Raw genomic sequence first — 72,089 nt, forward strand, 5'->3', positions numbered from 1 at the left:
CCTCTTATAAGCCACGGTATGATAAGCACGAAAACGAGTTGGTACGCGGGCCGAAAATGCCGTTTCTCTTTAGCGCTTTTTTTTTCTTGCAGCATTGCTTACGCGTGTGGACCCGCGCTTTCTGTTCACTCTGCATTCCCTGCGATCCCTGCGCTGTCTATTGTGGGCCGGCCTTTGGGAAAGAGCGGCGGCGATTCGCACGGCGGGTGCGGCTATTGACGTGGCGAACGGGGTCGCGAGTGTCTGTGCTGCCCGCACAACGCAAGGCCGTTATATATTTAGCCCGGCGCTTTAAGCAAATCAGGCTGTTGTTTATTTCATGAATGAACAGGGCTCAACATCCGTAGTTTCGCAAAATAGTCTTGCTCCAGGCGCTTCTTGTCACCACAGCGCTTCTGCAGCATGGCGATGGCGTCGTTTTAGCAACTCTCAGTCTTCGGAAGGCCCGCAATTACTGATGCAGCGTCTCCTTTCAGATACATTCGTAGGTAATGGAACTTCTCTGTGGTCGTGATGCCGACGTTACTGTGAACACTTTGCTGAAACTCTTCCCAAAGTTCGGTCCACTTGCATAGGTCTCCACAGAAAGGAGCTATTGTCAGTTTAGGCAGTCTGACTCCAGTTCCGTCTAATGGTGGTGCGACTGTTTGGGCAACCGCTCCTTCGGTTAGTGTCGTCGACCGTAGCATGTGATCTTTCTTACTGAGAATCCCTGCGAGAATACGTGTAGCTTTATCTTCATATTCCAGGACGGTGTTATACTCGGCCTCGAACTCTTCGTCAGGAATATACTGCTCGATCTCGTTGTTCAAGTTCTGAAGCTCGTCGTTGTTAGCCTTCAGCCTCTCATATCTGGAACTTAGCTGGTCATAAGATGCAGAGTCGTTAGCGAGGAGAGCACTTGCCTCGTTTATAATCCTCGTGTTCTGTGCTTCGACTTCAGTCGGACCATGCCTGTGCAGTTGACTGGCAGCCATCCGCAGGTTCCTGGCTTTCAATCCCGGTTCTTCGGCACCAAATCGGTTCTTCGGCACCCTTGGAAGAATGGATTCGAGCTTGCAAGCAACAGGCAAGTTGCCATTACTCGACTGGAAAAGCTTGTCAACCGTCTCAGCGCCAAGAAGGGACTGCTCGAAACGTATGACCGTACCATAAGAGAGTACTTGCGGGCAGGACACGCCAAGTCGTCAGTGTCCTACCTTCTGACGTGACGAAGTTATATCCCGCACAAGGAAGTCATACGTGAACAAGCGCTGACCACGAAAATTCGAGTGGTGTTTGACGCTCCGTCACATGCCAAAGGATGCAAGTCACTTAACGACTGCCTTGAAAAAGGTGACAACTTGTATCGAGACCTCGTCCAAATTCTGCTGCGCTTCAGAACGCACCAGGTAGCAATGATCGCAGACATAGAAAAGGCATTCCTTCAGATTTAGATACGGGAAGAAGACAGAGATGCTTTCCGCTTTCTCTGGTTTGCAGAACAAGATTTATCCAAGGCCAAGCTGCAAGAGTGGAGAATGACACGAGTGCCGTTCGGAGCCACATGTAGCCCATTCTTGCTCAGAGCTACTATTCTCCACCACGTGAAAAGAACCCCGGCTGTAATGGCACAAACAGCACAATCTCTTGCTGCGTCGTTTTACGTTTACGACTTAGTCACTGGTGCCGATGCAGAAGAGGAGGCCGCTAAAATTTGCCGAGAAGCGCGAACAATAATGAAATCGGCAGTCATGACACTGCGCAAGTGGACAACGAATTCAGAAAATTTGATGTGGACTCTTGAACGTCAGCAAGAGTCTACTAGTAACGCAGTGGTCGTCATTCACGAAATATCCGTCAAGGTCCTGGGTCTGGCGTGGTATCCTGCAAGAGACGAATTCAGCTTTTCGGTTGAAGATCTACTCAGATTTATCGCAGCACAGATGGACACAAAGAGACTTTTCTTGCAGGCAGCATAAAAATATTTGACCCATTGGGGCTTGTCGGACCATATGCCATTGCCATACGAATATTATTTCAGAAGATGTGGATACGAGGGATCAGCTGGGAGGAAGTACTACCCAATGAGCTGCAAAACGAATGGCGTGATTGGGTCATCCAGCTACCGCAAGTGCAAGCCGTTGCGGTTCCTCGCTATCTGTGTGGCGAAGGCAGGGTGCCCAACGTGCTTCAAGTACATGTCTTCTATGACGCCAGTCCAACGGCATACGGAGCAGCAATACACGTCGTGCCAAGTCCTGGGAAGCCTACGTTGTTCATTGCAAAGTCACGTGCAGCATCCATTAAAGGGACCGACAACTGCCCAGAACATGAAATGAGATGACTCCACTGATGGAAAGATTGTCCGTCGCACTGACTCAAACCAACCCTGTTTTTTTTTCGTGAGAGATGGATTTATATTTTTATTTCTGAATTGAAAGTCGCGAAAATGACCTGTGGCGCCTCTGGCGGCAAAACATGAACGATCCGATGAAACCGGCCACGTGACCGTTGATTGCTGTAGGCGGTCGACGATTTGTTTGCTAGTACTGAAATATTGTTCGTTTCTTTATATTAAAAAGTATTACTTCATAAAAATGTACATATAGGCCTGCGTTAGTAGCATGCATTGAATTGGTGCTGCCTTCGCGCGACGTAATGATCCCATGCTCATCAGCGCGTCTTGAGCAACTTTTCAGCGTGCTCATGCAACCGTGCATGCAGTTTCCATTTCACTAAGATTTTGGAGCGACATAGTTTTGCTACCTACACTTCGTCTCAGAAATGACGCGCGCTGCTACTCGGCGCGGCCGCGTATATGCGTAGTGACGTTTTCGATGACTTGACTTGGCTCGTGCATCGAGAGAGTAACGCGCCGGTACAAGCCACCCATGACACAGGCGCAGGCAACCTTGGACGCATGCGCACACAATGCGGTACAGATGCAGGGAAGATGTATAATGCCACATCATCTCATTGCAACAGTTTGTTATTTTCAAAAGTAGTTGAAAAGCTCTAAATAAAGGTGGTTAAGCAGTGTTACAGAAACTACCTTGGACGCATGCGCACATAACGCGGTACAGATGCAGGGAAGATGTATAATGCCACATCATCTCATTGCAACAGTTTGTTATTTTCAAAAAGAGTTGAAAAGCGCTAAATAAAAGTGGTTAAGCATAGTTACAGGAACTACCTTGGACGCATGCATACACAACGCGGTGCAGATACAGGGAAGATGTATAATGCCACATCATCTCATTGCAACAGTTTGTTATTTTCAAAAATAGTTGAAAAGCTCTAAATAAAGGTGGTTAAGCATAGTTACAGGAACTACCTTGGACGCATGCGTACACAACGCGGTGCAGATACTGGGAAGATGTATAATGCCACATCATCTCATTGCAACAGTTTGTTATTTTCAAAAATAGTTGAAGAACTCTAAATAAAGGTGGTTAAGCAGAGTTACAGGAACTACCTTGGACGCATGCGTACACAACGCGGTACAGATGCAGGGAAGATGTATAATGCCACATCATCTCATTGCAACAGTTTGTTATTTTCAAAAATAGTTGAAAAGCTCTAAATAAAGGTGGTTAAGCAGAGTTACAGGAACTACCTTGGACGCATGCGTACACAACGCGGTGCAGATACAGGGAAGATGTATAATGCCACATCATCTCATTGCAACAGTTTGTTATTTTCAAAAATAGTTGAAAAGCTCTAAATAAAGGTGGTTAAGCAGTGTTACAGAAACTACCTTGGACGCATGCGCACACAATGCGGTACAGATGCAGGGAAGATGTATAATGCCACATCATCTCATTGCAACAGTTTGTTATTTTCAAAAATAGTTGAAAAGCTCTAAATAAAGGTGGTTAAGCAGTGTTACAGAAACTACCTTGGACGCATGCGCACATAACGCGGTACAGATGCAGGGAAGATGTATAATGCCACATCATCTCATTGCAACAGTTTGTTATTTTCAAAAATAGTTGAAAAGCTCTAAATAAAGGTGGTTAAGCATAGTTACAGGAACTACCTTGGACGCATGCATACACAACGCGGTGCAGATACAGGGAAGATGTATAATGCCACATCATCTCATTGCAACAGTTTGTTATTTTCAAAAATAGTTGAAAAGCTCTAAATAAAGGTGGTTAAGCAGTGTTACAGAAACTACCTTGGACGCATGCGCACACAATGCGGTACAGATGCAGGGAAGATGTATAATGCCACATCATCTCATTGCAACAGTTTGTTATTTTCAAAAATAGTTGAAAAGCTCTAAATAAAGGTGGTTAAGCAGTGTTACAGAAACTACCTTGGACGCATGCGCACATAACGCGGTACAGATGCAGGGAAGATGTATAATGCCACATCATCTCATTGCAACAGTTTGTTATTTTCAAAAAGAGTTGAAAAGCTCTAAATAAAGGTGGTTAAGCAGTGTTACAGAAACTACCTTGGACGCATGCGCACATAACGCGGTACAGATGCAGGGAAGATGTATAATGCCACATCATCTCATTGCAACAGTTTGTTATTTTCAAAAAGAGTTGAAAAGCGCTAAATAAAAGTGGTTAAGCATAGTTACAGGAATTACCTTGGACGCATGCATACACAACGCGGTGCAGATACAGGGAAGATATATAATGCCACATCATCTCATTGCAACAGTTTGTTATTTTCAAAAATAGTTGAAAAGCTCTAAATAAAGGTGGTTAAGCATAGTTACAGGAACTACCTTGGACGCATGCGTACACAACGCGGTGCAGATACTGGGAAGATGTATAATGCCACATCATCTCATTGCAACAGTTTGTTATTTTCAAAAATAGTTGAAGAACTCTAAATAAAGGTGGTTAAGCAGAGTTACAGGAACTACCTTGGACGCATGCGTACACAACGCGGTACAGATGCAGGGAAGATGTATAATGCCACATCATCTCATTGCAACAGTTTGTTATTTTCAAAAATAGTTGAAAAGCTCTAAATAAAGGTGGTTAAGCAGAGTTACAGGAACTACCTTGGACGCATGCGTACACAACGCGGTGCAGATACAGGGAAGATGTATAATGCCACATCATCTCATTGCAACAGTTTGTTATTTTCAAAAATAGGTGAAAAGCTCTGAATAAAGGTGGTTAAGCAGAGTTACAGGAACTCCTGCGAAAGCAGAACAGCGACAGCTTTCACAAATTGCGAGGAGGGTTGGCGGCATCGCCATCAATTCTCAGCGTTACTGGAGGAGAGGTGCGTCCGTGTTTAGAGTCTTTCAGATCGAAAAATACTGCTTGTAAAATAACTACGTGCTTTTGGCATTTACTACTGCAGCTACAAACACTGCGAAGGGTGAGCTTTCTGTCGCGCCGTAAAAAAATAGGTCGAGAAAAATGAGCTGTCGGTCCCTTTAAGGCGATGACGCTGCCGCGATTGGAGCTTTTTGGCCTACTTGAGAAGTGGCTTGAAAAGTGTTCAAATTGACTACACGATGTGGACGGATTCTGTGATCGTGTTGTCATGGACAAAAGGTGACGCCACGAAATGGAAGCAGTTCGTAGCCAACAGAGTCAATGCGTAACAGATCCATCAAAGTGGAGATACTGCCCTGGACCGGGTGACCCGTCTGACTTGCTTACGCGTGGTGTGACGCTTGAGAAACTGCTGTGCAGCTCTGAATGGTGGCAGGGCCTTGAGTGGCTAGATATAGAGATGTCCGAATGGCCCCTATAGTTCAACGAACCAGACACGGGCGAAGCCACACAAGGTGTAGTCGCAGCAGTCCACGTCGCAGTAGCAACACGCATCTCAAGTCCAATCATGGACATTCAGTGGTATAGCAGGCTTCAGCGCCTACTCAGAGTCACTGCCTGGGTGTTCACATTCACCGACCGCTGCAGAAAGAGGACGGATCAAACTGGACATCTTCTGGCAACAGAAATCTCGAACGCTGAACAGTACTGGATTATACGTACTCAAGAAGAAGGCTTTTCTGCAGAGCTCACCGGTTTGTCCAACGGCCAACCAGTAGAGTCTACATCTCGAATCGCTGAGCTACGCCCTTACCTAGACACAGACGGAGTTCTTCGGGTTGGATGCCGCTTATCGCTCATGCATTCCACGCAAGACGTTAAGCACCTACTCATACTTCCGTCAAGCCACCATTTTTCGGCACTTTTGGCAAACAGAGCCCATATTCAAGTCCTACATGCAGGAGTTAGAGACACGCTTACCCAGCTTCGAGACGCTACAGAATTTGTCGAGCTCGCACTTTGGTGAACAGAATGTTGTACGACTGGAATGTATGCAAGCGCTTCAGTGTGGGCCCAGGAAGAGCTGAGACTACTCCACTGGCAAGTCATCGACTGTCACCGAGGAACCCGTTCGAAGTTGTAGGAGTCGACTTCGCCGGCCCGCTTTATGCACGTACGGAAACAGGCGACACGTACGTAGTGCTACGTTGCACTTTTTACGTGCGCCGTATTTAGAGCCGTACACCTCGAGCTCGTCTCGAAAATGACATCCGAGGCTTTCCTACAGTACCTACGGTGATTCACAGCGAGAAGAGGAATACCTAACGTCATCTACTCTGACAACCCAGGAACCTTTCACAAGGCATCGACAGACATGAGACGACTACACCGAATGGTCTCTGAAGAGGAAGTCGCCGGTCGCCTCAGTACCAACGGCATTTCGTGGAAGTTTACAGCGCCAAATGTTCCTTGGTGGGATGGATTGTGGGAGCGCCCGATACGATCAGCGAAGCTTCCGCTGCGAAAAATTATTGGAAAAGCTCGTCTGAACTTCGAGGAAATATCGACAGTGCTGGCTGAGGTCAAAGGAGTCATAAACTCTAGGCCTTTGACTGTCATCGAGACAGATGCTGCAGCACCTTGTACGTTGACACCAGCCGAACTTATCCTTGAACGAAGGTTGACTTCTATTCCCTATGCGACCGTCGATGAAGTCACCGGTAGTTCCAAACGAGCAGATGCCATACGCAGACACACCTATAGAAAGCTACTGGTTGAAACATTTTTCGAAGCGGTGGCAAAAGGAACACCTGTTGCAACTACGATCAGCGCACTTTACCGACACCAGATCAACCACAGCAGTGAAACAAGGGGAAGTCGTGCTCGTGTATGCTGACTGCGCGCCACGCCAGCTATGGAAGCTTGCAAGGGTCATGGAAGTGTACCGCAGTGCCGACGGTCTCATTCGTTCCTGCAAGATCAGTTGCAAGGGGGTCTTCTTGCGATGAGGCCGATACAAAGATACACGCCTGAATTAGCTGTGTACCTAATATTTGCGTGGCCGAGAGTGTTGTTTATTTGCACGTTCCGGGCTGGGTCAAGGAACCGAGGAAGAAGAAGAGCGCGAGAGGCGGGGACGCTCGGAACTGAGCGCCAAAATTTTCTATCAAATTTGTAATGTTTCTATTCTGTAACTTCCCTTCTAAATTACTGTAACATTTTATAAAATCACTCAATTCTTGGCCAATCACCCACAGTGGGTGTGAGCTACAGCTGAAGGTGAACAAGAACAAGAACTGAAGACAAAGCGCTTCGAAGCTCAGCTCAATAAAGAAGTATCTTTCACCTTGTGCCTTTATGACGGAGTTGAGTGTGATCGCAGTGTCTGGAGCGTCATCGCTTAAACAAGGTATTGCCCTCTTTAAATCGAATCTTTCTTTGGGAATCCTCGTGGTGACTTTTATTGACCGCATCTGTTATTGTGGGCTGTTTCTGCTGCTGCGGTCGCCGACATCTAGCCATAACTGTGCAGTATATAGTAGGCATGTGTCTTCCACCTCCCCCCCACCCCCCTCTTCCTTTTAAACAGCGGAACTGTATAAGCCGGCCGTAGTTTGTCCAACGAGAACAAAAAGTCCGCGCCGCGATGACGTAACCGCGCGTTGTCTGGCAACCGGTTGCACAGCTATGCACCTGCTTCGTTAGCCATACACTGCTCCGCCACCAGCCCGCATGCCTGGACACTGCGCGCAATCGCTCGGCAGCGTTACACGTGACGTCACGGCCAAATGCACATGCGCTCCTTCGTTCTATATAAACCCGGCGCATGGCGACGGCGCGCGCCGCCAGACGCAGACATGGGGAGACCGAAGAAGGTTCGCACTGCCGATGAGGAAGCCGCTTACCGGGACTCGCGGCGCGCTGCCAAGCGAGACTGCTGGACTCGACTCGTTAGTAGTCCACGACGTAGTACGGCCGAAATGGCGAGAGGCGACTGTGCTGGACTCGACTGGAGCTTCACATCACTTGGCACTACTTCGTATATCTTAGCATAACTTGGCGTCAATTCATATGGCCAGAATCAGCTAGGACCCGATCGGCTCCGCTGTGCCTTTAGACTTGTGCCGCTTGTTCAAGCTACGGCCGGCTTTTTTATCGTCTTTAAATGTGTTTCCGGCGATATTGTTTCCTTCTTTAGCCAACAGCGGACACAGAAGCAAGTAAAGCATTTCCGGTTATTAGTTTTCTTTCCTGTATCACGACACTGTTTTTCACATACGATTAGCGGTCAGCTCGGCATGCACCGTGCTGGCGCATGCTTTCATATCCTAAAGAGTGCCATAGCGAAACCTCCAGTCGCCGTCACACGCGGGAGAGTCACGTGACCTGAATAGAAACGTCGCGTCGCTGGTGGAGCGGCACGTGGCTGTCGACTGCGGTGGCGCCACGTGGCAAAACAGCGAGAACCGCGACACCGGCATGGCGTAGCTTACTGACCCCCCAGTGACACGGACGAACAACTGACACTGTCAGGATAACTGTAATTATGCAACGCCAGGCACAGCCTTCCCTTTCATTCAAATTTAACGCTGTGGTGTGACGTCAGACGTCACGTTTCTACTCAGGTGACCACGAGTTCTGCTACTGCGCGCTTTAGGAAACGGAAACGCGCAACGTCGCCACAGAAAGATTCGGCGGTTTGTTATTGTTGCAGTGCGAGAGACATGCAAGTGGCCGCAGAGAACAAAAAATTTCGCTTGACCCAAGGTATCTGCCCTCTGTTAGTATGCAAACTAAATTATGTGTATCTGACAAACGTGACAGGCGTAAACGAATTTTATACAAGTGTATATGCCTGGAAAATACAGTGCTGTCACCCTGATCTGCACAATAATTCATCAAAGAAACTGCCGCAAAGTGCCTATTTTTAGTTCGGTTATGAAAAGTTCAAATGAATTATGTCATTGAACTCTGTAAGCATTATGAAGAGCAAACTAAACAATGCCGCAGACGTTAGCCCCGATCACACGTACTAAATAGCAGTTTACGGAAGCAGCAAAATGGAGTAATCTTCTTCCTCTCCCCACTTGGCGCGCGTTAATGGCCACCACAGCTCGCCATCTTGCCAACGTGTGATTCTCCTTTTCTTTCTCTGCTAGTGTGTGCGCGTAGTGAGATCGCGCCAGGAGTGTTGCTGAAACTACGATCACGTGTGTGGTTGTTGTTGTTTCTGCGAAAGCCGCGGCAAATACACGCAACCTCGGAGAACAGAAAATGAAAAAAAAAAGGAGGAAATGCACCAGTGGAAAAGGTGACCCGCAAACAGAGAAGGAACACCACAGCTCATAGTTTCCGTCACGTGCATTACTTACATTTTATCCCTAGAACATGCGTCTCGAGTCGACCATATGAGTTGACTCAGTCAGACCGACCTTAACAGTTCAAAGTCTGAGCTCGGTTGTCGTGTTTCGTTATCGTGCCTATTTACGCAGATTTACACGGATTTACGTAACAATATGCCTAATCAAGTAGCACGCTGGACGGTTTTACGCAATTTAAATTTTTTAGCAGTTCTGAATTGCGAGTGAGCTGAATCAGTTCAGCGATGCAAAAGTGGGCAGATGTTGAAACGTTAATCTCGGTCCCTTTAAATGACAACATCGATGTAATCCTATACTGCACGTAACTAGAGTAGCAGGAGAAATTTGCACAGCGGTGCGATGCCTACTAAGCAGCGGATCCTGTTCAGGCTTAGGCGCATTCACCGAAATCCATGGTCCCTGGCTGCCTGTGTTCTGTGCACAGATGTTTTTCAGAAATTTCCCCATAAATCCTATGAGCTCGTTGTCTTCTGGACTGTTAGCAAAAAAGGCACAAATCCCCTTTCAACCACCCTGCCAGTTTTCAGACGCTACTTTGGCTCTTTAAGTAAGCAACTCATTTATCAATGATCCTTAGTATTTTTAATGGTTAAACGCAAGCACCACTGCGCTGAACGGAGAGAAATGAATTGGCTACAAGGAGATGATGATGTGGTAGAAAAAAAAGTCATCCATATACCTAAAAACCTTAGCAACGTTCAAAGTGCTGTCCAGATAAAAAAATTTAAGCCATACCCACGAAGTGAATGATGATGAGTGGGCGAAGCTCCGGAGGTAATCTGGTAAACCGTCAATCCCCGTAAATTTTGCCCACTCGATCATCATACAAAGACCTGACACACAAACACGGGGGTCCTCATATATGACGTTAAGCTCAGGGGAACGTGTCTTGTCGGCGTTGCCGTTTTGCCTTTCGAGGGCGAGAGCGCGTTCACGATCGTTTTCATCCATGGCAGAAAGAGAATGTGTGGTCTGGAACGTGCTTATACTTCATGGTCATCAGCGTCATCGTCATCGTTATCACGTGTAGTGGGTACATTCCACTATACTGGAACGCGCTTATTCTTCATGGTCATCAGTCGTCATCGTGATGGAACGCGCTTATACTTCATGGTCATCAGCGTCATCGTCATCGTTATCACGTGTAGTGGGTACATTCCAATATACTGGAACGCGCTTATTCTTCATGGTCATGATGATGATGATGATGATTTCCTTGATGCATGGCTCACATCCACTCTGGGGGATTGGCCAAGAAACGATTAATTTTAGGTAGAAGTGACCACATATGATTTCTATGACTAATGAATTATAGAGTAGTTAGAAAAAATGCATAATGCTCAGTCGTCATCGTCATCTTTATCACATGGAGTGGATACATCCCACTATGCGTGGCTACCTACTACTACATACTACAAAGGAGGGACAGGCCCACACCCTGAGGAGCTTCACCCCTAAAAAAGGAAAAGGTGCATGTTTGCCGCTGGTGTATAGACAAACGACGACGCAGAACTTGCGTTCCGGCAGATTTTATGTTCCGCTACTTCGGATCCCTAGGTTCGGGGTTCAATTTGCACGGGCCTCATTTCCAGTGCATGCAGGCTCGAGTACTAATGTTTGCCAGCAGGTTAAGGAGCGTGACCGCTTTTCCACCGATCCGTCAACTATTACAGCCTTCGTGAATATCTAATTTCTTTCCTGGGGCCGCGGGAATATGTCAGTGAGTTTCATTTCAAGCAGCTTTTAGCCGTTGGCCTAATGAACACCGTTGTCTCAGTTGAAGCGGAAGGGAGTTCTCCCAATCGCTCTCAACTTCTGACGCGAAGTGGCGCAACACAACCGCATTTTAACGCGCGCTGCCTGCCGCAAACTCGCGCTTCAGTGCAGCTCATTACACGCCCGTATTAGCGGCGCACGCCAGGCTCGTATTCAGTGGCAACTCGGCGATGGCCCACTTTTGGCTCGGAGTGGATCGCTATCACGGAAGCGATCCAGCGATAAAATTGCCCGGTGCGCTGTTCATCACATCCAATTATACGGACCCCGCACCCAGCTCCTGGCGGCCCGAAAATTGGGCGGGCTTTTCATCAATTTACTTTTCTGTTTTCCTCCCCGCAATGGCTTTCAAATTAATGCCTGCACGGTGACGTGTGCGTTGTAGATTCGGGTTTATCGGAGCGTAATTGCGCTTTTCGAGGTGCGCCAAAACCGTATTGCGGCGCCCGAATTTCAGCCACCCCTGACCTTATAGAGGAGAACGTGCGGTCATTGACCGCGCCGGAAGGGAGGCGAGAACGCGAACCGTCTCCCCAAAGTTCAAGAGGTCGTGTTCTACTGGGTGGCACGCACTCGCTTGCGTATACTTCCTCAAACAGAGAGAACGGGGGCAATGATTGGCGTTATTGCGTGTACCGCTTGGGCTGTAATGAAAAGCTGCCTAGTTTTCCAGCTTCCTCTCTTGAAAATACCAAGCTCTGGAGTGTTTATTTTCTTTTAGCGCCACTTGCTTGCACCTCTAGTGTCTTCAACATGAAGCTGCGCCTTACAGTTCTGGCGCCTGCGAGTCGAAATCCACTCGTGCCTGCGTTAGCGCAACGTGCATTGCACTGAAGCAACTAACCAACCTAGATCGAACTTAACGGCTGTCGCTCGATGCAAACATTTGGCGTATATCGAGCTGCCGCATGTACTTTTTTTGCAACATTGCACAAACGTGGCCTCATTCAGGTGACTGCGAGAAGCAAGCACGAGGGCCTTATGCGAGGAAAAACGAGCTGTCACTGACCGGGTTGTTTCATTAACTCTCATATAATAACAATAATATCTGGGGTTTAACGTCCCAAAACCACGATATGATTATGAGAGACGCCGTAGTGGAGGGCTCCGGAAATTTCGACCATCTGGGGTTCCTTAACGTGCACCTACATCTAGGTACACGGGCCTTAAAAATTTTCGCCTCCATCGAAAATGCAGCCGCGGCGGCCGGGATTCGATCCCGCGACTTTCGGGCCAGCAGTCGAGCGCCATAACCACTAGACCACCGTGGCGGGGTGTTTCATTAACTCTCCGCGGGATGCAGTTTTCACTGCATCCCGCAAGGCGTCAAAACAGGCCGACGCCTTGCGGGGTGTCAATGGCCCGCAGAAGCTTGCTATCATCCCGTATATTCATGGCGTGTCACATCGTTTAAAAAAGATAGGACACAAGGCCAATGTCAAAGTAGTTTTTTCTGCTCCTGAGAAACTTTGCAGAATGACGAACCCCAGTTCCTCTCACAATCCAGGTTGCAAGAAGAAACATAAAGAGAAGTTCATCGATTGTGCGGAATCTGTCGTGTATAGCTTGCCTATTTCATGTGGCAAAACCTACGTAGGACAAAGCGGGAGGTGTGATCGCCTCAGGGAACATCGTCGGAATGTTAGGGAGAAGTGCGGAGGGTTCTTGGATGTTCACTGCAGAAGGTGTGATGATCCTGATGTTTCCAGTGCTGACCGTAATGCAGATCACAGTGTGGAAAAGAAGTGCCTTCGAATGTTTAATAAATGCACAGTCGTAACAAGAAACAAAAGTAAACTCGTGCGGAGATAATTGAGGCGGAAAAGATAGATAGTCTAGGAGATAAATGTGTGGCCAAGCCGTCGATTGCACTATCTTTCAAGGAAATGCGTTACCTGCGAAGTCATTGATGGTGTCATATATTATGCCTGCTGCGCCGGGGTCATGTAAGGTCACGTGTGCCCTTATATACTCTGTTCCCCTGGCTTCAACAGTGTTGAAAGTTAGCGCCCGTGCGTCATACGTGTTCTTTGTCCTCGTCTGTATGTGCGCTTAGAACTTATTGGTCATGTCATACCAACACGCCTAAACCGCCACAATTGTGAACCCAATCGTGTGCATAGCACAGCGCACCTCTATAGGCTCCGTGCAGACGTAACTCCGCTCGGCGTCCCTAGCGGCAAGAAGCGCAGATTTGGCGGGATGCTCTGACGCGCTCGCAATGGGGTGAAGTCGAGGAACTATGCTTTTTACGATGACTACACTTTTCGTGCTTCTCGCGCTTGGCTAGTGACCAGAGCGACGGTACGTCCGCGTTATCAACGCGATCAGTCAGCCGCAGGTGGTGGACGATAAGAATAACATAGCATACAACATCGCTCCGCGATTGCACCCCTGCTCGCTCCACGCTCCCGCTGTGACGGCGCGAGGTATTTTCGCGGGCAGTTCGTTTTGTGCCGGTTCCGCTGTTCGTAGGAATGCCGAACTCCAGGAATAATTGCTGCGTTGTTGGGTGCAATGACCCCTGCAGGAATTCTCTGGGCACGCGTTTTTACCGGTTTCCATTTAGAGAATATGAACGGAATCGGCGTGAACGGCCGATCGCACTCGTTCGACGACAAAAGTGAGTTTTGTAAATAGATGGGGTTTTTTTTTTCTAGGGTTGCATTTGCCCGTGATTGTTGATCTGCCGAGCAACACCTCTTCCAAGACGCCGTGAACGTGACCCGCTTCGAGGAGTTCCCTACCCTTCTTCAGGTTAGCTCCTCGGAAGAAACTATCTGTATCACGAAGCTCTCTGAATCCAAACGTAATAATAATTGGCACGCTTTGCAGTGCCATGGCAGCTAAACACGAGCCGCGACGACGAACTCGGCTGCACTGAGTAAGTCGGCGCAGCGAATGCAGTGCCATGGTCGTTCGATGGAAAGCGTTTTTTTTTTTTTTTCATTCAGCGGCCGTGACAGTGCAATTGCTCGTGTTGCCGGTTTCAAGCTGCCGCGTTAGCTCGAAGGTGATAAGCTGTGATTGTTTAGTGAGTGAGACGGCCCGCGTTACACGTGCGCAGTTTCGCTCAGCGGGCTCGTCACCTCCGTTGTCTTCCCCCAGTTAATGCATTTTATGTTGCCGCGTTCGCCTGAGGATACACGAGGTCTGGCGAAAAGAAGCACATGCGCTAACGCTACGTTCTCTGACAGCTGATAACAATTTGACGTCTTTTGGAAACGAACGGGAAAGAGAACGCTTCAAGCGAAGCACTAAAACACGGCGCAGTGGCTGGCCCCCCTCTCTTCCCGCCAAATCTGCTGCCGTGGCCGCTTTGGCGCTGGAGGCAGCGCGTGACTGTGGCGGCTCCTAACGTATGCACGGTGCCCATATAACAGCGGTGGTGCGCGCCCGTGATCAGGGACACAGCGCGAGTTATCATTTCTTCGAATTCGGTCACTGATTGCGCAATGATCGGCGACGGCCGCGCAAGTTGAGTGAGCCGCAGCCAGCGCTCCTCCTCGCAAGCGGCGGCCACCGAAGGAATGTGCGAGCGTTCATTCAGAGGGCCACGAGGGAAGACTACGGGTTCAACGATCTCCGCCGATAGAAATGCCACCAGGGCGCGTGCTCTGACGTCACACCCGGAACGACGGCGCGGCGGCAAGCGTGGCGTTTGCAGTCCTTCTCATCGAAACTGCCCCATCCGCTGCTGTTCTGGCTTGCTTTCTTTTGCTTTATTTTCTTTGAACCTGCGGGTGCGCCCACGCTCGCGAACACGTTCTTTTCGCGCCTCGCGGTAACGAAATGAATAAAAAAAACTTGGCTTGTTTCAGTTGTCTCGTCAGACAATACCGCTGCTACGTACTCTTTCAGCTTGATTACTTGTAAATAGCCGCTGCGGCCGCATTTTCGATGGAGGCGAAAATACTTGAGGCCCGTGTACTTAGATTTAGGTGCACGTTAAAGAACCCCAAGCGGTCGGAATTTCCGGAGCCCTCCACTACGGCGTCCCTCGTAATCACATCGTGGTTTTGGGACATTAAACCCCAACAGTGAATATTAGTACTTGTAAATAAAGCGCACGTTTTCAAACGGAATCTGACTATTGAAAGGAGATGAAGTATATATATATATATATATATATATATATATATATATATATATATATATATATATATATATATATATATATATATATGACATGTTCTGGCCCGTGATATCTTCCTTTAGCGGAATGCATCAGTCGCACATTCAGCGCTGGTTGCCCTAAGGCTTACGCTTGCGAAACCTAGCCGAACGAAGCGATAGACTCCGACGAGGGCAGCGTTGCGGGCTCGTCGTGATTCTTGGATGTGGGCGGGAAAAGACAAGGACGAAGGGAAGAAAGACACACACATTGGCGCCATGTGTTCCATGCAAAAACATGCGTCGTTTACTGAATTCCTTTGTCATGCGGCCGGTTTTACATTGGGCAGACCGGCCGCAGCCTCAATGACAGGCTCAGAGGGCACAGCAACAAAGGAAGCAAAACGCCCCCTGACGGGTTTTTGGCGCTACACTGCCATAAATGCACTTGCCGACCTGATTTTGAAAAGACTGTTGTAGTTGGCATGAGTAAGCCCGAAATCACTAGATTAGTAATTGAAGCTGAAGAGATAGACTATTTCGGCGAAAGTTGTGTTAGCAAAACGTCATTGTCCTTGAGCAAAAAGGAATCAGACTACCTGTGCATGTGCTAAGGCCTGTCTTGTTGCCGGCGATACAGAAGCGGGCAGTTACGTCGTAGGAAGTTTTCAGCCCTGTCATATTGTTGATTGTATTGTTGGTTTTTTCGTGTTATATTCAAGTGGTCACGTGGATCTCGTGTGCAAAAATAGGCATATTAGTCGGCTTGGTGATCCAGAATAAACGTTTTTCTTTTGTTGTCAGTAGCGCCAGTGTCTTTCTTCCCTTCGTCCTTGTCTTTTCGCGTCCACATCCAAGAAGCAAGATAGACTCCGGCACAGAGTTTCATACAATAACCTAGAGAGGAAACTCGCGTGGCGATCGTTGAGCCACCACGAGAATGATGGGAAGTACAGGCTTCGGATTGAATTGCGTTAGCTAGTGAACAGTCTGGGAATCTTTTTCTGCAGTTTCAATTTCGTTCTTCGCGCAGCGTGGGTAGTGGGGTGCGTTGAAAAGCACTCAAGTAGTGCCTTTGCTGTTCAAAGAGGCTGAAGACCACTAGGTCTCTTGGTTTGCTGCGACGTTGCAGCGTTACAGGTTGTATTTGAAAGTTTTAGCAAAGCGTCGTGTACTCGCCGCTGCGCAGAGATGTAGCGTACCATGCCTAGTGGCGTAGGCAGAAATTTTTTTCGGGGGGAGGGGTGGGGCGCCCTTGATCCGACGTGGGGTCTGGGCAGGTAAGTGTGGTCGAATGTCATTTTGTGCTATGTATACCATGGCAGGAAAAAAATTTCGGGAGGGAGGGGGCACGGGCCCGGTGTGCCCCCCTCCCCGGCTACGCCACTGCCCATGGCAGTGCAGGAAATCGCATAGAGTTCACGTTTTTTGATGAGCGCTACTTGTCAAAACTCTTTCAAGTCGACTGCAAAACGACGGCGAAGCTAAGTAGACGCACCGTCACGCTCCTCTCACTCGACTTCACAACAAAACGAGAGATGCGTTGGTGGCAGGCCATTTGGACAGACGCACCTGGTATCGCAGCAGACGATACGTTAAGTGTTTCTCATTCAATACAGTACTGTTATTTCCATAAATAAATAATGCGTACATTCGAGGGAAAGACAAACGCGTTTGTTTTAAATGCTGTAAAAATAATTCATTATATCATGACGGCGAATTTGAAACACAATTGTAGAGCAATGCATACCCTGGTGCTTTAATTTGTGGAGGTTTCACTTCCATCTTATGGTCACGCAAACGTGTTGCAGTAAGTTTTACGTACAAAAGAATGAAGCAGGTTTCAATTGGAAATAACTTCTTATCACTTTGTTTTACACTCAGCAAACAAGCGTCGCGAATCTCAAGAACGAAAGCCATCCGAAGCAGATCCGAAGCCTGTACTTCCCATCATTCCCATGGTGGCTCAAGCGCCGCTGAAGGAGCCCGCATACACACTAGATTCCCCTCTAAGTATTATAGTAAGAAACTCTCTGGACTCCGGCGTATCGGTGAAAAGCGGCTCGTAATGGTGCGATATATGCTCAGTGTCGATATGTAGAAATTGTTTGTCTATTTCCTCCTGGGCAACAATTCTTGTGGTTCTGTACAGGGCAGCAATGTGGGTCCAAAGTGAAGGGCTGTTATCACAGCTACCGCCATGGTGGGAAGATAATGTATTGCAGGGAGGTGTATTCCTAGTTTTCACATTCTTCAGATTCGTGCGTGTGAAATCTTAACAAAGCACATATTCCTACAGGTACGCATGGCGAACATTATTGTAACACAAATGCTTTTCTCCTCCGACCACATACTGTACCGTGGGCATTCTTGGCTTCGTCCTTTCGTGGCGGCAATGCAGCCGATCCTTGCCCGTGCCAGGTCGAATGCCGCTCAATGTGCATTTCAAAGTGCGGCCTTGCGGCCAACTTTATTTCCAGGTGTGACTCTGCAACTCAACGCACACGATATACGCTTGAAAATACAGGCAGGACCCGTAGCATCGATGTCGACGGGGCGATGTGGGCGTGTCAAGTCGCCAGGGAAAAGACAGCTTCTCCGTGTCGCTCAATTCCCCGAACAAATATCGGCCGACGTTCGCCAGCATGCGTGTTCACATGTTGTAGCCAATGCAGCACTTGTCGCTCTGTTCCCGCATCCTGCACCACGCAAACAAAGCAAATAATGAAGAAAACAAGCGAACCCGCACGCACGCGTGCACAAGACTGCGAAAAAGAGCAGACCACGTGACCTGCTCTCTTCCGGAAGAATTACCGCCGGAAGAATACTAGCGCTTCGTCTCTTTTCCGATCCCAGCGCAGCGTTCATTCAGCGTCCCGCGTGGCGGCGGTCTTTTATTTATCTTCTTATGCACACAGACACATATACACGCTCACACAGTGCCCGACTGGCGCAAGCCGCCACCGCCGCTCCGTGGAGTTCAACGACCCCCAACAGCCGCTGGCGGAAATGGCACCAGGGCACGAACCTTGCGGCGCACAGTGACGTCATACCCGGGCCCGGGAGCGCGCGCTTTTTTTCTCTCTCTCGCTCCCTCCTCCTCTCCCCTTTCCGCAAATAGCTCGTACCGCGGGAAAGGGAAAAGCGGGTCAGCGGTGACGTCACCGGGCGCTGCGCGCCATTCAGCTGTGCCAGCAGCTCCAACCCCCCGAGCGCCCTCCCGCCTTCCGAACATCCAGCCTCGTCCGTTTTTCCCGCCGTTTTCCCCCGGGAGAGCGGGAGAAGGCAGTGTTATAAGGAGGGAGAGGGCGGAAAAAAAGAAGGCGCGGCAGTTTTCGTTTCCAGCTAGGCACCGAGCCCTGGTTTCACGCTTTCGGGAGAGGGAGAAAGAAATGTTGCGCACGTCCCAATTGTGGTCGTTACGGCGGATCGGAAATATTAGATTATGCGGCACGCTTCTACGTCTCCGGGAAGTTTGCAGCGAAAACGGCGAAGCCCTCCAGGAAACACTGTTCGTTTGCGGTGTAAGAAGTAAGCCGCTCGGCAACATTGTGCTCCTCGCATGTTCGTTTTCAGCAGCGCGCGCCTTTACTATAGTAGTGTATTCTACGTGGCTCTACCTGTGGCTAATGCCGCAAGGAGCGGGTTTGTTGACGACCGGTCTTAAGAGGGCTGCAGTGACTCGAGAAATAAGCGCACCCGCTAATATTCTCTGTGGTTGCATAGACGAACGTGCATCCGATTTTTTTTTTCTGCGCGACGATCGGTCTCCTTCGCGGTTGCCCTTAAAGACGCGTGGATCTTGCGTTTTGCGAGTATTTTTCTTTTTCGCTCGCGCCATTTTACGCCGCGGCTTCGCGCAGCGAACGCTGCGCGCGCTTTGTTTTTTCCGCTGTGTGCTGACGCTATGCCGTGTTGCTGCACTTATAATTGCGAAAACCAGCATACAAATGGTTATACGCTTTTTATGGTACCGCAAGGTAAGCGTGATGGAGTGCGCAAGAAGCAGTGGCTGCACAACATCAGCCGAAAAATTTTGTTTCGACATAGAACAGTGTTCTTTGCGAGGTAAGGCGCCTTTCTTATCGCTCGTGTCAAGGCATTGCCGAATGCTGTGTTTTAAATATTCTTCTGGCTGCTCATGAACACTCTTTCTATTTTCCCGGCTATTTTTGCGTTGCATTAAAATGGGGTTGCTCTCAATATGCTTAATAATCTGCAGAGACTCCATCACTTCGCATGTCGGCAGCTGTTTTTCAGTCTGAAATGCACAACTATAGAATCTGCTTTCCGCTGCGAACAATTACGCGCGATGATAGAGCTTCTCGATCGCGCTTGTCGGGATTGTTAGGATCCGCTTAACGTGAATGTTTGCTGGAAAAAATCTAACGAATCACCCCTACTGGCGCTGGTTTTCACACACAAGATTAATGACACGAATGCGGTCCGGTGCAAGAAAAGAAACAAAATCAAGCAGTGGGCCACACAAAGTAACATCATGATGCCGAAGTGAGCCGTTATCTAGAAGGCCGCGGCCGAAATGGCTCGTCTTAGTCACGTCTGTATTAACGCGGTGTCCGTTCACCAATAAGAAACTAGGTTATCTCTTGCACCGGCGTCACAAGAGCATAGCGATCAGAGTCAATACCGATCGAATTTCTTGATCGCGATCAACAGTCATCGTTACTATATGGTACAAACTAATCCGAATCGTGTTTAGCGCAAACCTAAGTCGAATGGCAATCTGGAAGCCAGATGTCGATGAGTATATCGCGATGGTTGCGAACCTGATCGCTACTAAAGTGACCGTGTAGCAGCACTTGATCTGGATCGAGCCTAATCCGGATCGGCCCTGATCGCGACCAAAAGTGGCCGCATGACACCGGCATTGATTACGGCGTTGTCTTGCTATATGGCGATTCATCTGATGAATGCGTATGTTTAACCAGCGCCTACTCTATTTCAACGCGAAAGTGTTTTATGCCGGGGTCCACCACAGCTCCACTGACGTACTTCCGTCACGGATATGACGTTGTAAAATATAAAGACTAACAGTTGGCAAAGAAAAAAAAACCAGAAGAAAGATTTCCGTCACCGGCAATCGAACTTACGACCCCTCGCTCCGCAGCGCGGGGCGCGACACGATTCGGCCGCAGGGGGCGCGTTCCTTGCCATGCTAAGGGCGAGCTATTTGCATACACCATTTGCCGGTGGCTGTACTCAGAGATTGGTGTTACATCAGCGTGTTTTCGTTATCACTAGCGAGATGGCGCGAAGCGTTGTCCTGTATTCCTTCTTCTCGTCCACGTCTTTTTCGCTAGTAAACATGTAATATTATTCAAGATACCAACTAGCCCAACTTTCCGCTTTAAATGGCGCGAAGGACTCGCAGAGCGCGCTTTAAAGGTCGTCGCTTCACGCGGATGAGCGCGCGCCTCTACAAGGCCTGGGCGCTCGTGCGCGGGCTTATCTCGTGATGGCGGTGGTTTGTACGTTTTGTGCTCTCACCGTAAGTTTGCGTTGAGAGCACGAATGTCACTTCGTTCACTGCAGCGGTCGCTTTTGCAAAATGAGCGCGCTACTCACAAAGAAATCAGTTACAATTGTGACAGTTCACGCTCATTCTGTGTATGTTCGTTCCGTGCGCCATTTCTACTTGAGCATCACGTTGCAAGTTTCGAGCTGCTTGTCGTTCTTCGCGCATTACAACTTGTAGCATTCATTCCTTCGCCCTCAGGGCGAAACAATGCACAACAAACGCTCGACTACGTCTGTGAAGACAAGTTTTACTTTCGTGTTATACCGATTCCTGTGACAGAGGGATGAGCCATGTTTTTTCAGTGTCTGGGCGAACGCTTTCCTCGGGCCGTCGAGCGCGCGCTCCGCCTCCGCTCGCCGCTGCCGCGTGGTGGCGCTGTGCGAGTAGACTACGATAGGCTGGCGCTGAACGGCCGCGCGTATTACGAAGCTCACAAATTCGTGTTTGCATCCGAGTTTAGTTGCATTCGTGCTTCTCGCAGGCTTTCACGGGTACAGTGGGATGGAGAGAAACGCTTTTCATCACGCTCTGACCATGGTGGCAATAAAAAGATGCTAGGTGGTCTTTGATTGTATCATGGATGACTCCGTCCTTTCACCAATCATCCAGGCTACAACTACTTGAAAATAAATGCGAAACAGCAAGGAATGTAGATGCCACATGTTCGCGTTTCTCTCCATCCCCACTGGACGTATTCCGCAGGCAGTCTCTCAGGCCGTGCTGCCAGTTCAATACTTGCATTCGAGTTTGATAGCATTCGCGTTTTACTTTCTATTTCAGCCTATTGCAACCACGTCATTCGCACGCCTTAGTATGTCATACTGTTGCATTCCACTCTGCAGATGGAGCGGAAAGAAGTCACTGCCTTTTTTTCCCCTTTTATTGATAAAGAAAGAGTAACAGCTCACAGGATCCGTTAGGAATTCACCTAAGTCGACTGAAAGGCGAAAGCCATCTTCTTTTTCTTCCCAGTCAATGTACTGAACATCCCGTGCCTCCCTCCGAGATATTTCTGCACCTAACGTGACTTTCTTGCAGCCTCAAGGCAGTGGGGTAGCCAGGGGTGGCACACCGTGCCCGTGTCCCCCCCCCCCCCCCAGAAAAAAATTTCTGCCTACGCCCCTGCCCCAACGATCGGAGGTGCTACAAGTTTCCGGTACTTCAGCTGGTTATGCACCGCCTCCGTGATTGGCCCCTTTTGGCCAAGTGAAGATATAATATGACGACGTCACATTGTGTGACGTCACGATGATGTCACAAAATTCTATTATCTGTGACGTTATATGATGACGTTATCACGTAATGACGATTTCTTGCATCACTCGTGTTGACACCGCCGACAGTCAATTTTCGCGTTTGATGAGCCTTAATACACTGTTCGGCTGTCGTTCCATGAAATTCCAGCTGCCGCTGGTGTTCAGGGGAGGTGGCTTGCAGTAATTAGGCGGGATAATTGGTCTTCTAGTACATCTTCAAACTACACTAAAATATGTAGCCATCATGTACGACACGAAGATTTCATAGAATATAAGAAGCAGCGGTTTAAGAAGGATGCAGTCGCGTCAGTCTTTGCAGACTACACTTCACGTTTGCAGCCCAAGGTAACAACTGAACTAAGCATGGCAAAAATTTGGAGGCACAAAGGAACAAGGACAAGAAATGACAGGACTGGTGCCAAACTAACAACTGTTTTATTGGAAAGAACATTGCATTCCAGGTAGCTACACGCGCATGCGCGAGTCACATTGACAATCACAATAACAGAATGACAACCTACTTTGAGTTATCAAAACTTGTCTAAAAAGTGCAATTCGTTGCGATATAAATTCAAGGAAGGCACACTAACACATTGGGCACCTTTCCTGATTATGCAAAAAGCCTCCAACAATTCTCTGGCCACCTGGTTTCGACTTTTTCCAAGCACCCTGGTTTCGAAAAACTGGGGCGCGCATGCGCAGGACTTGCAGTGCGAAGGCAAGTGTAAACCAGATACACTGTTAAGGGAGGCTTCATGTTCCTTTAATCGAATATTTAAACATCGACCAGTCTGGCCGATGTATGTCCTACCACAGCTGAGGGGTATTTCGTAAACCACCCCAACTACGCATGGGCAATACGGTTTTACATGCTGTATGTCACAGGCGGCCTTATTGTTTTTCTCAGACACACGGGCGCATAGCCGCGAGAGCTTGTTAGGGGCGGAAAACACCACGGGAACATCGTGTCTGCCCACAACCTTCTTCAGGTTGTGGGCGACCTCATGAATATAGGGTATAATTTCCGGCCTTTTCTTATGCTGATTGGGTTCCGCCCTTTTTCGCATGCCTTTCAATTTCTTGAGCAAGCTCTCCGAAACACTAGTTATGACTGAGGACGGAAAACCAGCTGATTGCAGACGCGACACCTGATAATCAAAACTGTGGACCATCATGTGTTCGCAAGATCTGTTTAGCGCGGAATGCAGGCACATTGTCGCTATGCCTCTCTTAACATTTTTAGAGTGCGCCGATTGAAAATTAAGCAACTCCTTTTTAGCACGAGGACGGTATGACCAGCACGTGAAGTTATCGTTAAAGCTTATTCTGATATCTAGGAATTGCAGTTCCTTATTATTGGATTCCTCGTAAGTAAAAGTCAGGCTCCTTCCATGGGATTTAAAAACGGTTAAAACTTTGTCCAAGGCAGTACTGTAACTCAATTGGTTAGTAGAGTTCAGAATCACCAGGAAGTCATCGACGTATCGAAATATCTTAAAATCTTTAGAGTACTTGTTCTTGTTCCTTTGTGCCTCCAAATTTTTGTCAGACCATGCACCAACTAGCCCAAGAACGCGTTTTCGTCAAGCATGGCAAGTATCACTAAACGCGACTGTGCTGCGTCCGAACAGTGAACGAATGCATGCACCAGTAGCAACGCTGTCTCGCGATCGCTTCCATGTGCAACGCTGACATTAGGTCCCGAAGCCGAAGAATCGGAGCCCATGGGCACCACATGCGCTACCGGCGAAACAACCGACAGTCATCATGTACAGTGTCACAATGAATGCGTGTACAAGGCTGAGCAGGCTGCCTAGTGCGACAAAAGCGTCCAGGCCGACAGCCATTCGGCCTCTACTTTGCTCACTACCGAAAAGGCCAAATGGAAGAGAAAAGAAAGGTAGCTGAAGAGCGACATACTGGGGCTGCAACAATCCGTCGACAAATACAAAGACGAGCTCAAGCAACTGAGAATAGGCCGAATTTTTTACGCCTATCACAGCGGCTCATGTTGAGAGTCGGCACTACGACTTTAGACTTGAACAAAAGCGTCTGTTCGCACACATTGACCAACGTTGCAGGAAGCGCGCGATATATGCAGCTGTTTTTGTTTGTTTTTCGTACCCCCATGATTTAACTGGTTTAAGCACTGAAATGGTGGAATCACTTGGCATAGTTTCTCATTTTCTGGCACCAGTTGTTGCTTTCTCTCGGTGGCAACAAATTTAATTCTCAAAAGCTTTACGAATGGAACGGGTGATGTCGTATATCCCTGGAAGCAGTCTAGGGACATTTCGTGCTATTTAGCGCATGAACTCCAGGCTTGCCTGTAATGTGCTACACCAGCAGACGGCAGCACGTATCGGGGAACTTTAAGCTCCCAAGCTTTCAGTATTCATCATCATCGGCCTGTCTACGCCCACTGCAGGGCAAAGGCCTCTCCCATGTTCCGCCAATCAACCCGGTCCTGTGCTTTCTGCTGCCACGTTATACCTACAAACTTCTTAATGTCATCTACCCACCTAATTTTCTGTCTCCCCCTCACGCGTTTGCCATCTCTTGGAATCCAGTCAGTTACCCTTAATGACCACCGGTTATCTTGCCGACGTGCTACGTGCCCTGCCCATATCCATTTCTTCTTCTTGATTTCAACTATGATATCCTTAACCCCCGTTTGTTCCCTGACTCACTCTGCTCTCTTCCTGTCTCTTAAGGTTACACCTCTCACTTTCCTTTCGATCGCTCGCTGCGTCGTCCTCAATTTAAGTTGAACCCTCTTTGTAAGTCTGCGGGTTTCTGCTCCGTAGGTAAGTACCGGTAAGATGCAGCTGTTATATACCTTCCTCTTGAAGGATAGTGGTAGATTACCATTCATGGTTTGATAATGCTTGCCGAATGAGCCCCATCCCATCCTTATTCTTCTAGTTATTTCACTCTCATGGTTCGGCTCCGCGGTTACTACCTGTCCTAAGTAGACGTACTCCTTTTCAACTTTCAGTGTCTTGCCACCTATCGCAAAGCGTTGTTCTCTGCCAAGATTGTTCCACATTACTTTAGTTTTATGCATATTAATTTTCATACCTACTCTTCTACTTTCCGTATCCAGTTCAGTAATCATCAGCTGTAATTCGTCTCCCTCGTTACTCATCAATGCAATGTCACCAGCGAATAGCAGGTTACTGAGATACTCTCCATTAACACTTATCCCTAATTCTTCCCAATCTAGGGCCCTGAAAACCTCCTGTAAACACGCGGTGAATAGCATTGGAGAGATCGTGTCTCACTGCCGTACGCCCTTCTTTATTGGGATTCTGTCGCTTTCCTTATGGAGGACTATAGTGGCTGTGAATGCGCTGTATATTTGTTCCCTTATGTTTATAGAGGATTCGTCGATGTCCTGATTCTGCAGTGGCTGCATGACTGCTGATGCCCCCACCGAATCAAATGCCTTCTCGTAATATATGAAGGATATCTAAAGGGGTTGGTTGGATTCCGCGCATTTCTCTATCACCTGATTGATACTATGAATATGGTCTATTGTTGAGAAGCCTGTACGAAATCCTGCCTGGTCCTTTGGTTAAGTGAACTCTAATGTCGTATTAATTCTGTTAGCAAATACTTTTGTAAATAGCTTGTAGACAATGGACAGTAAGCTAATGGGCCTGTAATTTTTCAGGTCCTTTCAGGTCCCCCTTCTTATAGATCAAGATGATGTTAGCGTTCTTCCAAGATTCTGGTATCCTCACCGTGGAGAGACACTTCGTATACAGGGTTGCCAGATTTTCTAACATAATCTCTCCACCGTCTTTCAACAGGTCTGATGTTACCTGATCCTCACCAGTGGCTTTGCCTCTTTGCATTCCCTTTAGGGCTTTCTTTACTTCTCCTGTCAATACAGGTGGGATGTCAGATTCCTCTGGGCTATTACGGCTTCTTACGTTATCGTACTGACTGTCTCGGCTGCTGTACAGATCTCTGTAGAACTCTTCCGCTACCTCAACTATTCTATCCATATTGGTTGTGACCTTGCCTTTCTTGTCCCTTAATGCATACATCTGATTTTTGCCTATGCACAGTTTTGTCTTCATAGCTTTGAGGCTTCTTCCGTTCTTTAGAGCACGCTCAATTCTCTCCATCTTATACTTTGTTATGTCGGCTACTTTACGCCTATTGATTAACTTCGAAAGCTCCGCCAGCTCTATTTTGTCTGTTGCATTTGAGGCTTTCATGGCTTGACGTTTCTTAATGAGGTTTTTCGTCTCTTGAGATAGCTTACCAGTGTCCTGTCTAACGACTGTACCCCCGACTTCCACTGCACACTCCTTAATGATACTAGTCAGATTATTATTCGCTGCGTCAACGCTAAGGTCGGTTTCCTCGGTTAAAGCCGCGTACCTATTCTGAAGTGAAACTCTGATTTCCTGTACTTGCCCTCTCAGAGCTAGTTCATTAATCGGCTTCTTGCGTATCAGTTTCTGCCGTTCCTTACTCAAGTCTAGTTGAATTCTAGGTCTTACCATTCTATGGTCACTGCACCGGTCTTGTTAACTACTTCCACATCCTGTACAATGCCCGGGTGGCCACACATTATAAAGTCTATTTCATTTTTAGTTTCGCCATTAGGACTCCTCCAGGTCCACTTACGAGTAGCCCGTTTTCTGTAGAAGGTATTCAAGATCCGTAAGTTATTGCGTTCTGCGAACTCTACTAGCAACTCCCCTCTGGCGTTTCTAGAGACGATGCCATATTCCCCAACTGCATGATCTCCAGCCTGCTTCTTGCCTACCTTTGCATTAAAGTCGCCCATCAGTACAGTATACTGTGTCTTTACCTCACTCATTGCTGACTCTACGTCTTCGTAGAAGCGTTCAACCAGTTGATCATCATGGCTGGATGTAGGCGCGTAGGCCTGTACCACCTTCATCTTGTACCTCTTATTAAACTTAATTACGATACATATCACCCTCTCATTAATGCTATAGTATTCCTCTATATTGCCAGCTATATTTTTATGAATAAGGAACCCCACCCCTAGTTCTCTTCTGTCAGCTAAGCCATGATAGCATAGGACGTGTCCGTTCTTCAGCACTGTATAAGCCTCCTGTGGCCTCCTAACCTCACTGAGCCCTACTACATCCCATTTAACACCCTCTAATTCCTCGAATAGTACAGCTAGACTCGCCTCACTAGATAAAATTCTAGCGTTATACGTAGCCAACTTCAGATTCCAATGGTGGCCTGTCCGGACCCAGTATTAGCTCCTGGCAAATGCTGTTTTCAAAAATCCTCTTTGATACAGTCAAAAACCGACTGTCAGTCAAGCGAACGTAACGGTGACAAAAAATTGGGGGACGTTTAAGCTTCGCCTTTAAGAGTTGAACGCGATAGCAATATCCTGCCCCTAGTGCGCACTTCGAACACTACGAGTGTTTAACAGAATGCGCGCAATAAGGTGTGTGCCTTATGAAATGGGTAGCATGCTTTAAACCAGGAGCAATTATTGGCGAGAACCTTTTTCGAAGCTGCGATGCACCCACTACGTGGTCTTAAGGGAATACGCGCAGTAATGCGTGTGCCTTTTGTAATGGGTGGCTGTCTTTAAGCCACCAAGTCGTTATGATATTGACGTGGTGTGACGCCCGATGGCAATGTACGCTTGTACCACGCAATATTACTGCCATATTACATCTCGTACTGTGACACCTGTATACAGGACGCGTATTTTTGGGAAGCATCAAAGTTACTTTCAGTGCAGCTCCAAGCAGAGGCGTGGCTGTGTGGTTGAACACCTGCTTGCCACGCAGACGGCCTGGGTTCGATTCCATCTCGGACCCAACATTTTTATTATTTATTTTATTTGCAGATTTTTCGATTTTTCGGTCACGGACAAGATGATGATTTTTCGCTCACAACCAACGGTGCCAGGGCCGACGCCGACGGCGGAATTTCTGCGATACGAGCTCTTTAACGCTATCGCGTTAAAACTATCTTCCGCGCATCACTGGCATGCGCTCTGTGGTATCGGCCTAGCAGACGACGCGCGAACGTCTCGATCAAATAGCCGCGAATGACACATGCCTTTGAAATGGGCTGGTTGCCCAGAACAAGTACATCATGATTCCCGTTTACAAGTTTTCATTATACTTTAAACAACGCGAACACAGCCAAGAACTGAACCATACAGCAGCTTCGAATGCAGCCATGGCATTCGTTTCCGCGAGCGACGACGCGACTGCGGGTCTACTACAGTGGCGGCGCCTAGCGGCTCAAAGCCGCACTAACGCCAACGGCTGGTTCCCATTGCGCTCCTCTCCTTCGCCCAGGCACATAAAGATAGAAGAGGCGCTGGGTTAACGTAAAGGCGCTGCAGTTGCCCCTGTTAAGCTGTATACTTTGAATAGACCTTCGAAAACAGCGCTTGTTTGCGCCACGGGATACTACGTCTAACAATGCTCACTGCATGTAGACTGTTATTTTCTAAGTGCTTTTGGGGCTGTATCCGACTGTAGAGCTCATAAAATTAGTGGCTTGACTGTGAATGCGCAGTCAATCTCAATTACAGGAATATCCGCATGAAATATTCTTTCCAAAAAGGGGCTCGGCTCAAAAGAAAACTTGCTACCTCTCCTGCAGTGTCACTTCCGAGAAAATAGAGCCGCCGTTTGTAATGAACAAGCTGATAGTGCCAGATATCATCTTCCGTCCACCTTTTGCCTCAGTGAAGCTTCTGTGTCATGTGTAAAACGGTATATATTTGCGTAGTGATATACAGTTACCAGTTTTCTGTTTTGACATTGTATTTTTCGAAACATTACTTCTTCATAACATACTTATGCACAGCAATGATTCTGTTGCTGAATATTATACGATGCTTTTTACAGCGAAAGCTGTTATGAGATCATTTCAACGGCCGTTTTTGGCGCCGTAGTTGTCCGCCGCCGCCGCCGCCGCTGGTGTCCGTAACCGCTATCGCACGAAATAAGAAAAAAAAGGAAATAAGAGAAATTTCCAGGATGGAACGAGGTTCGAACCTGGGCGCTCTGCGTGGGAGCCCAGTGTTCTACCTAAGGGCCATGCCGGTGCTTGAAACTACGTTGCAAAAAGACCCTATACAGTCTTCACGTCGGGAAGGAACCACATTAACATATGTAATGTAGTGTGGTAGAAGAGTAAAATAACAACCAGGCGTCACACAAACGCGAATTCTGTAACAGGGCGTCACACAATGCGTGTGGGTTGTTGAATGCTTCCAACCCATTACAAAGGCCTCTGCGATAATTCTTCAGCGTCATCAGCCACAGCATCAACAAAGTGCCCATAATGTCTTACAGGTGTTTAGCGAGTACCACGGTTCTCCGCAGAATGACGAAAAATTGCATAGTGGCTGCTTCCCTACTTCACAAAAATTATGATGATTTATAGCGTAGTGGGTTCCTCGCAAGTGCACTTCTATTGGTTGCCAAGGAAGCCCATAAGGCTCTCATGATCTATTTCCTCAGGCTTTCAATAAAGTTAATTCCCTCTCTCTCTCTCGCTCTCTGTTTCTCCGGTTAATGTATGTTATAGAGCGTAGTGGGACAGTTAAATAACGACCGGGCGTCACACATTGCGAATTACGTAACTAGTGGGTCGTTTAAAGCTTCCAACCCATTACAAAGGGCTCAGCCATAATTCTCCATCGTCATCAACCGTCGCATCAACAAAATGCACATAATGCCTTACAGATGGTACCTCGCTTCTCCGAAGAATAAGGAAAAATTCGGCAGATCTCACGTACCATGGGAGTCGATGTGATGCGAAGCATGCGGTGGGAAGGTGATTGTGGCGTAATTTTTTTTTACTGAGCGAAACGTTACAAAATGACGCTAAAGATTTGTATAAATTTTATACGCACACATATATGTTGAAGAGCCGCATATTTGTTATATAACCAGTTGTTTACTGTTGGGTAACGCTGGCAACGGCAACGTGGGTATTATACCAACACCAGAAGCCGTAAGCTGAGATGTAGTGCTTATACTTGTCCCTTATGATAGAGAACGCATGCACGTTTCACGAACCCGTGTGCATGTGTGGAAGAAGTTCTTGACAGTTCTTGAACAAGGTCATCATCCCCGTGATTAGTGAGCACCAGCAGCTGTTCATGACTTGTTATCGGATCAGGTCGTGATCGCGGTGACGAGGGGTCTATGTGTAGGGAAGCATGAGGTATAGTACAGCTGTTGGAAATCGTGGATGCCTCGGTCATTTCGTCGACAAATTGTCTGTAGATAGAGCCCCCGACATGTTGGAATCGGAAGTCACCCTTCGCGTTGGTGAGGTATAGGCCGTCGAGGCTGGTAGGTATGGATAGTGCTACGTAGACCAACATCAGTGGATGGCGCTTGTCGCATTCCTAGACTACCTGCGTAGTCTACAAAGCGGCTGTCAATCAATCTGGCATCATCCTCGGTCAGCATGAGGTCATCGCCCAGCCTCGTAAGAAATGAAGAGGACACTGCGTCGTTCTGGCGGACTAAGTGCACTTTGCGGTGCAATGATGTGACTATTTATTTATTTATTTATTTATTTTTATTTTATAACATACTGCAGACCAGAATTCGGTCCATGCAGGAAGGGCACTCATAGTACACACGAAAAAAGAAATACAATACCAAAATATCAATACAGTGAGTACAAGGAATGCGCAAATTTTCACACTCAACTTAGTAAAGGCACTCACACTGCGTACATAAAAGAAATGCAGTACTGCAATTAATAACAATAAAAAAGCAGAACATACAAAATCTTAACACAACACATAACGCGGGTATTGTGGTAACTTAAAAAGGGTCGTTCATTACATGCCTAGAATTCCACTCCGACACTGTCCTGGGAAAAAATGAGTATTTGTAAATATCTGTCCTAGCAAAATGTTAATGCATGTGTGTGATCGTGACACGTACGCCTTGTGGACAGAGGTGTTACATATAATGCGGGGTCGATGGATAATTCACGTTTAATGAGTGATTGTAGGAAATTGAGGCGCAGAATCTGCCTACGTGTTTCGAGGAGGGGGATGTCATTTTCTGTCATCAGCTGTGTGGGGGAATCGGTGTGCTTGAACTTAGAGTAAATGCTTTTCTCTGAATTCTCTCTATTATTTTAATGTTGTGTTTAGTGTAGCCATCCCATGTAATGCAAGTATACTCTAACTTCGGTCTAATGAAAGTAATGTAACTCAGTAGTTTAATGTGGGCGGGTGAATTTTTAAGCTTGTGTTTCAGGAAACAAAGTTTACGGAAAGCTGAGGAACATATATTACTAATATGCAAATTCCACGATAGGTTGTTTGAGAATGTTACACCTAGATATTTATAATTTTCAACTTCTTTTAGCGGTGAGGCGGCCAGTGTGTAGATATATTTTAACGGGCTTTTTTTCTTGTGATACGAAGACAGACTGTTTTGTCGCTGTCACACCACGCTTGTATGTTGTGCGAACTTAACTCGAGGTCGGTTTGGTTATGCACTGTAGTTATTTCCTGATATAAAACGCAATCGTCTGCAAACAATCTGATTTGTGTGCCAGGTGTAACAGCGTTGACAATGTCATTTATGTAGATCAAAAACAACAATGGCCCCAGGACGCTACCCTGGGGTACTTCGGATGTCACTGGAAGACAGCTCGAGTCGTTGCCCTCAATAGTGACAAACTGCACGCGATCCGAAAGATAAGCTGCTATCCAAGATACTATAATGCTAGGAAGATTGTAATCTCTGAGTTTTTGAATGAGTTTACAGTGAACTACTCTGTCGAACGCCTTGCCAAAGTCTAGAAAAAGAGCGTCGATTTGACCATTATTATCCAATGTTCTTGCAAAACTATGAATTACAGTTAACAGTTGTGTCGTAGTGGAGTAGCCTTTCCTGAAGCCATGCTGGCAGTTCGTTAACACTGAATTTCTGTCTAAAAATTTTGTCATGTGGTTGGCGATGATATGCTCGATTAGTTTACAGCAGGACGAAGTTAAAGATATCGGTCGATAATTTTCTAGAGATAAACGATAGCCCTTTTTAAAAATTGGCACCACCCGAGCTGTCCTCCAGTCTTTGGGAACCTGAGTAGACAACAAAGAAGCTCTGAACAGTATAAAAAGAAATCTACCAATAAATTCCGCGTAGCGCTTAAGAAACATATTTGGGATACCATCTGGGCCACACGATTTCGTTGTCTACAAATTTAAAAGCACTGACACAATACCATTGTATGAAATAAAGTCCACTTCGTGCGCCTCAAAAACAGTAGGATGAATCAAATTACCTACACCTGTCTGGGAAGAAACGCTGTGGAAGTAATTGTTAAAATGTTCGGCGATTTTATTCGCGTCTTTTATAGTGGTTCCATCGACCATTATCTCACAGACAGGTCTCTTAGCGTCGCCTAAATATCCCCAAAATTTTTCCGGTGCACTTTTAAGGAAACAGGTAGCCGCGTGTTAAAATAGTAATCCTTTGAACTTCGAACCGCTGATGACAATTTGCTTTTTAGAACACTGATAAGTTGGGGCGGGTCGCCCTTCTTTTTGCTTCTTTTTAGTTTGCGCTTCAGTTGCAATATGTTACGCGTCATCCACGGCGTTTGTTTATTGACCGTCTTTGTTTTGTTAGGCACAAATGTATTTATGCAGTGACGACACATTTTGAGGAACATTGCCCAGAGCGCGAATACGTCGTTCTCAGTATCAGTGAAGTCACCAAGGCACATTTCCATGTAATCTATTATGATTGCGTCATCGGCTTTAGAATAGTTTTTGAAGCAATGTTTCTTCATACATTTAAAGACAACAGGCGTAAGTATGGGCAAGGAAACATTTACAAGCTTGTGATCGGACAGACCTTCATCAACTGTAACGACGTATTTCGAAAAGTCACGATTCACAAATAGCAGGTCAAGAATATTACTAGAGAAACCTTGTACACGGGTAGGTTCAATAACTGTTTGAATTAAATCGTGTTCTAGTATAAAGTCGAAGATAATGTTAGCATTTCGGTCCTTCTTTAAGTCTGCCTGAAGACGTTCCCAGTTAATACTAGGCAGGTTGAAATCGCCTACAAGAAAAATTTTTTTATACCGAAAAGGAGACATGTATTCTTTTAGTTTTATCATATAATCGGGTGTAGCGTCTGGTGGTCTATAACATGCGAACAATACAAAGGAATGCCCCCAGCATGACAATTGAATGCATAGGCACTCGATGTCATGATTTTCATCAATAAGTGTTGCATCAATTGGTTCTTTAGTAAGGACAGCCACACCTCCGCCCCTATGTGCTCTGTCCCTACGAAAAACTTTATAACACGGTGGGAATACAAGGTCATCTGTTACCTGACCATGCAACCATGTCTCCGTAATGATGGTAACATGAGGGTCGTGCATGAGCAACTGAATTTCTAATGAATCCGCCTTATTGATAACACTGCGGGCGTTTAAGTTGGTGATACGCAACTGCTTTGTTTGTGGTGAACACGTGTGAGCAATACTATTGTCGTTATCTGTGAAAGGGGAACTTCTCGCGCTGCTTGGAACTTTGTTGGCTTCTCCAGCTAAGACAACACTTGCGTGTGACTTCTTGTCATTGGGCGAATTGATCTTCCGGCCTCGTTTTTTTTAACCGGTACTTTATCATTTTTTTCTTCATCCCAGACCTACGTCGCCCCGCCAATGTACAACTTGTCAAATGATAACGTAACCTTCTCATGCTTTTCCCGGTTTGGCTTCGCACTTGCCCACAGTTTTCGTCTGACGTCCCGAATGTTCCGAGAAAACCCGACAGTCATATTCGTCAAATCATGTTACCCACCCATGCCAATTTTGGTCTGCACCAAGTTAAGGAGGCGATCATGAAAGCCACCAGACGTAGGCGGCTAGATAGATAGATAGATAGATAGATAGATAGATAGATAGATAGATAGATAGATAGATAGATAGATAGATAGATAGATAGATAGATAGATAGATAGATAGATAGATAGATAGATAGATAGATAGAAACGCTCAAAGTGCCAAAGGTTCGCTAAGAAATGCTTCGCATTTATTAATGTCGGGGTGGACGCTTCCCAACTTCCCAAAAATTATGATTTGTGGCGTAGTGGGTACGTTGCTAACGTACTTGTATTAGCAGCCACAAGAGAGTTTATAACGGGCTCTAGAAATGCTGCTCTTCCAGCTTTCGCTGTGCCTGTGCTGCGCTTTCCGCGCAGGCCTGGCGTTTTTTGGGTTACGTATCAACCAACGAGCTCCGCGTGCATGAAAATAAAATATCCTGCTGTTATTGCACTCTGATTATGGCTCTGATATTTTTTTTTTGCCTAATAAAAATCACAATTGCAACTCTGCTACTACATATTCTAACGGCATTTTCGTGTGAACTATCATAATACATTACTAGAGGCGTTTATTTATCGACAAGGTACGAAATGTCTCCTCTCACGCCAGAATATATAGTTTAGCAGGTTCAGCAGAATAGCGGGCTTAGCGGAATAGCGGGACCGAAATGCGCATGAGCAGTAGCGCTAAACCACCCGTAGCGTTTGCCGTACGCACGCTATTTTTCAGATTTAGCGTTACCGTGTTTGCGTGGTTAACGTAGTGTACGTAAAACATGGCCGCGGTTTTGGACGCCTGCTTCGATCCGAATTCAGCATTGATGTAGACGGATCCACTTCTTTCGTAGCAAAGGACTGTGTAAAATGGCTTCGCTTGCCTTCAGGTAGCTTCAACGCCCGAGTAGTACTGATAACTTAGCGTAGTTCTTGAGATCGCTTCTCATTTGAAACGTCCCTAGGCCTAACCAGAAGATCAGTGTAAACAAATCTGGAACATGAAAATGTTCGCTTTAGTTGCGTGGTTCATATTTATTTACTTTTATTGTTATATAAAAAAAGTAGAAATATTGCTGCGTGCGGGAATACAGAAAAAAACTGAGCATTCTCAGTTTTTTTCTTTTCACTTTTTTAGCGCATTCACCCACCGCTGGGGGGCGCCACCGTCACAGCTTGTTCGCGTAAACGCTATCCCGCTAAACTAAAACGCTCTGTCGGCAACGAACGTTTGCGGCATGGTAACGCTATTCCCTTAACCTCCACTATCACGCTAACGCGAAACTATAAGTGTCTTATAACTGTCTATTAAGAGCGATAATGCTTGTACGCACCTCCCGTGGCTTTGCAGTCCGGCCCTGAGGCAGTAAGTCACCCACAAAAGGCTGGGTGGTGCGCAGGGGGTGATGGCGGCTGGGTGGCTCCCTACTCGATTGAGCTGTGTTCGTCACGGCCGCCCAAATTGAAAGACGACCAGGCCCCCAAGGAAGCGACGCGCGTTCTTTGGGTCTTGAGAGGAGTCTACCCAGAAAAGGGCAAGGAGGGAAGAGGGGCATCTAGGCATCAGCCACGGAGCAGGGCGCGAAGAGCTGTGGGAGCGGCTCAGTGCCCTCTCTGACGCAACACCCCTCACAGCTGCACGTGCAAACGTTGTGTGAAGCCGAGGAGGTAGATACGAATCCTACAGATGTCACAAGTCTGCCGGACCTCCTTGACGAGAATGACCGCTCAACGACTGTCGCAGACCTTCGTGGATATACACTGCTGTCGCTGTCAAGTGGAGACAGACAGTTCAGAGGAACTTTTGCGATGTACTGCAGTACACAAGTGAATCGTTTTGATACCTTGTTCAAATCGGCGCATTTGTAACCTAGGTGCCGATTTTTATGCTGCTATTTCTTGAAACTGACGACATGAACCAGCTCGTGGGTGATTCTGAGAACTATCCCTGCCATTTTGGAGGCCCCACACTGTCCGGTGGCCAGCACTTTCTCGCTGCGCGCTGAGTCTCTGGCTCCCCCTTTCTAGTGCAAACGTTGAAAGGACGTTTTCAAAGAGGAGAATCATCAACGAATAGAGCGGGCTTCCAGAAGTGCCAGCAACCTTGTAAAATGTGCTTCAAGCACATTTTACGTGGTTGCTGGCAATTCTATTACAAGCTTTCGGGTTGTAATACGCATAAACGTAGGTGTTTTGTATTCAAGTATTTGAGTTTCTGTGTATATGTATTTGAGTGCTCAAACTTTCTAGACAACAAAAATACGCTTCGTGTGTTATGATGTTTTCGTGTTCCGATATCATTTGATCCAAGATTTTGTAGTATTGAGAATGCAGAATTAAAGGGACACCGAAAAGGCAAACGAATTTACTCGTATTAGTAAAATGCTCTTTCACAATACAAAAATTGCCACGATAGCCGCGAGAACACGCTTGGTAAGCGAGAAAACACGCAAAAACTACATGCGGGTAGCGACGCCACCTTGAAATTCCCGCATGAATGCCATGACGTCATACATTTTGACGGCGTTTACTAGGACCTACGTTGTTCCTAATCGGTAAAAATTAAGTAAATTTTCCTCTAAGGGGGCCAGAGACTTAATATACCAAGTTTCAATCAATTTCATTGATCCAATGTCGCCAAAATAAGAAAAATTCACTTTGAAATCCGTGACGTCGCAGGCGGAGATTTCGGCGCGAAATTTAAAATGAAACTTTGACCTTCATGTTCTTCTCTATTAATATGCTTATGAAGGTGTAATCAATTACATTATGTTTTCAGAGTACGACTTATCTATTTAAACCGTCTCCTTGTTTCACTTTAGAGCCCCTTTAAACTCCGAATTTCAAAGCATTGGGGATTTACGAGAAATAAACCCCGATAAACGCCGAATTACCGCCAAAAAATAAACTCCGAAAGACACCTTCCGAATTTCAAGAAAAATAAACTTCCAGAACACGGAGCCCATAGAGTATGTCCTTTATAAATAAATAAATAAATAAATATAGACGTCAGACTCTGCCCAGGCGGCGCTGCCAAAAACACCGCCACCAGCGCCCTCATCGCAGCCCTGGCGCTAACTGGGTAGTACAAAGAGAGCCGTCCGCAAGTGAATGTGCATAGGGTACAATATAAGCGCCCCTCTTTGGTTGGTGTCGAGGCGCGGTTTCCTGAAAATCAAGAACCCGGAAAGCTTCAAAGGAAAGCAACAAAAGAGCAACAAAACCCGGAAAGCAACAAAGGAGGCTGATCAAAGCGAACTGCGAGTGCAAGGCAAAATAAGTTTTAGTTATTCCGGCGCGCTGCAACTCGCACGTACAAGCGAGCATCGCACAACATCGAGTTCGAGGCAAGCCCTCCGACATCCGATTTATAGCGCCTAAATGCGTTAAAATCGGGTATATACGCAATGCCAAAGCGATGAAGTACATACACGATCAATTTACTTAGCTACGTATCTTACGATCAGTGGTACAAAACTCGCTTTATCAGGGACGAAGGGCCCCGGCGATTTTCGCCTTTTCAGTTGCATTCTCCCTTGAGTCATCTCTCACTTCATGTGCACTAGACTGTTTTATTACGCGTCCTCAAATGATCTCTTGATGGGCGTCTTCCGTTTGTATATACTGCAAATTGGGACACGCGCGTGTCCACTTTCGCGGAATACAACCAAAGGCAAAACCGTGGCCTCCGAGATAGCTACGGAAACCGCAGAGGCCACGGGCAAAACAAACCTGAAGGTGGTCACGACCAACATTTTGCGATTTACTAGTATGACGCACGTGTTAGCTAGTTAGAACCGGAACTCAGAGCCTTCAAAACGTACGTGCGCGGTGCTGTGTGCTGACGACCAACTCTGAATATAGGAGATCGTGGCGTGCGTATCACGCGTCTTCAGTCTGCCTCTAGCTGCTCGCTTCGTGTTACACTGCACGCACCGCGGTCAGAGCCTCTGCTGAGCTTCATAGTCAAGGTTACCGCTGTTCTCCATCAGGGCTACGCAAAGCAACAGCAGAGTCATATTATAACACTTTATAATGCGACCGGCTGTGGAGAACGCGGGCTCTTCGCTTACCCAACACGCTCGCAACGGCCCGTATCCAGCGCTCTCGCGTTTCTTTTTCGTACGACAACTATGGAAATCGGTAAAAATGAACGTTGTTATTCAGCCTTTTTTGTCCGTGGCAATTCACAACGCAACCGTAGCGTCGGTTGCGGTGTTTCTTCGTAGCGTGCAAATCGGTCTCGACTGCTGTTTTTTTTGCCGTCGTTCTGGCGAGTGGTCCAGCAAGCACTTCATGACGGTTCGGTGGCAGGTACGACTAGCGGAGAGAAGGTCACAGCTCTCATTCTGAGTGTTCAATGCGCAAACACACGCGATATTAAGCTCACTCGTTCTACGCACTCGCTAGTTGCACCTGGTCCCACAGCAAACTGTGCGAGGGAGTCGGTCTTTGTACTACACTCTAAGCCAAAATCGAGTATTTGGGGAGTATTTCTGCCACACAACAATAATCGTCATCTGGCTTGCTCGCGTTTCCTTTCTTGAAAACCCGGATCTCGTCACTTTCCTGTCAAGAATGCTATGTCACGCTGATAACGCGCGCGCCGTTCGTGACCGGGCAGTGCCGCGACCGCGGTGATAACGCGAGGAAAGCATGCGAGGTGGATGACGATTGTTGTTGTGTGGCAGAAACACTCCCAAAATACTCGATTTTGGCTTAGAGTGTATACCCAATACTCCTCTGTCAGGTGGCGCCACGCGTCTTGGAAACTCCAGAGTGTGACGTCTATATCGTTAAATGCTCCAGAGGGGTGGTTTATGCCAGAACTCAAAGGGTCCCTTATGCGTTCCCCTAAGACGACTCGAAGCTGCGAAAGTTATCTTCTTCTCAGTAGATGTTGTGATCCCTCCCCGCCCCCCTCCGAAAGCTTTCTGCGGCAAACGTAGCTTTGCTGTGCCACCAGGACCATTGCAAGCTGTCCGCACCTCACTTGTTTTTGCACTGCCTCCGTGATCGGCCCACCTTTGACCAAGCGACGATGTCATGCGATGATGTCATCCTGCGACGCCACGTCAAGTGACGTCATGATGCCGTCATATTTTGGTAATATGTGACGTCATGATGACGTCATCACGGGATGATTTTTTTTGCATCACTAGTGTTGACGTCACCGACGCGGGACGCCGATGGTCAATGCTCGCGTTTGACGAGGCATCTAAGCCTTTAGCCTGAAAAAAAAAATTGCGGCTTTTACGTGCTAAAAGCAGGATATGATTACGAGGCATCACACATGAGGAATAATTCGACCACCTGGGGGGCTCTTTAACGTGCACTTAAGGGGTCATGAACCACCCCTGGCGCTTGGAGTGGAAAACACCTTGGAATGAGTCGGACGTCTCCCAGGAATATATAGCCGAAATAATTTTTCGAGAAGCTAAAGTAGGACCGGTGATATCGCGATCGCTATATTTACCTGGCGCATTCCCTCTCAACTCTCTTCATTCCGAAGGAGAGGGCAGCGCAGTTCGAGGTGCGCCGCCCAGTGCATTACGTCACCTCGCTTCAATGTTGTGTCGTTTCCTTTCCACCTAAGTTGGCGATGCTGCCGCTGGCAGCTCATAGTTCTGGTCGGCTGCTTCTCGCTGCGCGGTCTGACGCGGTGTATCGCGTCTGGGGTCTAGCTGCTGACGCGATCTATTTGCATTGATACTGTCGTCTAATCTGCTGTGTGTCCCTTAGTCGCGCGCCTACTGGCTCAGAAGCGCGCATGCGTACGTCGTGTGTGGCTTTTTTCGATTGTACGTGTACGCCAGCCGCAGGCGTAACAACATGCCGATGGATCCCGCTTTCCGAGCACGGATTGAACGTACGACAAGGCAAAGGGGTTTCGACCCTTGCAGTCACACACTACTAAGGTCCACAACTCGGGAACCGGCATCTGCCACTGACAGTGAGAAACAGAGGTTGTGTGTTGTACACTGCAAACGCAAACTAGCCTAATTGGGCGTTTTGAGGGCTGCAATCCTCCTCAATACTATCCGACTTAATAATACGGAGATTAGGAAACGCGGGTCTATAGATCTAGCAGAACAGCCAAGGATGACCTGTCAAGAAATAAAGAAAAAAAAAAAGAAACGTGTCTCTGCATGCATGCGGATCCTCCCAAAGCATGTTGTTTCATGAGGGCTTTCTAAGAAAGGAGGACAAGGAACATACAATGATGCTGAAACGCGAAGGTAAGAACGAGGCACGCTCCTTAATACTACCTGCATCTGAATCGTACTCCCTTAGGTTGTAATGAGATGGGTGGAATGAGGTTCTGCGTCCTCAATTTTACTTCGTTAAGAAATTATGTGGATAAAAGGTGGGAGAATTAAGGGAGGTAAATTCACGATCTGACGTCATTCATCACGAACGAGACCAATAGAAACTCCCATTTCACCTCCTCTGTCATGTTTTCTTTTTATTTGTTTCCGAAGCTCTCTGCAATGACTTCAGTGATGGCGGGCATGCGCGCAGCTGTGCAGGGGAAAAAAGTGTGTTGTTTACTGTGTGACATACTGCCGCTCGAAAAAAACATACACAGAAGAGAGACACGAACAGAACGACATAGGGCGGCACTTCTGACTGATTCATTTGAAGCATGAAACATAGCGATATATACATGTGACACACACATGCGCAGAATAGCCAACAACATTGCCTAACCTACCCACCTCTCAAACGATCTAATCTCAGAAGACCGCAGCTGTATGGACGTGTCACTGATACATTCATCACCTAACTTACTGATATAAAAGGCTTCTAGTGATCGTCACCTCATGAAATCTTGGTTCGCATTTGCAGACCTTGCAGTGCGCAGGAAGATGCGCAAATTCATTTTCTTTCCTTAGATTTCTGTCATGTTCCCTGGATCGTACGTTCATGCAGCGGCCAGTCTGCCCAACATAATACCTGTCGCACGTCAGGGGGATCTGGTATACAGCGCCTGTCTCACATTTAATGTAAGCCGAAGCGTGTTTCACTCCGCAGCCTGCGGATCCCCCAGCAGTGGTGCGAGGGCAGAGCTGAGACAGCTTCACAGGGACAGAAAAAACAAGAGGAACATCATACCTGCCTGCCACCTTTTTGAGGTTGGGGGTCACCTTATGAAGATAAGGAACCACAGCATGCCTTAAGGTGCTAGTAGCCGTGCTGGCTACCGCCGGTTTTTTGCTGCCTGTTGTATATTTGGTTTTGGTTTCACAATCACTGCCGCTGGTGGCACCAGTGTCGCCTATGTATATAAGCATGCGTACGTTTGCATAAAGGGATTTTCTTATTGTGTTGGTTACTCGATGACTTCATCAGTGGCGTCACGCGCCGCCTTTACACTGGCGACGAGGGGTCGGTTTCGGGGGGCGTGATTTTCGCCAGCGGCTTTGCGGCATCATGAGTATGTCAGGACTCGCCCCGCCGCCCCCGTTCCTGCCCACGCCTGGCCGTCCTGCTGTTGCGTGGCCGCAATGGCTTCGCACCATTGAGAATTTGCTGCTCGCTTCGGGGGCCTCGGACTGCACGCCGGATCGCCGCAAGGCCTTACTTCTTCACAGTCTTGGCGTAGAAGGCCAGCGCATATTTTACACCCTGCCGCTTCCATCGTCGGACAACGCTAAGCCCGGTGAGCAAACTGCTATTGATAAGATACCAGCAGGGCATTGCGGACACACGAATTGAAGCGTCGTCGTACGACATCGCAGTCGCAGCTCTGCACGTGCATTTCACTACAGCAAGCAGTGTTGTAGCCGAACGGCATCGTTTCGGTAGGCGCGTTCAGCAAGCTAGTGAAGCGATTAATGAGTACGTTACTGCACTTCGTGAGCTTTCTGGTACATGCTCTTTTCCTTCTGTGGAAGATTCGCTGCGTGACCAGTTCGTTGCGGGTGTATCATCTCTGAGCTTGCGTGAGCGGTTTCTTCTGTAAGGGTCCTCTCTCTCGTTTGCTCGAGCTGTCGTCATGGCAACGCAGTTTGAGCAGGTAACAAACGATCTCCAAGAATTTACGCAAGAATTTACGCCTGCAAATGTTGAGCGCATAACTGCTCGGGGGAATACGCCAACGCATTCGCCGCATTCAGACGACAGCTCGAAGCCTTCACGCAACCACCAGACTCATTGCTACCGCTGTGGTGCATCCCAGCACAATGCTGCCTCATCTCACTGTCCTGCCAAAAACAAGCGTTGACATCACTGTGGTATCACGGTTCACTTCCGCTCTGTTTGCAACAAACGATACGTCGCGCCTGTTCGTGAGGTAGAGAGCGACAATACATCCAACAAGGAAGTTTTGAGCATTCTGGCTGTAACGACGTCCGCTCGCCTAGCGATCCACGTCACCGTGGTGATTGGTCGTACGGTTATAACTTTCCTCGTAGATTCGGGATCATCCGTCTATATTTTAACACATGCCCTTTTTAGGCAGCATTTTGAACAAGCACTGTCTGGCCCCAGAGTTAGGCTACTAGACTATTCAAAGAGGCCAATTACAGTTCTTGGTTGTTTCTTCGCAGACGTCACACAAGGATTGCACGAAATGCCTTCTGTTCTATGTCGTGAAACAAGGCCCTTCACTCTTGGGTGTAGACGCCATCAAGGCGCTCGGTCTGCAGATCGATGGCTCGACGCTGCGGTGCCTCGAAACGACAGCGCTGCCTACTAATGTTGGAGAGGAGCAGTCCTCTGACAAGACAGAAGCACAGCAACCCGTTCAGCTTTCAACAGAATTAGCTCAGGAGTATGGAACTCGCTATGAAAGGTCGCCCCATAAGGTTCTGTGAAGGCCCAAGGGCCTTTACAGAACCTTATGGGGCGACCTTTCGAGATGAGTACCCATCAACGAGCGCCAGGTAGGTGTACTCCTCTACCCCTTTTAGAAAAACCGGTGGGTTCCCGGTCGGCACTGGGAATCGAACCCGGTACCTCCCGCATTGGAAGCGGACGTTCAACCATGTAGCCACCGCTGCGCTGGCTACAAAGCGAGGCACAAGAGGCTGCGATACCGAAAAGGCACTGCGGCCAAATTTAAGTTACGCTCGAACGTGCGCGGGCGCGGTGAGTTCAGCAGACGACAGTTGGCCTCTACCGGAAGTGAGGCATCTTTTTGAAAACTCGCAATGCAGTTTTTCGGTATTTCAGCCTGTCTATTTAACTACAACAACTTTTATACACAGTGTCAACGGGAACAAGTGCATTTGATCCAAACACCGCTCTTGATTTCTGTGGGCTGTTGGCCAGTAAGGATGCTATATATCTTGCGATGCGAAGAAACAGAAATGTGACGTCAGGTGACAGGCGACCGCCCACCGACGAGAGTGAGAACCGGCCTCTGTATGAAAAAAGGGCGCCTGATAAAACAGCAAGTTCGCGCTCCGCTTGTAACCTTTACGCTACTGAAATATTTGGCTGAGCGGTTCATAGCCGTGTCTGCTTTCCGCAGGATGTGTTTTTTCAATAAGCCTGAGGGGTACTTCATGACCCACATAGGTGCACGGGGTGTTTTCATTTTGCCCCAAGACAATGCGGATGGGAATTGAACCGGCGCCCCTGGGCTTAGCAGCGCAACACTGTGTAGCTGTGAAGCTGCCACGACTTTCACTCATGTGTGCTGAGCGACCATATTATATTCTACCGGTATTTCCGTGAGTGAGTGAGTGAATAACTTTAATAAGTTCCTGCAGGTTTCCGGGCTGGGTTCCCGCCTAGGAGTCGGCCGAGAGACCGTGTCTCTCAGCAGCTTCCTTGGCCTGCTGGATCGCCCAGAGTTGATTGTCTAGTCCTGAGCTGAGCAGCGCGGCCCGCCAACGCACCCGAAGGTCCTCATTGGAGGCCGCGTCCCTAGTTTTGCGTATTAGTGCTGGACACTCCCAGAGAATATGCGCTAGTGTGGCCCTATTGGTGCAATACTTGCATGAGTTGTTTGCATACAAATCAGGGTAAATGTGCTTCATAATTACGGGATTAGTGTAGGTGCCTGTTTGTAATTGCCGCCATTGAACGGACTGGGCCCGGCTAAGTTTGGGGTGGGGCGGGGGGTATTCCCGTCGCTGAATTTTATAGTGTTGGGTAATATCGCTGAATTTGGTTAGTCTATCCCTCCACTCCCATTCGTTCACAAGGGAGTCCTTTCGGGTAGTGTCAACCGCAGACGCAGCTCGGAACGTGAGACCTCGAGCCACGTTGTGCGCCACCTCGTTAAGATTGACCTCCGTGCGGTCGACGGGTGTGTGGGCGGGAAACCAGAGGATGTGTGCATTTTGTTCGTCAGAGCGGGTTTTGCCTTTAGTAAGGACTTGCAATGCCACTGGAGAGATCCTACCATTTGCAAAATTTCGAACTGCCGTTTGTGAGTCACTGATAATATATTGGGCATCGGTGTGAGCTATGGCCAGCGCGATAGCTACCTCCTCCGCTGTTTCTACGTGCCTTGTGTTGATCGAAGCACTGGTCATGCTTGTGTGCGTATGGTCTACAACCGCAACAGCAAAACGGCGACCGTCTCGATAGCGCGCTGCATCGACAAACACGGCCTCCTCATTGCGGCCAAAACTTTGGAGCATAGCTCTGGCTCTACTGATTCTTCTGCCTTTGTTGTGTTCAGGATGCATGTTCTTTGGCAGTGGTGGTATTATGAGTTTAGTACGGATATCGCGGGGTATGTCGTGTTTGTTACCGTGTTGTGTGTGATAAGAAATGCCGAGACTGTCGAGAATGTGGCGGCCGGCTTTGGTATTGCTCAAGCGCTCGTACTGCGAGATCTGCTGCGCTTCAATTATTTCTTCAAGGGTGTTATGAAGGCCTAGTTGGAGGAGGAGTTCCGTGCTGGTACTCTGCCGAAGCCCTAGCGCCTGTTTGTAAACTCGTCTAATGAGCCCGTTGAGTTTGGCTTTTTCTGCCGCGAACCATCGGTGGTAGGCAGCGACATAGGTAATATGGCTGAGCACGAATGAGTGGATAAGCCGAAGAATACTTCCTTCTTTCATGCCCTGATGCTTGTTAGTGATTCGTTTAATGAGTCGCATCGTGTGCGCGACTTTAGCTTCTAATTTACGGATTGTCTCACCATTTGTGCCTTTGCTTTCAATAAGAAGTCCCAAAACCCGTATTTTATCGACTGTCGGTATGATACGTCCGTCCGCCGTTTTCAGGGTAATGTCTGCATATGAGAATGTAGGACTATACTGTTTAGGGGGTCTGCCTTTAAGTGTGGGGCGGTATAGGAGGAGTTCGGACTTCTCCGCCGAACAAGAGAGCCCTGTCCCGTGGAGATATCGTTCTACTACGTTTACCGCTTCTTGTAGTCGTTCTTCTATAGAGCCGTCGCTGCCGTTACATATCCAGAGCGTAATATCATCGGCATAGATGCTGTGATGAAGCCCGGGAATCATTGACAGCTGTGAGGGCAATCCGAGAAGAGCTAGGTTGAATAATATAGGAGATATCACCGAGCCCTGTGGAGTTCCCGCGCTTCCTATGGATATCTGCGTAGAAACATTTTCTATCGTCTCTGCGCGCGTCGAGTGCTTGTTAAAAGCGTGGTACACCAAAAAGCAATGCCTTTAACACGACGTCGGGAACGAGGAAGAGAGGGGACAAGCCTCTTTCTCTGCATCGCGCACTTATCGCTGTTTTTCTTCGCTGCGATACACAACGTATTTCACTTCGCCAAGTTTCCACTTCTAAAAACGAATAAATTTTGTAAAGCGAGCTTTTCCTTACAAAGCCTCTTATTGCAGAGAAGAAAGCTCTGCAGAAGCACCGAAGAAAAGTTTCGCTTTTTTTTTCTTCGTGTTACGACCGACTCGTACTTCCAGATAATGATGAATGAGCTAAAAAAATAACAGCAAATCCTTGTGACGAACCAAAGTGTGGGTCGTTAATTTGTGAAGAAATGCGCAGTTTTTCTCGAAAGGGGAGGCACTGAAAGCAGATGGATGGATTGCCGAGGTTTAACGTTCCAAAATCACGATATAATTATGAGAGACGCCGTAGTGGAGGGCTCCCGAATTTTCGACCACCCGGGGATTCTTTTACGTGCACCTAAATCTAAGTACACGGGCCTCAAGCATTTTCGCCTCCATTAGAAAATGCGGCCGTCGTGGCCGAGATTCGATTCCGCGACCTTCGGGTCAGCAGTCGAGTACCATAACCACTAGATCAGCGCGGCAGGTGCACTGAAAGCGACATCAATACATTGAACTACACGAAGTAAGGCCCGCTGCTTCAGTGGCAGTATAAAGTGCATACAGCAAGCATCCTCTTAAATTAAACTCTCAATAGTTATGACATTCGCGCGGGCAAACACGAACTGATCTATCTGAACGGCCGCGTACTGTCGCTGTGACAAAGCTGGCGTGATGAAGTGCAAATAATGCCGCATGTCGCCTCGATATGCTTCCTAAATATTGTGATACTGCGACCTCCAAGACTAAGCGGTAGCGGGAAGACGGCGCGCACGAAACGACGCATATATCGCATTTCGAAGCCTCAGTCACTGCTGTTTACTCATTTTTCTTGAAATTCTCGAGAGCGCAACACAAGTGCTCAGAACTGCGTGTATTCAATCACCAAACATATGAGAATTGAAGCCCGCATTTGCTCACCTCCTCACCGTGGCAACCTTGCCGCTAGCCCACGAAATTTGCCTCGCATAAACACCTCCTCACATAACCGAAGAGGCGGGAAGAGCATGCTATAGGTGCGACAAAGAAAGAAAGAAAAAAAACATTACCTCTCGCAGATGGGCGTTTCAGGTGCTGGGAAGAAACTGACCCGCACGATTTCGTAAGCGCTCGATGTCCTGTGTTCCCGATATGTGCGAAAGGAAAAAAAAAGCAGTATTTTCCTGCCGCCGTCCGTTTACTGCCCCCGGCCGTGACGTGTGGGAGTGGCAGAGAACGGTTGAGTAAGCACGACAAATTAACACCAGGTACTGTGCTCGCGTTCATACAGTGCCTCCTGAGGCACCGCCCGGCACCCACCTGGCAGCCCAATGCCAGCGACACACCCCGCAATCGGCGCGAGCCAATGGGAGGACACGCGGCAAGGGAAACAAAAACTCGATACTCTGAAACACTCTGTTGTTCTCATGAATCCAACATTGTCTGGGTTATATTACTTCATCGCGCTTGAGGCAGCAAGTAACAAAAAAAAAAGATAGTCATGCGCCGCACCAGGCCAGCGAGTGACAGTGACAAGAACTGGGCCGCACTTGTACGGTCGCATTAAGAATGTGATCAGTCCGCGCCGCGCGCACGCGGGTATCGCAGTATACACGAACGAGATTGGTCCTATAAGCCCCGCAGATACGCATGAAACCACGGACGGATTTCGACGTATTCAGCAGAGTGTGTAACTATTTGGACGTCACGCAGTGTTTACTCTGTTTCTAACGCCTTTTGAGATATGAGCGATTCCCTATGAGCTCAGTCGCCATGGCGTTGCGATGCCCGGCTCACGGTCGTCGGACGGATACAGGGGGGGTGCCTTTCGCTACTTTCGCTTAAGGTGAAAATGCCAACGCGCCCGTGTGCTTGGATTTCGATATTCAGATGCACGTTAAAAAATTTTGCAAAGTGTGTCAGAAATATTTCAAATTCAATCGCTACGGTGTGCTTCATAATAATGACACCGTTTTTAAAATAATATAGTTGCGATGTTTCATTTGTATGGTGAAGTTATTTACATGGCAGAACAACGTAAGAATTTTTTTTTTGCCTTCAACGAAATGGCGCCCGCGCTATCAGCGGTATCGTCAGAGAGCCATCGGCGCTGTTGATAAGAATCTAACAGGAGGACGTAAACTGGACTCAGTTTACATAGCTACTCCGCCCATTCTTACAAAATGCCAGAGCAGCTCGTACGTTGGTTTTACATTTATTCTTCTCAAAATGCCAATTCCGCATGAGCCTAAAGAGAAGCAAGCGGCCTGAGCGCTAATATATCAATGCTGTTGAGAGGACAAAATAATATATATATATCCCTTTCGGCCCTGGCGTCGTCAATTGACGACACCGCACAAAAGTTGCCCTAGCACCTCGGAAATGAAACCAGAAATTCTCATTCTTGGGGAAATACTTCTTAAATGATCCCCACTGTGATTGACACCAAAGTTGTGACATATATGCGGAGTTGGGCGCCACAAAGGTGAAAAAGCTCGACCGAAGTCATGGGTGACGCCGAGGCGGGTCAGGTGAGGCGGCTAAGCGCCCTTTTCAGGACTTCGTACAGAAGCTGTTTCAAGGAGTATCACACTGAAAAATGAGACGTGGTTCACATTTTGTGTACTCTAGTGAGTAGCAGAAATAAAGAAGCCATTTTCTTAATGTCAAAACCCCTGAGCCCTGATGACCTAATTTGATTCCATGCTAATTAATCCATAAATACTTCCACCAATGGCTCAATTTTTCGTTATTGGCCTTCTGAGGTCCTAACTACTAGGGAAACACGCACAAAATATGTCTCCGGCCAAAAAAAAAAACCAGGGCTGAAAGGGATATATATATATATATATATATATATATATACATACAGGGTGTCCCAACTATGACGCAGCACGATTTTTAAAAAGAGGAACGGGTTACGCGAAGCAAACCTAGCGCTTATTGTTACCAGTACACTGGAGTAGCCACTACAAATTGCATCGTTAATGAGGTTTGATTAATTAGTCATAATTCTAACTCGACAAGTACTCACCAATTACTGAAATGTCAATGAGGCATATGTGGGCATGTTCAAATGACTGCGCTGTTTTCAACAACATACTAATTGCGTGCTCATTTTTTATTGCGATAGCAATTATATGCACACTCTCGGCTGATTTTTGCCGTCGCCATCATGTCCCGGATATGTATATGTATGTAAAAGAAAAATAAAGCAGAGGAAAAATACCTAAGCACCCGACCGGGGATTCGACCCCTCGCTCCCCAGCCCGCTGCATTAGGCAACTCAACCATGCTCCATGCACGCGCCTAACGGCGAGCTATTAATACACACCATTTACCGCTGGTAGTAAACAAATGTCGTAACAGCTTGAGCGTGTTTTCTATCACGCAACGCTCCTAATTTTCTTTCAGTTTGAAAACTACCCTTGAGACGCGCACGACAATGTGGCCCTTTTCTGTACCCACTGGTGATGTGGAAGAAGGAAAAAACCAACACCGGTCACACCTCGCATCAGATGCCCCCGTGTGGCAGGAAACGCAGGGGGTCACTCCACGCGCCGCATTTTAAAAGAAAAAAATATCTAGGAGCGTCTGATTCTCCATTGTCGACACTTGCAGCACGTTGCTCAAGCGCAAAGACGTAACAAGTCTGACAGTTGCACGCTTGCCCTGTGCATGCCTGTGCGTTCTTTTCGGGCGTCCTTTGTGCTTCAGCGGCGCGCTGCAAGTATCGAGCTGCTTATCGTTCTTCGTGTGACACTTCAGTTTCTTGCTATCACATTCATTGCTTCGCCCTTGCAGCGAAACTGACTTTTTGGTTGATAAACAAAGCCCACAAAATCTGACAAGTGACTCGTGGCTAGACTGCAGCGCGCATCAGGAAGCAGCGCCGTCAAACAGGCTCACTGTGAGGCAGTCCAGAAAGAAGTATGGATCGCGCTACCTGCCACTCCCCGGCCGAAGAAACGCGTCGCTTTGGCCTCACGGAATCAGCCGTAATCAGAACGGTGCTCCCGTCGCCTTATCAATGAGAACAGTCGGCCGCGAGATATGCATAATGATAGCGTCGCACAATCGAACGGAAGGAATCCCTTCGAAATTGCGGCGCACGTTGTGGATTCTGGTCCTGCACCCTTGCCAAAGTGTGCAATGCTGTCTCTGGCAAAGCGGTTGCTGGCAGTCAGCTTATTTGAGGGTGCTGCTTTCTTTTGCGGGTAGGAGCGTAGTCACGTGTTACTGTTCACATTTCGCGGTCTTTGTTTGTCGGCTGCAAAAAATGAACATGCAAGTAGTACGTTGTTGAAAATAGCGCAGTTAGGTGTCTTCATACAACTTATTGACAATTTGATAATTAGGTGAGTACTTGTAGAGTTACAAACAAGTTATCACTAATTAATTAAAGCTCGTTAAAGAAAAAAATTAGTAGTGGCTACTCCAGTGTACTGGGAACAATATGCACTAGGTTCGCTTCGCGTAGCGCCGTTCCTCTTTTTTAAACCGTGGTCCGTGATAGTTGGGACACCCTGTATATATTGCCACACACGCTCATTTCTTTCTATGTTTTATGTTACCGGCCCATTGCACGTGTAGCTGCTGCCTTGCGCAAACCGCGCCAGAATGTCTGAGGACATTCGATATTATTTTAGGATCATCTGTTAGGCTTGAGCGCGCAAACGCGAACAGCTGAGTTCATTCTCGAACTAACGCGGCCACCAGCGATAAGGCTCGAATGTTCGATGCCGCAGGTGTGAATGCCGACAAGCCTTGCCGCGGTTCAGTTTATCGACGGCCGACGCTCTGTTGGCCGCTATCAGTGTACAGTGTGTATTGGTGTAGTCTGACTTTCCGTTTCCCGGCCACAAGTTCGGCCAAATAGTTTCATTTTGTACACGCCGACTGCTGCCTTCGTCGACATCACGACCCCGTGACAATATACCGGGTGTTCAAAGTTAAGGTTTATGGTCTTATTAAAATTCAGCACTGGGAAAATGTGAAAACCACCTTTGCAGATAAGTTATGTATCCAGGGGGACACAAAGTGAGAGAATAATTATCGCTGTCAGCCGCCAGATTAACTAAGATCGAGTAATGAACTTTTTAATGAGTGCAGCAAGCGGGCATGTTTGTATTGAAAAGTTGGAGGCAGTCGCGTTTCAACACAATTCCACTTGGAAGAATTTTTCTAGCATGTATGTGCCCCGAGATATCCCGCTGCAAAGTTTCATTGCGGTTTGCATGATTACGCATGCACGACGGTGAGGATCGGCGCAATGTTCCTCCCTGATGTGACGAGCAGTCAATGCTTGCTATCGCCAGCCGGTAGCAAAAGGGTAGCCGTTATCATCTTTGCCTATGCCTTCGACCCGTTGTCAGATTAAACGCCGCACGCAACTGCTACGGCACATCGGGGAGGAGCTTTGTGCCAGTGCTCACTGTCTTGCATGCGTAATCGTGCAAACCGCAATTAAACATTGCAGCAGGATATCTCGGGGCACAGACATGCTAGAATAATTCTTCCAAGTGGAACTGCGTAGAAACGCGACTGCCTCCAACTTTTCAATACAAACATGCACGCTTGCTGCACTCATTAAAAAGTTCATTATTCAGTCTTAGTTAATTCGGCGGCTGACAGCGATAATTATTGTCTCACTTTGTGTCCCCCTGGATACATAATTTATCTGCAAAGGTGGTTTTCACGTTCTTTCCAGTGCTGAATTTTAATAAAACCATAAAGCTAAATTTTCAACACCCTGCATTTGAACTATTGCCTTACACCGCATAGTAACAGTGCCGGACGTCGCAGTGCTTATAATAAAATGGGAGGCGCGTATGTTCGGCTGATACTCGGATTATAGTTTCGCGAGCTTAATATATTTGACATACCGGTTCTCTTAATCGCCTAATAAAAATTAGCAAAAAACCATCATACCGCTAAACGCCTATGCAACCGCAAGAGGATTCATCACGACATCAGACCGGGATGTTCAATTAACCTGGCTGCGTAGTTTGTGGGCTTCATGTAGAGACCGAAGCTTCCGACATGAAAAGTTGCGGAGGACGGATTCAATGACGCGCTGCCATTTCGAAATGAGCTGTGGACGAGATAGAACGCACCAAGTTATGGCCAACAAAAGAAGAGAAGAACTTCAGCGTCTATTTCACGCGTTGCGACATGCCCCTTGCAAGGCCACGTGTAACATGGACGCAATTTTCCGAGATTTGATCATCCTCGTAGTCATACCTGGAGAATTTGAAACAATGGCATCGGCACTTTCGTGCGTCGTGCGATTCAGTAATTACTACCGTTTCGTCGATTCTTTCGCGCAAGAAACGAGGCTCCTATGTCATTGCGTTGCGCAATATGATTTTACACGACTGCTCAGCTTCACTTGTAAACCCGATCCGAGCACTTTCGCAAAGGTCACGGGGTGGAGTAAGACGCAGTCGTCGCATAGATTCCAGGGCGAATGTCCACGGGAATTGTGTTATTGCGGATATGTATCGAATGGTTCTCTGTAAATTTTACATTGATTTTTTTGATCCGGAAGTTGTGCGAGTGCGTGAGTGTTGCCTTTTTTATATTTTACATTACCTGTCGAGACTCCCTACATTCATCGCCTGGGGCAACTTTTACAAGACTTATATTGTTTTTATACGTTCTTTTGACCACATTCCCCTAGAAACATTTTTGCTCTTCCGTCTCAGTCCCTTCAGAAAAGCGAGCAAACTAATCATTCTGCTATTCAATAAAGAACTTTCCCTCTTTTTAATCAGACAGATTAAACGCTTTGCATTCCTAGGCTGGTTGGTCCATTACGCTGAATCAATTAAACAAGCGCGAAAAAAAAAACACCGTCGAAATGGAGCGCCTTATCCGTTCTTTGTGTCGTTTTCATATCTTTTTCTCCCGATTTTTTGAATGTGAACGAGGTGGTTTAAAAATGTGTAATTAACAATTCTTACCAATTATGAACCTAGCTCGATCAATTATGTGTCGGCAACCAACTGCTCATACTTGGCAAAAAAAAAAAACGAAATAACTGATAACAGCGCTAAGAAATCCTAGCCCATAAATTAATGGCGAGACGTGCAACAAAAGAAAGGTCGTTTACTCGCCCGCCACTGGTGTTCAAAAGGGCAAGCGTGTGGTGCCCCTTTGGAACGTCACTATTGTGAATGGTCAATAAGCTTTCAGCGTACAAGAAGTTACAGCTTCAGTGATAGCTTGAACAAACGCTAACAACCCTGAAGCAATATATTTTGTCATTTTTTTTTTACCGCTGCCAGGGTAAGTAATGCGGTCCTGTCAGAAGGGGTGAGTACCAAAGACCACACTTCTTTAAACTTTTGCGCCGATTTCCCGGATGTCTTGTTGACGATACACGGATAATGTGGTCTGAATGCCCCTATGTTCTCTTTAAGGTGCCTGGATGTCTCCTTTGAAGTGCCCGAATTACGGCGCTGGCATTTGCCTCAAGGTCACTTGAAGGCCGCGACAACGGGAGCTAAAAGCAGCTTAAAAGAAGAAAGAAAGCAAGGAGTGCCGAAGTAGGAAACGGTGACACCACTTGGTGCTCATGCAGGAATTAGACAGTGCGTCACGTTACTGAACTCTCCACTGTTATTGGAGAAGTAGGGGTGAGTGCACGCGGCATCGCGCATTGAACTGGTCTTGTGGCTATAGTAGAAAGGCCACCATGCCGACCGCATCTCATATAGCGGCGTAGTTCAGAAAGATTACGGGCTCATCCATTCTGGCGACCAAGTTCGCAGCAATGCGACAGTCACAAGTGGTCACTTTTGTCGAAAAGCGATAGTTCTGATGAAGTCGCTCAGTGAAAGATTCTTCAGCTCCGCGACGGAAGTCACAAGGCTGATCAACCAATCAGCGGCACGGGAGCACAATGTCGAAATACCTGTGGCAATACGCTGAAATGTATTTTACGTGGCCGCGGTTGTGCTACAGCACTAGCAAGAACGAGAAACAGTCGTAAACACAAGCGATCGAGGGTGTGACATCAGGCATGTCGCGGTCTCCGGTGTGAATGTCGGTTGCCGTGCTCGGTAGTCAGTCGTGGACTTGTGTTAGTCGCCGGTGCGAATGCCGCCCAAGTAATGGCTTTAAAGAAGTGTACACGTCCGTACCACGTATTTCTTGGTCCCATCTCTCCGCTGTTTTTCATCTATGTTACTCCATCTCGCCCCTTGTAATTTGGCCACGATAACAAATGTGGCGCAAAAACCGTCTTCGCACCATTTCATAATAACGATACGGTTTCACGTGCCAATACATGAATGTGAGGGACGCCGTAACGGGGGGCTCCTGATTAATTTCGACCGCGTGAGGTTCGTTAACGTGAATCTAAGCGCACGGTTGTTCTTCGCATTTAGCCCTAATCGGAATTCGGCCGCCGTGACCAGAAATCGAACCCGCAACGGACCTCGTACCTCAATTTTTCCTAAAGGCGAGTTCACATGTTAGACACAACCAAACGAATCCAGCAGACGATTTCGCTTTCTCTCGCCTGTTTGATTCACCGTTGATTCTGTCTCACATATATAACTCTCACGTATATAAACGAAGGAATGAAAATTTTTCGCAAAGGCGAGTTTACATGTTAGACGCAACCAAATGCATCCAGCAGTAACTTGTAACTCATAAATTAAGTAACTTATAAAGTTTAAATTGCTTGCCTTTTCGTGGTTTCGCAAACGTTACCGTGATTAGAGTGTAGGGGCGATCGCCCCCACCTTTAGTGCCTCTGGTACACCGGTGTTTTTAATAGGTGGAGAAGCTGCGCCGGCTTGGCGCTCGGTGTAGTGGGAATTCCATTCTTTAGTAAGTGCCCTCTCCCTTTCTCAACAGCGCTGAGGCTCCGTTTCGCTACGTTAATCCCCAACCCTGCACGAGATGGTTGAGGTGTTCTTCTCTATCCAGAAAGCTCATCTCCCGAACCACAGGTGATTGACAAGTTTATGTCTACCCAGGAACGGCGAAAACAGACATTAGTAATTTAAATGCGAGAGTGTTAAGAAAAACCGACATAGGCAGCGTTCACCCGAAGAATGGAAAGAATAAAAACTTGGATACCAGGATACTTGGATACTTGGAACCCAAGCATTCTGCGTGGCAATCAGGTATTCTACAACAGAGGCACGCCAGGTCTGTAAACTGGCTTGGAAAAATAGCCTATGCAGGCGTAATATCGGTGCAACGTCGATTGTGGTTGTGGTGCTGGCTATCTAATTTTACAAGAAATCAATAAACACTACATATATACACCTACGATACAGGCGTCGTGTCAGATTAACGTCTGTGGTTCTAGTGTTGGCTCCGCTTTCACAGCAGTTCAATAAACATTACATTTGTATCCTATGATTCAGCATGCTATATTGAAGTATTGCTCGACCCCCGAGGAATACATTAGCGAAAGTTACGTATGATATTCACATGCTTGCACCATAAAGTGCACTTAATTTCGATAATACTGACGTATGCACTCTAACCTGAGGGCTGCCGTTACGTCGCACCATAAGTTAGCCTTTAAAGGGGTACTGAAACAAAATTTCGCGGCCGAGATAGGCTGCGGGATCGATTCCCGTGAAAATGTGTATATCATCTGCAAAATATCAACAGCGAATATAGCTTGGAAGTTATTTTGAATGAATTTTGATGTTTGCTTGAGGGATCGACACCCTCGCGCTATTGACACCCTCAAAGGTGACCCTCGGGGACCCCCCTACTTCCATGACGTGACCACGTTGCAACAAGTTATCAAGACGTCATAGCCGCCATTTCTTCTTTTTTTTTTTTTTGCCGCGTTCGCTCCAGTCAATTCGCTCCGTCAATTGCACTAACAAAAAAAGAGTTTGATCATGAGTATGACAACGCCAAATTAAAAGTATCATATGGGGGGCTTGGGAGTTTGGCGCATCGATATGGGCTGATTGTGTGCTACAAGTAGCAGTAGCAACAACAAGAATAAATTTTGTTAGAAGTAGCGTGTGTGCATACGTGTGACTTTTTGTTGTCCGTGTTTTCCGTGCGCTCTTAGTTTTTTGAAGATGGTATACCAACGCGCCCAAACTGCCGCATTGCTCCTTTTTGTTAGCTGCACCGTCCGGTCCAGCAAAGGGGCGTACAAGCCTGGTCATCATGCCGTTCCCAAACATATACGCAGGGGTCCCAACCGCCCGACCTCTACCGTTGGAAGGCAAGTGTCGGTCAGAGACTCCGCGACGGTTCGGGCGAGAGGGAGAACTTTAACAATGGTTTCTGGGGACCGGCCACCCGGCGAGCCTGCCTACGTCACTCCTGCAGCAGCCAATGAACGCCGCAGAGCGATGCGCCGGAGTATTTGCGGAGCATCCACCGGAGTATAATCAGGGAATGAGCGCCGTTTTCCTCCGTCCGTCGCCCACGAGAGTAAAACAGCGCCGAATGAATGTATATACTCCGGTACATTCCGATGTGTTCGAGTTTAAGCGAAGCCACCGGAGTTTAGCGGGAGCATCATCCCCCAAGACCTCCCAGCTGGGTATATTTTCGTTTACAGTGCAGTGTATGAGAAGGACAGGCAGTGTGATATGCAACGCAAAAGAACAGCATCAGGAGAAAGTCACTCTCGCCGCCCTTGTGCTGCAAACAGCTGGAATAAGCCTTCCAGCCTGGCGTGAATACACGTCGCAAAGTCCTATGTGTACAGTCCCGGAAAGTCCCACGTCGTTCTCACGGAACATTTTAGCTCCAACGCAGTACACAAAATCTTGGCTAAAGTGCTTGCTACACACGCGATAATGAATGATGGGTTGCTTCCCCGTTCTCAGCTTTTACAACCATGCATCTCGCTTCTTCTTGGTTTTGGGGCATGCATGGAAACTCACACCAGTCTCGGTCGAATACGTTCGGCACTGCGGCACTGAGCAATAAACCATACTAAAGTAAAAAGCAGATGTTCAACCTCGGGGATGAGATGCAGCGATCAGCGTTCGCGTGGCTGTCGGCGGCAAAGGCGCGTCACGTGATGTCCTTTAACACGTCACAGCGATAGCCGCGCTTGTCTCTCCTGTGGTGGCCCTCGAGGCCAATACCATGTAACTTCCTTAATACAGCACTTATTCGCATAGTTCTTGCGGCAGTATGTTCAAATAGTACAAGTGCGCAGTTATTTCTCCATTAGAAATTTCGCACCGCGAGGTTGTTTACTGGCCCGTTGACTGCATAACTGTGTAAATTTTCGGATTCCGCCTAAGATAACCAGAGAGCCTATACCGTTTCATGTACCTACCTTTCACTGCCAACACCCAACTATCCACAAGATACCAAGTATTTATGATGCTTATTCTCCTGATGTCAATGTTACCCATAGCTAACAGTCATCGTTTTCATCCGAACTTTGCGCTGTTTTAACGTAGTGTCGCACATTGTACATATCCTTATCTTGATTGTCCTTCAGCCTACCTTGCGCATTGTTGTATGCGATTGTATGTATCATTGTCCTATATTTTTTTCTGTGTGTAATTGTATACTCAGTATGTTGTCCTGACTCTTTTTTTGTTTCTACCCTCTTGATCTGTTTTGTTTGTATTTCTCCTTATACTATCGTTACTGTATTGTTTATTGTTAGTATTCTTTTTCGTAGGCCAGCACAAAGACCTTACGGTTGTTCCTGGGCACGTTAATTGATTGATTGATTGATTGATTGATTGATTGATCATCGGAATCATAATGCATGTACAAGGCTTGAATCCACGTTGGCGCTGTCGCGCACGTCAGTGTTTTATATCATTAGAACGTTTAACTGGGCAAGTTGGTGTGATTCCATCTTGAGCTTCCCAAATGTTTTGATTTGTCCAGGAAACACATGTAACGCGCTCGGCATCCATCATCATCTGCAGTGGTCTCACAAGAGCGCTTGCGTATACGGCACACGACTTTTGCGACATATTGCTGGAAATGAATATATACCACTAGAAAAACACAGGCGTCGCGTATCGTGAGGTGCATACCGAGCTGTAATTAATGAGCAGCCTGCGTACTCCTGCCATATTTAGCCGCCGAGTGCCCGATTAACGGTCGACGGCAAGATCGAGAACCGGCACGCAAATGCAAATTGACTCCGCTGTATCCGGGTAGTTGCGGTTGCATGCAAGTCCCGGAGCTGCGTGTGTCAATTAGTGCTTTATGCGGTAATCTTCTCCGACTTCAGAATAAATATTTGTGCTTTGCGACAGTCAAGCGGGATGCCACGCGGCGCTCGATAATTGAGCGGTGCTGCGCCCCCGCGGCACTCAATCCGTCTTAACGACTGAGAAACGGAGCGCGCCTCTCGTAAACACGTGCCAATGTTGCCTAGCATTGCGAACGTCGCGTCCCGAAATAAAAGCTCCGGCTAGTGTATGTCGTTAGTAAAAAAGAAAGAGACTCTTAAGAAGAGAGACGTTTGCGACCACCAATCAATCTTCGCTTTCACAAGCACGCACAATGCAAGCGGCAAAGATCGCCCCGCGAATTTTGGCGGCCCGGTTGCTCGTGTCTTCGCTTCAAGAATGGCTGTATGCATGGCTCTCTACATAGGGAGACCAGTGATTATTTTATTAAGAACGTCGTGCTACCTGTGCAAAAGTGTTCTTGCAAATTGGAGTGTTTCTTGCGCTTTGGCCGACTTTTCGATGTGTGTGTGTGTGTGTGTGCGTGTAGTGTGTTTCGGTACGTACCCGCATGCCATTTTGCGACAAAGACATATATTAGCATGCTACATCGGCTACTTCCATGCACCAATTTTTTCGGCAATTAATCAAACTATCGACGCCGTTAGTAAGTGCGGTTACTAGGAAGTTAATTAACGTCATTTGAAGCCGTTTCTGGCTGGTGTTTAAGATATGTCGCAACTTTTAAATGCGAAGCATTTCTTAGCGAACTTCTGCGACATTGAGCGTATCTATCTATCTATCTATCTATCTATCTATCTATCTATCTATCTATCTATCTATCTATCTATCTATCTATCTATCTATCTATCTATCTATCTATCTATCTATCTATCTATCTATCTATCTATCTATCTATCTATCTATCTATCTATCTATCTATCTATCTATCTATCTATCTATCTATCTATCTATCTATCTATCTATCTACTATCTATCTATCTATCTATCTATCTATCTATCTATCTATCTATCTATCTATCTATCTATCTATCTATCTATCTATCTATCTATCTATCTATCTACTATCTATCTATCTATCTATCTATCTATCTATCTATCTATCTATCTATCTATCTATCTATCTATCTATCTATCTATCTATCTATCTATCTATCTATCTATCTATCTGTCTATCTGTCTATCTGTCTGTCTATCTGTCTATCTGTCTGTCTGTCTGTCTGTCTGTCTGTCTGTCTGTCTGTCTGTCTGTCTGTCTGTCTGTCTGTCTGTCTGTCTGTCTGTCTGTCTGTCTGTCCTGTCTGTCTGTCTTGTCTGTCTGTCTGTCTGTCTGTCTGTCTGTCTGTCTGTCTGTCCGCCTACGGCTTTGAGCTCTCCTGGCCGTTTCGTCAATGGCATGTGTACCGAAATCAGTATGGCATAACATGACTGTGTGACAAAGGTAAATCACAGGTCATAACATGACTGTGTCACAAAGGTAAATCACAGGTCATAACATGACTGTGTCACAAAGGTAAATCACAGGTCATAACATGACTGTGTGACAAAGGTAAATCACAGGTCATAACATCAAAATCGTGACATGTGTGTCATGTACAGCATGATTTACATGGCATGGTCTCGGGGAGCTCGGGGCCGGTTCGCTAGCTTGACATGCACCGAAACTGGTATTGCGTGACGTGACTGTATGACGAACATTAATGACAGGTAGTAACATGACAATCGTGACATGCATGTCAGGCAAGGTGGGACTTGCATGCCATCTCATGGTGCCCTCGCGGCCGGTTCGCTAGCTTGACATACACCGAAACTGGTATTGCGTGACGTGAATGTATGACGAACATTAGTTACAGGTGGTAACATGACAATCATGGCAGGCATGTCATGTAGGGCGTGATTTACATGCCACATTCATGGTGTGTTCGCGGCTGGTTTGCTAGCTTGGCATAGACCAAAACTGGTATTGCGTGACATGACTGTATGACGAACATAAGTGACACGTGGGGAGATGAAAATCATGATATGCATGTCATGCCGGGTAAGATTTCCATGCCATACTCATGGTGTGCTCGCGGCTGGTTTGCTAGCTTGGCATAGACCAAAACTGGTATTGCGTGACGTGACTGTAGGACGAACATAAGTGACACGTGGGGAGATGAAAATCATGATATGCATGTCATGCCGGGTAAGATTTCCATGCCATACTCATGGTGTGCTCGTGGCCAGTTCGCTAGCTTGACATACGCCAAAGCTGCTATTGCGTGACATGACTGTATGACAAACATAAATGAGAGCAAGGATGAAAATCATGATATGCATGTCATGTAGGACATAATTTACATGCCACACTCATGGTGCGCTCGCGGCAGGTTCGCTAGCTCGACATACACCAAAACTGGTATTGCGTGACGTGAGTGTATGACGAACATAAATGGCAGGTGGTAACATGAGAATCATGACATGCATGTCATTATTTACATGCCACTCATGGTGCGCTCGCGGCGGGTTCGCTAGCTTGACATACACCAAAACTGGTGTTGCGTGACGTGACTGTATGACGAACACAAATGACAGGTGGCATACATGTGAAATCATGACATGCATGTCATGTACGCCATTATTTACATGCCACTGTCTTGGTGCGCTTCCGGCTGTTTTGTTAACTCGATATATACCAAAATTCATATGGCATAAAATCAGAGCGTGACGAACAAAAATGGCAGGTTATGCATTACATGTACCAGAATAACGTTTCATTAGCATGGTATATACCATATTGTAAATGCCCGCATGCATGCATGACAAACATACGATATATAGTGGACTAGATGTCATGACATGAGTGACTTCATTTGCCTCAAAGACAAACAAAGCGATGTTTGCAGTTCTTTGCTGGCTGCTTCGCATTACATCGATTCCCACAGTGAGTCGGATCTGCGGGTTTTTTATTCCGCAAAGGGCCTCCTAACTTACCAGACAATACATGCATATAGTCTGTCTTCGCTCGACATGGATGACGACCTGAATACTAATGAAATACAATCCAAATCATAGCTGATTAGATTGTGTCGCTGAGCAAAAAAAAAAGAAAAAAAATAAAGCTACAAACTATAAACCTCCGGATGAGCTTGCCAACAGATAAAAATTTTTTATTCCCTGTATATTGCCGCAACACAAGCAGTTTAGTACGCTAGGAGGTAACATTCCGACAGTTAGCTTGCAGAAATGCTCGTAGGCTAAATCCTGAAAAAGACGAATGCGGGCTCCTAACAGCACTGACGCTGTCATCTCTTCAGCAATGCGCCGGATCCTGCCGGAAATCCGCTGCGAAGCCCCTTTACAGACGCGGAACTTTACCGCGCCCGGCCTGAAACCAGCAATTAAAAAAATAACATTGATACGTGCATGGATATGTCGATGACTGCGCGAGATGGTGTTTCGTGCGATAGGCCGCTATGTACATGTTGTCGAACTGTTTGAAAAGTTTGCGTATACCATCCCTCCGCTTAGAAATGATGTCTAATAAAGAAATAAGCGTATAAAATGAAGGTGGGAGGAGGCGGGGCGGAAAGCGACCTTTCTAAATGGCCGTGAAAAAAGGCTACGCTAATGCGATATGCTGTAGCCGGGCTTCATGCTTCGAAATGAAACCGGGGCTCTCCGAAACCGCGAATACTGCGAATGCACAGATTAAGCTTGAACCGCTGCTAGGGCTTCCTTATTCAGCGCTGAAAAGATTTTTGCTCTTGACCCTGGCGCTAGAAAGAGAATTCGCGGGTAACATCTCGCTAGCGAGGCACCCTTGTATACCACTGAACTCCCGCTGGGGCATTCACTAGGCTATTAGACTGAAGCCTGGGAACACAGGCTCGCTCGTTTAGGTCAGTCAACTGATTCCCCCGCGATTTTGGGTATTTCAGAGAGGCTGCCCAGCTCTTATACCGATAGTCTTCGCAAACTTTCCCGTTGCTCTTGTCCGGGCTGAAGGCAACGATGAATGGGGATGCTGAAAGGAACGACGGCGCGTACTCTTCGGGAGAAGTTTAGGCGGGCATCAGTGGCTGTGGATTTTTTGTTGGTTTTGTTTTAGGGAGCCTTTTTAACAGCGAAGCTGTTCTTCGTCGAGGCTTTCATGTCCGGGGTCGTGGTAGCGGTGATCACGTGGTCTCGCTGTGTGGCGAGAGTGAGGCTCCGTAGGAAGGGGAGGGCTGCGAGAGGCCAGGGCGTGCTGCGAAAGGCGAGGGCGTGCTGCGAGAGGTGATGACGAGAGTGGAGGATATCGAGGGGTGAACCTTCGAGAAACGCACCAAGATCGGTTGACGGTGAAGCGCAGTGGAGTGTAAAATAGTGCCACACGCGCTCCTTTCTTTGTATGTGTTATGTTACTGCCCCCTTACGCGTGTTAGTACTGCCTTGCGGAAGCTCTGGAATAATCTTGACTATTCGCGTCATGTGTGCAATCTTATCAAAATGATCCACTACAATCTGGAACGTTCCCAGACATTCTGGCGCGGCTTGCGCAAGGCAGTAGTAACACGTGTAGGGGGGCGGTAACATAAAACATAGAAAGAAAGGAGCGCGTGTGGCAATAGCGTGTCACTCTCGGTGTTCAGGAGTGTGCGCTTTCAAGATGGCGAACCTTTCTCATTCTTCCGATGAAGAAGCCGCCTGACGTGAGCGTCAGCGATAGCTGACGCGAGAACGGGCATGTCGTCGCCGAGCCAATCGCGATGTACGCGCAAGACAGGTCGAAGCTAAGCGCCAACGAATGGAAGACATGAGAAACAAAGAAGTACGATACAGCCTGATGAAGGGCGGGCATAGGCTTCGCTGCCAATACAGAAAATGCAATTGTGAGGGCATCGAACAAATATCGCCTTTCCCTGATTTCTGGTGATTATCGACACATTTCTTGAAACACCCAGTATATCGTGCAGCACGATACGTGGCTTTCCAGGACTCGGATGTCCCGAAATACACGTGCGCGAAACTCACTGCGAGATATTGCGATATTAGTCCCAGACAACTAGAGGAAATATTGTATCGATTTTCCTAAGCGCCGTCATACATAAAAAAAAAAAACGGTTGCGTAAAATCGCGTTTTATAACGCCATTTTTCCTGGCTATCGACTTTCCATTGTGCGAGCTGGCAAACATTTCCCGGTATATGCAGTACATCCCCTTAAGAAGCACTTTGAATTTCACAAGCACTCTAAGCGACTGCGACACCACCCGCGAAGTTGTTTCGCAAGGCCCGGGGGTTTCTGTTAGTTGCGTCACTATTTTCGCGGATGGTATTTGTTATTTTTTTCTTCCACACGGGCTTCCGCAATGGCAAGCGATGCATATACGTAATCGGTTTGTCTGTTAAGGCGTTTACTTCACGGCGCTCAGCGGCAATACACAGGTCTCTACAGGCGGCCGCAACCACCTCAGGTACCAGTCGGTTGATCTCAGAGCAAATATTTCTTTTCGTCCTTGAACCTGCCTGTAGCAAATATTGAACCTTGCACTCGATGATCTTTGGGTGGCAAAAAAAAAAAAGAAAGAAACGCGCGGGGTTTGCTAAGGTGTCCCTGGTATTTGTTCTTCCTCGCAAGGTAGTAGCGAGAATCCTCGTATAAAGACGCGTATCACCCGACGTGAGAGCATGGCACTTAGCATACAGGGAAGATGCATGCTGAAAGCGAAAAGCAGCGCGAGGAGGGAGCGGGTTGCGACTGATGTCTTTTCGAGCAGACAGGGTTGCGAGTTTGAAAAGATAAAAAAGGAAAACTAGCCCAAAAGTAGCCAACTTGAGCCTAGGGCAGTAAAAGTAGCCAAAAGTAGTCACGCGTGTGCGTGCAGGATGGCGAATTTCCTTGTGCTGGTGCAGTAATGACACTCTCTTCACGCGCCTTGCATGACTTTTCTTAAAAGGACCATTACCAGCCGTGTGGCAACAACAAAAGTGAGTACTGCATGAATGTGGTCAAAATCACGGTTGATGGGATTGAAGCATAAATTGCAGTCACTTTCGCAATCGTTTCTCTAGCGATGACCAAGTCCCTGCAGTTAACCCCATTTAAACTATATTCAGACAGGGCTGGTCCGGCGATATCTCCCTATGTCAATCCATCGTAGAAATAGAAACCATTGAGCATTAAGTTTTATCGTGTCCTTCATATTCATTATTCAGAAAAAGACTTCTCGCTGTTGCGCTTTCCAAGATAGGGTTTATACTTCAGAAATCGCACTAAATTTCGGTGCTTAGGTCCTGGGATATTGTCACAGAGATGCCTTTGATGCGGTATGTAATTTTATTAAAACCGCTAAACGCACACCATTTTTAATCTCTACTTTTACAAGTATATTACTCAAGTAATAAATAAAAACGCCAGGCTTGCGCGGAAAGCGCAGCACAGTCGCAGCGAAAGCTGGAAGAGCGGCATTCTAGAGCCCGTTATAAACTCTCTTGTGGTTACTAATACAAGTACATTAGCAACGTTCCCACTACGCCACAAATCATAATTTTTGTGAATTTGGCATGCACCCACCACGACATTATTCGTCATTCCGCGGAGAAGCGAGGCGCGATCTGTAAGGCATCATGTGCAGTTTGTTGATGCGACGGTTGATGATGATGAATTATGGCTGAGCCCTTTGTAATGGGTTGGAAGCTTTAAACGACGCTCTAGTTACGTAATTCGCATTGTGTGACGCCCGGTCGTTATTTAACTCTCCCACCCCGCTTTTTAACATACGTTAACGGAAGAAAGAGAGAGGGAATTTACTTTATTGAGACCCTGAGGAAATGGATCATGGGAGCCTCATGGGCGTCCTTGCCAACCAATGGAAGTGCACTTGCGAGGAACCCACTACGCTATAAATCATAATTTTTGTGAAGTAGGGAAGCAGTCATTGTGCAATCCTGCGTCATTCTGCGGAGAACCGTGGTACCCACTAAACACATGTAAGACATTATGTACACATGGTTGATTCTGTGACCGATGACGATGAAGCATTATGACAGATCCCTTTGTAATGAATTGGAAGCATTCAACAACCCTCGTTGCCCAATTTGCACTGTGTGACGCCTGGTTAAGGAATTCGCGTTGTGGGACGCCTGGTTCTTAACTGTAGAAAACAGCGCTAAAAGACGGGAGGAAGAAAGGACACAAACCACTGCGCTGACTGACAAACAAATGTGTTTTATTCTTCCAGTCCGCATACTCCGCCACAGTCTCAAGGAAACAGAAAAGCAAAAAAAAAAAAAAGATGATGATCCGCCTGCGCAGAGGCCAAAAAATCCCCAATCGGACAAAAAAGTTAACTCCTTCGGAAGGAGGGAGATCGAGGGGAGGCTGACACATATGTCTCCGCCGTTATAGATATACGCTTCAGAAATGACACGCGCCCGTTCATCGTGGTACTTTGACAGGAATATCGAGTCTTTAAAAGATGGCTGGCAACCACATTCATTACAGTGAAGAGACAGTTGACTATCTCTGGGTTGTTTACGGACGTTGTTCGCATGCTCGCGCATGCAGTTATTAGCGCACCGCCCCGTTTGACCAACATAGTAACGCCCGCAGGAAAGAGGTATCTTATACCTCTTTGCGAACAACGCCCGTAAGAATGCGAACAACGTCCGTAAACAAGCCAGAGATAGCCAACTGTCTCTTCACTGTAATGAATGTCGTTGCCAGCCATCTTTTAAAGATTGCGTGATTCCATGATTTTAAAGTACCATGATGAACGGGCGCGTGTCATTTCTGAAGCGTATCGCATCTATAACGGCGGAGAGGCATGTGTCAGCCTCCCCTCGATCTCCCTCCTTCCGAAGGAGTTAACTTTTCTGTCCGATTGAGGATTTTTTGGCCTCTGCGCAGGCTGATGATCATCTCTTTCTTTGTTTTTTTTTTGCTTTTCTGTTTCCTTGAGATTGTGGCGGAGTATATACATGCGGACTGGAAGAATAAAACACATTTGCTTGTTAGCGCCGTGGTTTGTGTCCTTTCTTCGTCCCGTCTTTTAGCGCTGTTTCTACAGTTAATCATGAACCAACCAGCCCAAATGCGTACGTTATTGCCTGATCGTTATTTTACACTTCTACCTCACTGCATTACATATGTTAATATGGTTCCTTCCCGACATGACGCCCGTATAAGGTCTTTTTGCAAAGCATTTTCGAGCACCGGCATAGTTCTGAGGTAGAATACTGGGCTCCTACGCGGAGGGCCCAGGTTCGAACCTTGTTCACTCCTGGATATCGTTTGGTATTTAATTTTTTTTTCTTATTTTGCGCGATAGTAGTTACGGACACCGGCGGCGGCGGACAACTACGGCGCCGAAAATGGTCCTTGTTGTGATCTCATAACAGCTTTCGCTGTAAAATGTAATGAAATCTAATATCAATTCAACATTGGTCTGGTCAGGTTAAGGCAGCTTTATGGTCTGCTTGCGCAATTACACAAAAATTGCTGTATGTCGCTATATATTATATTTCATTTCCATTTTTTTAATCGTTAGGCATTCAACTTATGCAGTATAAACGATCAGATAACGAAGTCTTGGCGAATCCCCCAGCGTGGGTATGTGCCATATTGATCAGAAAACAAACAGACAAACAAACATTTTGCCGAGTCGCAGTCCGTACCTGATTATACATAATAACACAGATAGTTCGTCCGATATGTGATTTCTAATGCCGATGACAGCAGAGCATCCTGGACGCGATGCGCTTTCGATTCTCCCGTTCACTTTGAATTGCGGCTCGAATTCGCGTTCAACAAGGACCTGGTCTTCAAAACGAGGCCCTATGCAACAGTGGTCGCCCTAGTTCCAGCCACCCATGAAAAAGTTCTTTTCTTTTGTGCACTGCGTAGAAGCCAAATACGATTACGGGAGCTGGAAACGCGCCTTCGCCATGTTTTGGCACCACATACTCGAATGCCAGCGGCTGTGACGTCACAAGATGTCGATAATTTGGTTCAAATCGAGGTAACAAAAGAGTAGCCAAAAAATATCCAGTAGCCAAGACCTTTTTTCGGCCGCCACCGGCCTAGAAAAGTAGCCAAATTGGCGCAAAGTAGCCAAACCAGGCAACCCTGCGTGCCAGTACCACGATATAGAGGCATGCCTTATTGCGACATTCCGGATTATTTTCGACCACTTTCGGTTTTTTTCACGCGTGCACTCAATCTAGTACACGGGTCTTTCATTTCGCCCCGAAATGCGGCCGCCGCGGCCGGGAATCGTAGCACGCTCTCATATGATCAAACTTTGGGAATAAACTGAGGTTCTAATTGCTAGGGTGTAACGCGCCAAAATCAGGATATGATTATGAGGCGTGCCGTAGCGAATGCATGTTTTGCACTCCTTTTCGTGATGAATTACGACGGCTGTAAAGCAGCGCCTGTGATTGTATCTAGCCGCGTCTACAAAGACTGCGTCTTTACTATTTCCAAATTTCTTTTTGTAATCTAATGCTCTGCTGTCTCTTCTATCTTTGTGATATACAGGGTGCATGTTCTTTGGTAAGGGGAGAGCAGTTGTCGTATCCCCGACATCATTCGGAATGTCCACTTTGGCTCCGTGTTGAGTATGGTACCCAATACCTATTCTTTCTAATATTTGTCTAGAAAGGCGCTCGTACTGCGCTCTTCGCTGAGCCTCTGTGAGCTCTTCCAGTGTATTGTGCAGGCCTAATTATAAGAGCTCGTCGGTACTGCACTCTTAATCATGTCCTGCTTAAAGTGTCAGTCTATACCCCGGAAACGAGACGAAAAATATAACGCCTATAGACTGTTTGTTTAGCCGGCGCAACCTGTAAGCGTCGCCGCTTGCAGCCGTCTTCCGGCGTATAGTAGTTCTCTCAGCGGCTCATTTCATAGGCGGGACTCAAATAGGCCGGAGATTTTTCGTCTCGAATCCCGGCTAGTTGCAAGGCTGGCTGTGGAGATCTCGTACCACGTGAGACTAGCTACGGTGTCTCCCAGCTACGGCACGTCCTAGCTATTGGCGGTGTATGAAGCGGCGAAAGAGAAATTGATTTTAGGTCACTCTTTGAAGGGCCCCTCACCAGGTTTGACAATTTTGAGCTGACGAGCGCAATGCATACACTCGGCGTTCACGATCACGTCTGCCAAAATTTGCAACGCTACGCGCGGCGGAAATGGGTCAAATTTAAAGCTGAACGCTGCTTGCCCTTCCTCTCGCCGGCGCGCGCAGAGAGAATGAGGGGATGACGTACATAAAGGAATGGCCCTATGTAGATGGTAGTGCTGTGACGTCGGTCCTCTACGCAGACGACAGTGCTCTGACGTCGCCAACAGGAGCACGTGACACTGCGATAATTATTTGACACGACATGTGTCGTTTGTGTAATTTGTTGCTTGAATAGATGAATAAAACTTGAGAAAAATAATGGCACACACAAAAGAAACGTGTGCGCCATTTTTTATTTTTTTCCCGTGAATTTCAGCGAGATGCGGGGCTAAGGTGCCTCCGCTTCGCATGCGTTCGTGCCCCCGCAGTTAGCGCATCGAGCAGACGCCAGCCCTGGAAACGAAAGTAATGTTCTGGTGCGTTCGAGCACTCATTATGCTCATTTATTCTACCGCGTCCAAGTAAACGCTAATGCGGCACTGGCTCATGAAACCGCCACTCTCGTACCCGTACAAATGTCGCAAATTTAATGCCTGTCCCGCAGAAACAGGCAGTACACCACAGAGAATGCCGACACAACTCCCACGGCCGCTAGATAAAAAAAGTAGCGGCCGTGCAACGCCGCTCGCGTGCTCGGGCACGTCAGGCGCACGTGAACATGCATGCGCATGACGTGTTCATGCATATGCTTCAAGTGAAGAGGGCAGGGAAGGGATTTGGCTTGCGAAGGCTACACGGAGCGAGTGGCAAGGGTTTGAAACTCGCCTCCTCGCGTCATGGTTTCGCGCCGCTACAAATTATTGTTTTTCTCAGCTCGTAATGAACCGATTTCAAAAATTCTTGCGGCATGCTGCTCTTCATTCGGCACACAACTTCCAGCGCCTAACTAAAATTTGCTGTGTGGCCTGGTGAGAGGCCCTTTAAGCTCTGATCGGGGATTTGGAGACTTAGACATATATTTATTGACATAAATATTCCACATGCACCATGTTACATTCAGAAGTTAACCACAGAAAAATCACAACAAACACACGCGGATTCGAACTCGCGAACACTCGATCAGCAAGCGGGTACGCTAACCACTACACCACATCACCCGCGGCGGCAGTAGTAAAAGAACGGGGGTTTATATGCACCAATGAGTCGCTACACGCTCGGGCGTATTATTTATTTTATTTTTTATTATTTTATCTCGTAATACCCTCCGGGCCAAAGGCATTATGGAGTGGGGTGAAACATGATTTTCTTTACTCATACAATCTTAGCTGAAACATAAACGTTGTGTACAAAGAGAACAGGTAAGTTGGTGTGTTCGTTATACAATGACAGCTAGTGCAGAACGAAATAAGTGGTAATCGGTCATGATGGCCAGAGATCAGGGAAGGCGGTTCCAGTCTACAGATGTTCTGGGGATAAATGAATCGCAGCATGTTTTGGTTAGACATGACATAACACCAACTTTATTAGAATGATCAATTCTAGTTGATACGTAAGAAGGCGGAAAAATAAGTGAGCCGCGAAGAGTTGGAATATAATAATTGTGGTGAAGCAATTGGTACTGTTTAACGTGCGGCGGGTGGGCGAAGGCCAGGAGAGAGAACTGGCGTGCGATTTCCTCGCGAACGAATGCCTTCACTTCTGCCAGCAGCGTGGCCTGGTCAGGTATGGCCGCCAAGCCAGCAAGCTTTTTGTCGCGTGATGAAGAGCGACGAGTCATCTAACGTTGCCGGCGGAGCTCCTCGTAGCTCTGGCACAGTGTTATGACCTCGGCCACGGTGGAAGGGTTTTTGGCAAGCAACATGGTGAAGGCATCGTCGTCAATGCCCTTCATAATGTTCCGGATCTTGTCAGACTCGGACATGGTGCCGTTGGCTTTCTTACACAAGTCCAGGACGTCTTCGATATAACTGGTGAAAGATTCACCGGCCTGCTGAGCTCGTTCGCGTAAGCGCTGTTCTGCTTGCAGCTTACGAACTGCAGGGCGGCCAAAAACGTTGATGACGGCGGTCTTGAAGTCCGACCAAGTAGCAAAATCGGACGCGTGGTTGTTGTACCACAAGCTTGCTACTCCCGCGAGGTGGAAGACCAAGTTGCTCAACTTGCCTGCTTCGTCCCATTTGTTGGGTACGCTCACGCGCTCGTAAATTGCGAGCCAGTCCTCCACGTCGGTGCCATCGGCGCCAGTGAAGATAGGTGGATCGCGGATGCGTGGGACACCGGGACATGTGGTCGGTGTGGGTGGCGGCGTTTGCTGAGCGGCGTCTTGGGGCATGGTAGATGGCAGAGTACGGGAACGAAGCTCCAGGGGCACCGAATGGGGGCACAGCACTCATCACCAATTTGTTAAGCTGTTTATTGGACGGCACTCGGCGACAATGAGCTATGGCGACAGTCAAGTTATGTGGAGATAGGTTTGCGAGACGCTTACCCTACGAGGCGACCGGCAAGGGACGCGACGTTCTCCACTGCCGCAGCGAACAAAGACGCTACGGCCGGGTTCGTCGATTCTCCGGCACGGCGCAGAAAAGGCACTCGAGGCAGGAGGTCAACAAACAACACGGGTTTATTAACCCAAGATGCATCACAGTACGACAGTCACGGGCTTGCAGGCCGTAAGGGGAACTCCGCAAGACCGATCGAGTACGCTTGCCAGCGGCGCTAAGACTACCACACAAAGGGCAGCGGTTGAGCACACAAACGAGAAGCCGCCTGCTAGAGCAGCGCGTCAACCTCTCGTGCTAGCCTGAGAGCATCTGCCGCCACGAGCGAATCGTCGGGCGCATCTTAGCACGTAGGAGAGGAGGATGTCACCAGCGGCCCAATGAGGAATGGCGCTGCGTTGTGACGTAGGCCCGCGCAGCGCGCCAGCGTAGCGTGCCCGGACATGCCAGCGCGGGACGGAGCCGACGCTTGGCTCGCCCAGACAAAGAGGCGCCCTGGCCGCCATCTTGGCGATTGCCGGTGCCTAAGTGCACCCGGGCTACGCGGCCGGCATGCGCGCGGCAGCTGGGGAACGAGGCGCCAGGTAGGAGGACGCTCTCGATCCCCACAGGCAAAGGCATGGGCTCCGAGCGCGAGCGGCGTTTATAAGAGGACGACCCACTAGGAGCCGCTGGAGAGCGCAACCGTTAAACAGTACCAATTGCTTCGCCACAATGCTGTCCAATAAACAGCTTAACATGATAAATTTTGTGAAACAGACAGAGGCGGAAAAGCGTACGACGAGAGGCAAGAGACAGCAGTTCTAGTGAATTCTTTATGGCAGTAATGCTAGCGTGACGACTGTAGTTGGGAAGAATGAAACGAGCAGAATTATTTCGGATTAATTCAAGAGCATTTATTAAATTAGCTGAACTCGGATACCATACCGAAGTGGCGTATTCTAGCGTGCTACGAATTAGCGCCTTGTACATTAGTAGTTTACAAAGTGAGACAGGTGCGGAGGAGAAGTTGCGGCGAATGTGCCCAAGCATGCACTCTTAGAACAAAAGGAGCCCCCCCGACGCCCTTTGCGAGAGTTTTGGCTTGTCCCTCTGGGCACTCCCTTTTCCGGGGTGAAACAACTCCCTCTAGACAGGGAGTGATTCAACGCCTCCTCATGGAGTACAGTACTCCGTCTGCGATAGAGTGAAAGCACTCCTCCGAGGGAGTAAAGCTATCACGTTGAAACAGCTTTGAAATAAAATTATTTGAGCACAGAAAATGGCACATTCATACGCGCACACATCCACGCAACCAAAACACTTAAAGCGCTCGCAACCAAAAACGCATGCATTAAAACAGAACCTTCCCGCTCTCTTAGGGAGAGATGTGAACGCGGGTGCGACGTTCGTGAGCGTTTCGCTAACTGCGAAGGCCCGAACACACGTACGCGTTGCAGCGCGTCAACGCGTGACTTTTTGACGCG

This window comes from Rhipicephalus sanguineus, chromosome 1 (assembly GCF_013339695.2).
Source record: "Rhipicephalus sanguineus isolate Rsan-2018 chromosome 1, BIME_Rsan_1.4, whole genome shotgun sequence".
NCBI lineage: Eukaryota > Metazoa > Arthropoda > Arachnida > Ixodida > Ixodidae > Rhipicephalus > Rhipicephalus sanguineus.